Source organism: Medicago sativa, chromosome 6 (assembly GCF_051527215.1).
Source record: "Medicago sativa cultivar Bolivia chromosome 6, Bolivia_mono, whole genome shotgun sequence".
Classification (NCBI taxonomy): domain Eukaryota; kingdom Viridiplantae; phylum Streptophyta; class Magnoliopsida; order Fabales; family Fabaceae; genus Medicago; species Medicago sativa.
This window is the reverse complement of record NC_140754.1, coordinates 6793858-6865946: the sequence shown is the minus strand read 5'-3', so window position 1 is coordinate 6865946 and position 72089 is coordinate 6793858. Positions and strand designations below refer to the sequence as shown.

The 72089-nt window shown below is 33.1% G+C and overlaps 5 protein-coding genes and 1 pseudogene across 8 annotated transcripts; 2 read left to right on the top strand and 4 right to left on the bottom strand.

The window, feature by feature from the left end:
* Nucleotides 1-14597: 14597 nt before the first annotated feature.
* Nucleotides 14598-21583, top strand: LOC146912422 (kinesin-like protein KIN-14K). Its single transcript, XM_085720510.1, has 11 exons — nt 14598-15061; nt 16491-16627; nt 16713-16867; nt 17052-17150; nt 17560-17759; nt 18226-18367; nt 18448-18503; nt 18594-18687; nt 19879-20063; nt 20206-20934; nt 21037-21583. The coding sequence occupies exons 2-5, from the start codon at nt 16609-16611 to the stop codon at nt 17593-17595; spliced, it is 309 nt and encodes a 102-aa protein (XP_085576636.1). The 5' UTR covers nt 14598-15061; nt 16491-16608; the 3' UTR covers nt 17596-17759; nt 18226-18367; nt 18448-18503; nt 18594-18687; nt 19879-20063; nt 20206-20934; nt 21037-21583.
* A 6539-nt stretch (nt 21584-28122) lies between these two features.
* On the bottom strand, nt 28123-40234 carry DEG8 (Trypsin family protein with PDZ domain-containing protein). 2 transcript variants are annotated; one of them, XM_085720509.1, is made up of 13 exons: nt 40023-40234; nt 38495-38622; nt 37613-37695; nt 37092-37190; nt 36891-36957; nt 36633-36708; nt 36488-36558; nt 35859-36072; nt 35362-35429; nt 35175-35254; nt 34913-34999; nt 34706-34813; nt 28123-28369 (listed from the first exon to the last, which is right to left on the bottom strand). In XM_085720509.1, exons 1-13 carry the CDS (start codon nt 40187-40189, stop codon nt 28241-28243), a joined length of 1377 nt encoding a protein of 458 aa, XP_085576635.1. In that variant the 5' UTR covers nt 40190-40234; the 3' UTR covers nt 28123-28240. The 2 variants fall into 2 exon arrangements, with proteins under 2 accessions (XP_085576635.1, XP_085576634.1); XM_085720508.1 differs by lacking the exon at nt 28123-28369 and adding an exon at nt 33970-34225.
* Nucleotides 40235-42552: 2318 nt separating this feature from the next.
* On the top strand, nt 42553-47794 carry LOC146912420 (ATP-dependent RNA helicase). Of its 2 annotated transcripts, none has more exons than XM_085720507.1 (3): nt 42553-45187; nt 46514-46585; nt 47340-47794. In XM_085720507.1, exons 1-2 carry the CDS (start codon nt 42729-42731, stop codon nt 46542-46544), a joined length of 2490 nt encoding a protein of 829 aa, XP_085576633.1. In that variant the 5' UTR covers nt 42553-42728; the 3' UTR covers nt 46545-46585; nt 47340-47794. The 2 variants fall into 2 exon arrangements, with proteins under 2 accessions (XP_085576633.1, XP_085576631.1); XM_085720505.1 differs by having other exon boundaries at nt 47268-47794.
* Nucleotides 47795-54478: 6684 nt separating this feature from the next.
* LOC146912419 (uncharacterized) lies at nt 54479-54856 on the bottom strand. The gene has a single exon (XM_085720728.1). The coding sequence runs from the start codon at nt 54854-54856 to the stop codon at nt 54479-54481; it is 378 nt and encodes a 125-aa protein (XP_085576854.1).
* Nucleotides 54857-59968: 5112 nt separating this feature from the next.
* On the bottom strand, nt 59969-62118 carry LOC146912418 (cullin-3A pseudogene; annotated as a pseudogene). The gene is made up of 3 exons (XR_015016535.1): nt 61890-62118; nt 60916-61467; nt 59969-60874 (listed from the first exon to the last, which is right to left on the bottom strand). The product of XR_015016535.1 is annotated as a cullin-3A pseudogene (transcript).
* An 831-nt stretch (nt 62119-62949) lies between these two features.
* LOC146912417 (thyroid adenoma-associated-like protein) lies at nt 62950-71629 on the bottom strand. Its single transcript, XM_085720504.1, has 4 exons — nt 67964-71629; nt 67409-67665; nt 66276-66866; nt 62950-65456 (listed from the first exon to the last, which is right to left on the bottom strand). The coding sequence occupies exons 1-4, from the start codon at nt 71312-71314 to the stop codon at nt 63059-63061; spliced, it is 6597 nt and encodes a 2198-aa protein (XP_085576630.1). The 5' UTR covers nt 71315-71629; the 3' UTR covers nt 62950-63058.
* Between the last annotated feature and the right edge of the window lie 460 nt (nt 71630-72089).

Genomic DNA, 72089 nt, shown 5'->3' with positions numbered 1-72089 from the left:
ACCATACAAAAAAACTCAAAATCTCATCTTGATTACTTCTTGCTACTATCTTCAACATTGTCTCTACAATCCCCTTCATCAACCCAACCGTAGACACAAGTAAGAATTGATTGAGCAGCCTTTTTGAGTTTTGCGGTTGATATATTCAAACTCATCTTCCATTTACTAACTTTTTTTAAGAATTGATACAATAAAATAAATTATAATTATAGTTAACACTGATCGATTAAAACACAATATCAAATAATTAATTGATGATAATTATTTTTTCTTTTACATTGTAGCAATTAACCACAGATTTTCTGCTCAGTTCCAATAGTACTATTCTGTTTTGGCTTTTTCTTGTTTCGCTCATAATCACTATCCTTATACACCGTTTTTTATCGTCATCCACCTTTTTCTTTAATCCCTTTTGTTACATTTTACCTTGTTGGTTTCTATTTATAGACGTTAGTTCTTGTTTGCCTTTTACGTTGATTTTGGCTCTCTTTGCCCATAATCAATTACCAAACATTAAAAGGAATTAATCATCATGGTAAAAATCAATAAAATGCTTCGTTTAATCAAATTATTAAACAAACAAGAAAACACTAATCGTTTACTATAATCAATTACTAAACATTAAAACAAATTAATCATTATGATAAAAATCAATAAAATGCTTCGTTTAATCAAATTATTAAACAAACAGGAAATAAACACTAATCGTTTACCAAACGCTAAAATGAATAGAATGACTCACACAATGGGACCATCACGCGTGTCAGTTACATTTTATTTCTATTCATATAAAGTATAAACTATAATTCTTGTTTGCCATTTACGTTGCTTTCTTTGTCCATGTTGTTGTTTGAGGATAAAGCAATTGCCATTGTTTGTTTTTTCTTTCTCTAGCTTCTACTTCTGCCTCTCTTTGTCTTTGTTGTTTGTAAATGATTATGCCATTGTTGTTTGTTCCTTTGTTTCAAAAGACTTATGAAACGACAAAACAGAGACAGATCTCTATTTATTTCTCTTCCTCTATTGTTGATTTCTCTACCTTGCTTCTGGCCCTACATGTCCATGTTGTTCCCCTTGCCCTTGTTGCTCTCTTTTTCGTTGTTGTTGTTGTTGTTTGAAGATTTTGTAGCCATTGTTGTTTCTTCTTTTTCTTCAACAAAATATATGAGAGAGTGAGATAGTTTGATTCAATTTAAAATAATTCAGTTACATAAAAAACAAACTCAATTTGAGTCAATACTCATTATTCTAAACGAATTCCTCGTCATGAGATATAGTCATAATCGATCTCACGCGAGTCAATGTCTACATCATCATCGTCAAGAACAGGGCAACTGAAAGTTTCTGGTTGGTAAACAAACTCGTCGTCGGAACTGAAGAAAATGTCGTTGTCGTTTCCATCGTAGTAGGATTCCATGATGTAGTGCGAAGAAAATCGACATTCTTTCTCATCTTTCTTTTTCAATTTCCGCATTTTCTTGTTAAACTTCCTCAATTCGTCATGGCAGTTTTCTTCTGGATCTTCTTTATCGGTGCTCAGTGCCAACTCCAACTCTGCGACGAAGTCTTCGTCGTCCTTAAGATTCTCGTCCAAAACCTTCTGGTTCTTTGAATTTTCCACGTGAGCAGACACATTCTCGAGCTTCACATTCTTCTCCACGTCACCAGACACAGTGTCGAGCTTCACGTAGTCTTCCACGTCATTCACGTTCGTCTTGTTCTTCGGATCTTCCTCATCAACCGTCATAATCTCGAGTTGAGAATTATCGACGGTGTGAGTGAGAGTGAGGATGCGTTAGCTGATGAGGGGCCCATTGATTTTTTGACTTGAGTTTTGAGTTAATACGAGAGAGTGAGATAATGATAAATCAAAAACTGGTTTTTTTTTTCTTTTTCAAAACAGAATATAGAGTCTTTACAATATATATATATATATATATATAAATGAGGATGTTTATTTGTGTTTGTTGATGATGTTGAATGAGAGAGGGAAAACAAACGATGATTATGCTAAATTTGTTTTTTTTTAATTAAAATATAATGACATCGTTCTTTTTTTTTTTGACAAAATAATGACATCGTTCTTCTTCATCCAAGTGGATAAAAAAAAATGAAAAACAATATTTTTTTTGAACGAGCAGGAAAACAAAATTAATTATAGAGTCAGCGAGTCGCATAACACAGTCAAATAAGTTTAGGGTTGATCAAATGGGTGACAAAATTTAATGTTTATGCTTATACCGATTAATTACTAGTTACTACTCACTTCGTGTTTTTTATTTTTTGGTACAAACACTTCGTGCTTTATTACATGTTACTTTGGAAAACTGATGTGTTTTATTATATGTCAATTTAGAATATCAATGCATATTAATATTTTTTTATATCATATCCTTTACTATTTATTACTTTTTGATCTTTCAATTTTTTTAGTCTCTCTTTCTCATATCATTAATGAGGGATAATTTTGTGATGTTTCATCATTTTATAATAGAATACGTAATTATTTATAATAAAAAATCAATTAGTTAATAAATAATAGATACATAGTATACACAAATCTAAGAGAGATTAAAATTTATAATCACTTTGTATAACTGGCATATATAATATTATTTTTTTTGACAAGATATAATATGGTGTATATCTAATAAATATAATATGTATTCTCACATGATATGCATGACTCATAAAGTTATATTTAAATACATGAAGAAAGAGCGAGATATATAATATTTACAAGATATACTAGTGGTTTATGCATGTAATTCGTGATGTTGTTTGTAATTGAAATAGATGAAGGGCAAGAGCCATATTTGATACATGAAGAATGATTCAAGAGATATATGTGTGGTTCATGCATGCAGTGAGTGTTGTTGTTTGCGATTGAAAAGCTTGACTTCAAGAGAAAAATGGGTGATTTATCTAAAATTCACAATTTTTTAATTCAAAATTAATGATATATTGTTTGTATTTTTATTTTTTAATTAATTAATAAAACATGTCACCAAGGTTTGATATGGTGAATGAGGATTCTGATTGCGAATGAGGTAGTTGATGAGGCTCGTAAATCCAAGAAAGAGTTGATGTTGTTTAAGGTGGATTTTAAGAAAGCTTATGATTCAGTGGATTGGGGGTATTTGGATGCGGTAATGGGAAAAATGTGTTTTCCGATTTTATGGAGAAAATGGATTAAAGAATGTGTAACGACGGCTACAACATCCGTTCTTGTTAATGGTAGCCCTACAGATGAATTTCCTTTAGGTAGAGGACTGTGTCAAGGTGATCCGCTTTCTCCCTTTTTATTTTTACTGGCAACAGAAGGGTTGAATGTTATGATGAAGGCCATGGTTGATGCAAACTTGTTTCGTGGTTATAGTGTTGGGGCCGAAAATTTGGTGGTTTTATCTCACCTTCAGTTTGCAGATGACACATTACTCTTAGGTAAAAAGAGTTGGGCGAACGTTCGTGCATTGCGGGCAGTTCTAGTCCTTTTTGAGGCGGTGTCTAGTTTAAAAGTTAATTTTCATAAAATTATGTTGGTTTGAGTAAATATTTATGACTATTGGTTGACTGAAGCAGCGTCATTGTTGAATCCCGCGTCGGTCGTCTTTTTGGAAACTTGTGGTTAGCCGTATAAAATCTAGACTGTCTGGTTAGCAAAGTCGGTTTCTTTCCTTTGGAGGTCGCTTGGTTCTTCTAAAGTATGTCTTGACCGCTCTGCTTGTCTATGCTCTTTCCTTCTTCATGGCTCCAGCAGGTACAATCTCTTCCATAGAATCTCTTTTGTCTAATTTTTTTTTTTTTGGTAGGATGGAGGTCTTTTTGTATGAGAAAGGAGAACGGTGGTTTGGGAGTTAGGCAGCTGAGAGAGTTCAATGAGGCATTGTTGGGGAAGTGGTGTTGGAGATTACTAGTTGATCGAGGGGGGTTGTGGTATCGTGTGTTGGTTGCTAGGTATGGTGTGCTTGATGGAAGGTTGGAGGATGGGGGCCGGAGTGGTTCTATTTGGTGGAAGGAGGTTGTTAGGACTAAGGACGGGATTGGTGGGTGCGGTGATGGTTGGTTTGAGGGATGTGTGGTGAGGCGTGTGGGTGATGGGGAGGATACTTTGTTTTGGCATGATCGGTGGTGTGCTGATGTCCCCTTCCGAATTTGCTTTAGCGGGTTATTTGATTTAGTGTTGAATAAATCAATAATTGTTAAAGATATGTTTTCTCTTGGATAGGGGGCGAGGGGCGAAGGTTGGTAGTGGCGTAGGGGTTTGTGGGTGTAGGGGGAGGAGCTCTTAGAGGAGTGTATGTTATTACTTGCTAACGTTTCTTTGCAGCCTCTTTCTTATGACGTGTGGTAGTGGCAACCAGATCCTTCCGAAGGGTACTCGGTTCGTGGTGTGTATGCTATGCTCACTAATCAGGAGATGTCGCAAGATAGCCAATATGTTAACTTGGTTTGGCACAAGCAGGTTCCGCTTAAGGTGTCTATTTTTGCTTGGCAGTTGCTTCGCGATCGACTTCCTACTAAGTCTAATTTAGCGAACCGCGGTATCCTGGATACAGAGGCATCCTTATGTGTGTCAGGATGTGGTCTTGTGGAAGATGCCAGCCATTTGTTTTTGTCGTGCAACTGCTTTGGTTCTTTATGGCCTTTATTGCGGTCTTGGATTGGTTTTGATGGTGTCGATCATTGTGATATTTCAAATCATTTTGCTCAATTTACACATTATACAGGTGGTTTGAAATCGATGAGGTCCTTTATCCGGCTTATTTGGTTACTTACGGTGTGGGTTCTATGGAATGAAATAAATAATAGGCCTTTTAAGCATAAAGAAAATTCCATAGCTCAGTTACTAGATAAAGTAAAATATCATTCATTGTGGTGGATGAAAGCTAAAAAGGTTGTTTTTATGTTTGGTGATCATTTGTGGTGGTCGAGCCCAATGTCGTCTTTAGGCATTGGTTAACCACTTGTTGTGTCTTCTGAACTGCTTGTATCTTTTTAGTAGTCTTTCGGTACACCTTGTGCTTAGAGGACTGCTTTAGCAGTGTTAATATAATCCATTTTAAAAAAACCAAGGTTTGATATGTTTATAAAATGATTTTCTTTGTAGGTTTTGATCAGTTCATAACAACATCAACTATTGCAATGACTAGTTTATTAGAAGGATTTAAGGTTCTTACTTTTTAGGTCAGTCTCCATTACCAAACAAAAAAATTAGTTGTTTACTCAGACTAGAACTTGGTCAGTTTTTGGAAGAAAAAAATCATTAGTGTTGTTGTTTGTTGTTATTATTCTTACACAATGAAGTGTTTTTCTTTATTTTGTCATACTTTACATATATAATTGTACCAATGTTTTTTTTTTTGAAGGGATATAATTGTTCCAATGTTGTTATACATTAATGAATTTTTTATTATAAATGTTCATTTTAAATATTTTAACTTCACCTTGGTACGTATCCTAAGGTGTTTGTTCAAGCTCCACTGTGCACAAATAGAAAGAAAAAAAAAATCTAAAAAACATGATTAAGAGGAGGCAACATTATTTTTGTTGGTTCAAAACACCAAAAATCTCAACACCGACCCTAAGTGTATCTTGAAGATCTCTCTCATCACTTTATCCAACAAGGATTGCTTCTGATAGAAAAATGTTTTAAGCGTTTACAAGGGTCTTGTGCATACTGCTATACAATTATGACCCAAATGAAGGCACTCTTAAGGGTTGGTTTATAAGTAATGAAGGTAAAAATTTGAACTATCATTTTTCTTGTTGTCACTTACATCTTAGGATATTTGAAAGATTTGTAACACTTTTTTTAATGGTCTGTAGCATCCCTTGTACTCTTTTTCAATAATATATTTTGCATAAAAAAAAAAGATATTTAATTAATAGATTTTGGTATGATATGATGAATGTCAAAATAATCCATTTTATCGGACATGTTGCATGTTCTCCCCATCACAAAAGTGTCTAAGATATAAATATTCAGTTGAAAGAAGAAGGAAAAACAACAAACGAGTGGTCATCACTTTTTGTGTTTTAGGAATACTTTCTAGAGACTACAATCAAAGGTTTATCTATCCAGATATTCTTAATATTTTTATAAATCAAAATGTCGTATACCCTAAAACTATTAAAATTGTATATTTGTTCTTGATGTTTATAGCATGCTTAATTGACTATTATGTTTTTGCAATATAGTATATAGAAAACATGTCTTATATTGATTAATGTTTAAATTAATTCTAAACAATCCATTTTTTAAAAAGAAAATATTTAAAAAAAATCAATTTTGCGTTCATCCAAGTGCAACTAGATGCAAATTTCTTACCAAAAACAAAAATTCAAACTCAAACCATGTGGATTAAAAGAAAGAAAAAAAGGGTAGAAATGTGAGATCCCAACAAAGTTGGGTTAGTGAGCCCGTGAATACTTCACAAATTATTAACCAAAAAAAAAAAACTAAATACTATTTTTGAAGGAAAATAAACTAGATACTTATTTTTGAAAGAAAAATAAACTAAATGCTTGTAACGTGAAAATGTAAATTTTACGAGTGATACGATTATTAAAAAATTAAGACCAGGAAAGACATTCCTCTTAATAACTTCAAGACTATGTACACAATTTACTATCTTTGTCCATCAAATTAAGCAAAGTTACATTCATATGTTCTCTACCTATCTTATGGGTATAACCTTCGACCCTCTCATCCCATGATTCTTCACAAATTGCACTAACAATGAAAAAAAAAATTAATTAAACATAATGTAATCATATTGACACCATATTTCACCTTAGTAGGTGTTTCTACAAGTGTGGTTAGATACAAAAATATGATTGCATGCATGTATAAAATATGTTCAATGTCATTGATTGTTATTTGTTCCTCAAGTACTACAACCAGCTCCAACTTTTCATCACCCATCTTAATCAACAGCATTACTTTATCTCCTACATCATAGTCATCCAATACTTTCAACAACTCTCCTTTGCTCTTGACCTACAAAGGATGCACCAAAGTTTTCAAATTTAATGAAAATCTCGTCTACATATAAAGGTAGTGTAGTGTGTTACATAGAACACTGGATTAAGAAGCATAGGAAAGTTCAAATAAAAGTTAGTAATATGAAATTAATATGTTTTGGCTTCTTGGTGATATTTTTTCACGTGTACACATTACTCATTTATAATTTTTTTAATAGTATTACCTAACAAGCACTTAATCCATTCAATTCAGCATCTCACACAAATTTCTTAAACGAGACTCATTAATTTCATCTTTTTTTGGTGGTGGCCGGGATTTGAACATCGGACCTTGCATATATTATGCATTGTCCATATCAATACATTATAATATTCTAATATTAAAAAACTAGAGGTAGACCCGCACGTTGCGCAGTGGAATTTCATATAACAATACTATGGAGCGAGATATAAGGTGGTTTGGTTGTACTGGGTGAGGGACTTAGGGTTAGTGGTATAGCTCCGTTCAATCCCCACCCACTAACATTGTAACAAATAATTACAACTAAACATTAACCATGTTAAAAAACATCAAAGTAGGGAGAAAATATCATATATATATTCCTTCTTAAGCATCGAAATAAAAACCAAAATTTGAAGTACTAATGTCACTGCAAAAGCATCACAACACCACATTTTATAGAAAAATCTACTAAGAATATACCTTTTCTTTTGTAAAAAAAATATACCTATTCTTTTTGGTAAAAATAAGGGGTTGAATTCAGCAAAACAATACAAACATATGTGTGACCAACATGAATTAGTTTTATTTTTGTTACAACAATACATGATAATTTTTAAGAATATATTACTCAACAATCCAATTAATCAATTGCCTCTTGCTATGTCTAGTTTGTCAAAATAGAGCTGGTTTTTGAATTTAATATTGTTGAGGTTCTACAAGTATGATGAATGTGAAAGTAAATAAGGCTTAACAAAATGTGAATAAGTCGTAAGAATATCACAAGGATAGAAAACATGTCTTGCGACTATTTTCAACAACCATAACATCGATGTTGCTTGTCAGATTATTGTGGTCATAAATTAAAATGCAAGGAACAATGATAACACAAATTGAATATCGATTTTAAGTACATTTTTCTATGGGAATATATTTAAATTTTTTACCTTAATTATTTCAAAACACCGACTCAAATGTTCCAATACAATTTTGCTAGGTTTGAATCCTTTTACATTGGTTCTTAATGTTATAATGAATAATGATGGATGAGTTGAATTGGGGTAATAATGAGATTGTCGATTTAACACTTCATCCAACAAAACAAGCTAACTACTAACATTTTCTATCAATAAAAAGTGCAGAGCGAAGGCAGATAATTGTGATCGAGTAAGACACGAACGATGTCATTGTCAAGTTTGGAAAAATATCATTCATCATAATTGTTAAGATGTATTCGTATTAGTACATATAATCCAATTGGGTCATTCATTTTAGATTAATTTTTTGATAATTGCTCTTCTACCCTTGAATATTGCTCACTCCCATTTGAAAAGACCAAAGTACCCATGCGTGACTTAAGTCACCCTCGGTACTTACAACGTGAATTAAGTCACGCTGAGGTACAACATGCGCGAGTTAACTCACGTTGCGTTATGTTATAGAAACATAACAGATAGAAACACAAACTATTGTGTTTCAAAACATCCAAATACGATTTTGCTCCCAATTTTTGCGAATTTCACCAACATCAACTAAATCAACATCAAATTTTACTTCCATCACAAGAAATAATTAGTTTACCATTCTCATAGAAAAAAATTAAGGTAATTATTTCTTGTGTTATCATTGTAAACTAATTATTTTACTTCCATCACAAGAAATAATTAGTTTACAAATTGAATAATTATTTTACTTCCATCACAAGAAATAATTAGTTTACAAATAATTACTTCCATCAAATTTTGAAAACATGTTCTCTAACCTTTTGCATTGGTTTTTTTTGTTTAAGTGTCTGAAGTCTAACGAGCTTTAATTAGTTTACCATTCTCTAAGTGCCAAAGTGTAAACTATATTAAATTAAATTTATTTGTAAACTCTGATTGTAGAAGTCCTCAAGGTGAGGCAAGAAAATCTTAGATTCTTGTGTCTAAGTAATTGCAATCTTGTGTGAGTATAGTAGAAAATCTCTTGAAAGTGCAAGGGATTGGACTAACCTCAAATTGTGGGGTAAACCAGGATTATTGTACGTGTTGCTGTCTTCTCTATTTATCTTTGCTTACTCTTTTTGTTTAACAACTTGGAAAAGATTTTCAAAAAAAAAAAAAACAGCGAAATTCAATTCAATGTGTATTTCTCACCTTTAGACTCAAATTGATACCAATGAGATACACATAATAGAAATTGAGCTTTAGAATTAATATCAAGACTTTGTGAATCATGGTTAGAAAATGTTTCCGCACGTAAGCTATAGACATTGTAAAGAACATCAAACACCACCCAAATCAAAATATAAAAACTTCATAATGAAACCAAATAAATCAAAACATAAACACTTCATATAACCAAACTAATTAAAATATACACTTTTCTTAAAACCGCAATTATTCATGATTCAATTTTCAACATCTATTCATGATTGAGTAAAACAATTCGATACCTTTTAAAAAAATTACAATACTAAGATGCATTCCAATATAAAGAAGTTATGATATGTCTTCTTTCTTGTCATCTTGGTTTTGTTCATCAGCACCCTCCTCAGATCTTCTTTACTCCCATTTTGTTACATTCTTTCATGTTAATTTCTCTTTGTTCCCTTGGATCAAAAGAATTGACGATAAAGTGAGAGTTGTTCTAATGCATTTTTAATGTTTTTTTTATGATATTATTTACTATCAATTACTCTCTTTTTTTTATTATTATTTTGATCCCTCTTTCTCAATCGTTAATGAGAAATAATTTTATAAAATCAACCTTATTGGTAAATACCTCCACACCAAGATTGAATAAAGTTTTAATTTTTGAAGAGATAAAATTATATATTCCATTTTTACGAAAATAGGTTCACACTAATATTTAATGATAATATTTTTTTTATAGAAATATAAAAAGAAATCACTATTTGACAAAAAAACATTACTATTAATACATACAAATAACTAAAATTAGTTGTTTAATGATTAATTAGTTTGGAATAAGGAATGAGTGAATTACACCCCCCTCCCCTCTCCTACGAGAATCTTGAAATACATTCCTCTCCTTACTTATACTCCCCTCAAAAATAAATTATAATGTCCTCCCTTTAGACATGCTTAAATTAAACCCGTCCTATTTGAATTACCTATGTACTACGTTTTAATCCATTTTTACGTAAAATAATATATTTTTTTTTATGATATTTACAAATTTTGTTCCACCATTCATGATAAATTAGTTCATTTCTTTTTACTTTCAATGCCAATGATAAAAAAATATCATTTTATTATTAACTTAATGATATAGAATATAAAATACTTTTTTTTAATACTCATATTTTATTGGTTTTCATACCTTTTTAAAATTAGTTTATTTTGCGTTGTTTCATATTTTATAATAATGTTTAAGATTGGTGAACTTTTTCTCTCTCTAAAACAACTTTTTCTCTGCCTTCTCTCTAAAGCCTTCCACTGTCGTGTACCTCCTCCCTTATTCCAAATCTGATTGCTAAGATGTAGACATGGTGGGTGGTGGTGTGATGAGGCTTCCCCTCCCTCCGCACCATCACTGGTTCTCCGTCGGGCTGTTCTCCTTTTTCCCACCGGTGACCATTTTTCCGGCGTCGCTCTCCGCGGATTCTTGGTCGTGGTTCGTCGGATCTGTTCCCGGCCCTGCTTTAGTTACCTTTTCCGCGATGGTGGTGTTTGTAGGTTGGCGCGGCTTTGACAGAGGCGCTGTTTCCTCCGGCTGCTTGAGTTGCTCGGATTCATGTTGTTGGTGTTGGTTGGTGGATTGTGGGTGGTGAGTAGGTGGGTGGTTCTTTGTTGGGTCGGTGGTGGTTCTCGCCGTGCCTCCCTTCTTAGTTCCAGTCATCCACTCCGTTCAAAGCCTTTGATCTCTGGTTCCTCTCAGATCTGTTGAGATCTGCAAATATCTTGGCTTCCGATTTGCCGCCTTCACGCCAGTGGTCTTGGGGTTGTTTTGGTATTTCTGTTTGTTTGTTTTGTTTTTGTATTATGCGTTGTTTTTTGTTGTATGTTTTGTTTTGTGTTCTTGTTCGATCAGAGATTGGGTGATAGGTGACGTGGCCTTGTTTTGCAGTGGTTCAGTTGCGTAAACCCGAAAGGGTCTGTTACAAAAACCCGAGAGGGTCTGGTTCGTTCAACCCGTAAGGGTCTGGTTTCTGACGTATTGGACTCATCCCATGATCTGAGTTCTTAGGCGTTGTGTGCTCGAAAGAGCTTTCTATGCTTGCTGTTATTTAGGGAGCGGTTGGCACTTGGATTTTGCTACCGTGTTGGCGGTCAATCCATTCACCGTATTTGCACTCTAGCTATCCTCTGCATAAGTTCACTTTTCACTCTTTTTTTATAACCTGGTTTTGCCCGTACGCGGGTTCGCTGGGTTGCGCCTGTGATTATTGAATATTTGTTAGGATAGATTAGAGTAGATCCACTTAGGCTATTTTATCACGATGTACTCCTGTTTGGGTTTTCCTGGGTCAGGTCCTATGTCCCCCCAATCTTTGTATCTTTTTCCTTTTATTTATTATGTTTTCTTTTGCTTAAAAAAATAATAATAAAAAATATAATGTTTAAAACTACCTGTTAATGATATTGAATATAAAAAAAATGATTTTTTATTATAATAAAATCGATGAGCATAAGTTTTCACTTTCTTGTGTGCATTAGATTTCTGTTGCTGAACTATTAAAATTTAAAATAAAAAAAAATATTAAGTGAGGGAAAGTGTAGACTTTAACATTACAACGAAGGGGTGTAATTCAAGTTTTTCTCAAAGAAAAGGAGTATAATATTTTTCTAATATGTTTTGCATAAAAGTATAGGAAATTGTACATTTTAATATAAAAGGGGATGGTAGTCTAATTTAAACATCTCTCAAAGAATGAGAGTGTAATTTACTCAAAAGAAATGGCTATTAATAACAACAATTTTACAATTATAACGGTTTCTTTCATGTGCCATTTTAATGCATGCAAAATTCATAAAATATTTATTCTCACATTACATGGTATGAACACAAATGAAAGAGACAGTATAAATAATTAACATTGATGATGTTTCTCATATAATTTCAAATTGGTAAATAATGTAGCTCATAATTTATTTGTTTATAAAGTAATATAACGTTACAAAATTTTATGCAATTATTTATAAAAAAAAAAAAAAAAAAAATCAGTTATAGTACATGAGTGTAATAGTGGTTAAAATTTACAATCACGTTGTACATCTAACATAAATAATATTTATTCTCACATGACATGCATGATTTATAGAGTTATATTTAATACATAAAGAATGAGATAGATATATGATATTTTGCAAGATATAGTGATGGTTTGTGCATGTAATTCGTGATGTTGTTTGATTGAAATAGATGAGCGCAGTTCATGATTAATATTTGTAAGACATATTGATGGTTTGTGCATGTTGTTGTTGTTGTTGGAGTAAGCCCTAATAGCCAATCTCTATTGATTGAGTTTGGATTTGTATCATGATATTTATATAAATATATATTGTGAATATATATATATATATATATATATATATAATAATAAGACATTTCTTTGTTGTTTTGTTTTAAAATAATAAAGTCACTTGAATAGTTAGTCTGTTTAATGGAAGATTAAGTATAACTTAATTGTGAGACCTTATTAAACATAAGTGCACTATTCTTAAAGTTTATGTAGTCAAGCTTTATTGTGATATGAGATATCATTAAAGCATGGAGACTATTATGTGGATAGACTGATGATCACATCTCTCGCAGATCATGGATGAAGAGTTATCAAGTCTTCAAATAGATATAAATATTAGGAGTAATATTTATATTGGATTGACCCACCACGAGAATACTACATAGTAAAAGTTATGAAAAGTGTCATAAGATATTCTCATAGTGATAGCGGTGTATTCCACCCTTTGACCTGAAAGCACTATGTACCCTTGATGTTGGACTCAAGTGCTTTATCACCATTCAAACGTTGTCTGTAGTAAGATGACTATAAAGTTGGTTGATGGGTACTCCACGAATCATGTTGAGGGACATGAGTGGCCTAGATGGAATTTGCCCCTCCTACATAACAGGAGAAATGTCTACGGACTCAATATTGAACTGGACAAGGATGACATGCTATGTCTTGTGTTCAATATAGACATGAGGGCAAAAAGGTAATTATATACATGATCATTATCACAGAGAGGTTTCGTCAGATCACATGATATTCTTGTCACTTGGGTAGCAGTGATGTGTTGCTAGACACCGCTCATTGTTTATAATATTAAATATGTCGTTACGAGAACTTATAGGGTCACACACAAATGACAGATAGATGAGAGAAATAAATAAGACAGACTTATTTAAAAAATAATAACTAGTAGGACTTATTAGTAATTAAAATAATTGAGTATAACTTATTATTTAATTTATGAAAATAGAGAACGTGGTCCACCGTAAGGTACGATGTGTTTATATGAAATATAGTGCACCGTAAGCTACAGTGTACTCAAGTGTTTGACTTTATGAGTACACAAGTGGTTCTATAAATAGAACCCTTGTGTTGAAACTTTTAGTGGTTGAAACGCTTAACCTAATTCTAAAAATTAGAAACCTAGTCGTCTCTCTCTAAACCTCATTCTATCTGAATCTCCGTCGGAATTAGCTAGAACTGGTCATCGGAGAAGTTCTGTTTGTGTGGACTGAGTAGAGACATTGCTATGTTACTTTGCTCGTGATCAGAAACAATTCTGCTACAAAGGTTTTGTGTTCAAGAGGTAAACACATGAATTTTAAAGTGTTTAAATTTGTGTTTGATTTGTGATTAATGATTTAATCAAGATCCGTTTCGTTTTAATAGGATTTGTTCCGCTAAGAGGATTAAAATTTTGAAAAACTCCTCTTAAAATTCCTTCAGTTATTTGCGATTGAAATGCATGACTTCAAGAGAAAATGAATTGTAGGTGATTGATCTAATATTTATAATTTTCTAAAATGATTTTTTTGTTAATTGATTAAAGAAGATTTTGAATCAATTCAGAACAACATCAAATGTTGCAATGAATAGTTTATTAGAAGGATCTAAGGTTTTTAATTTTTAGGTCATTTTATATTAACAAAAAAATAAATTTAGTAGTTTGTTGAGACTGAAACTTGTAAGGTTTTTTTGAGACAATATTTTTTGTAAATGGCTCACTTGTTATAGAACGGAGGGAGTATTAATTTTCACAAATTCTCCATTTAATATTTTGAAATCTATGTAAAATATAATCCATGACAAATTTGATTTCTTGTTGAAGAAAATAAACCGCTTAAGAAAGAAACAGTGAGGATAACTTTTACAAATTAGACATGAGTTTATAAGTGAATGAAAGACCATGGTCACACCATATATTCGTGGTCTACTAACCTAGATAGGAAAATGAATGTCTGTACTTTTTACAATTTTGCCCTTGGAGGGGTATTTTCGTAAATTGGTAATTGATGGGTGTTATGTTATATATACAGAAATTTTTTCCCTTCTCTCTCTAAACTTCAGAATTTTTTTCCCCTTCTCTTTCTAAAAACCCATCGTCCCCCTCACTATTCACCATCTTCTCCAAATTTTTCTCCCTTTTCACTCAAAATTACCAACATGCAAGGCTACAGTCATGACTTAATTGTTATCTCATACTTCCAGCAAGCTCCATTTTCCTCATTTCTTCCCTCTAGGGCGCAGCTTTTCTCTATTCTGCTCTTGGGGTTTATTTCAGAAATTGGATCTAGAATCTCATGCATGTTGGTTTCTGGTGTTGATTTTGGTTCAATATGGTAATGAGGAACAAGGGTTAAGAGCTGTTTGCAATCTAAAGTCATGCTTTTCAGGTTAGTTTTTTTTTTAATTTATTGAATTTATGTTCTTGATGTTTTAATTGTTGATTATTGCATGATTAGTGAAGAATGTTTTATTGTTAAATTGAATTTAGATGGTTTTTTAGGTAGTTTTAAGGTTGTGTGCTTATATGTCAAGTTTGTTATGTGCCTTTTAATTTATTTGTTGCATGTTTGTAACATTGAAGTTTCTGGTTTTTAATTTATCTTATTTTTGTTGTATTTATGTTTTATTCAATTTGTTTTATTTTGACATGATTTTGTATATGATTTTTCTATGTGAAATTGAGCACTCACAAAAAAAGTGTTTGAGAAAATGTCTCAATAAGAAAATGGATGATTTTGTTAGTTTTGATCTCAAGTTTTATCCTAAAAATTTGAGAGAGAATAAATAATGGGTTTGGTGTGAGAGAGAAAAAAATTATGATAGGGAAAAAAATTTCTTAGGGAAAAAATATCTTTGTGGGTTGAACAGATGATAAATCTTATGTGTTTGTTGGTGAGATTTTAGTGTTTTTCATGATATAGAAGCTTTTTGGATCATAGCAATGTTCCATAATAGAAATTTTCACCTTAGAACCATATTTCCTCAATCAAACAGTTCCATTTCCTTCACTGTCTGTCCTGTTTTGAAATATACATTTCCACTATGGTTGCAGTGACTCAAATGAAAGACTACTAAAACAAATATTGAAAGATGAGAATGAATTTGGGATTCTTTATCAGAGAAGTGAATCAGAAAAATTATTTCAAAGAATCCAATGTGATGAATTTGAAAACAATACATTGTTTCACTTGATTCATATAATACGGTGAGTTGCATAATTGTGACTGAGGTTTTAGTATTCCATGAGGTTTGTTCGTTTGCTCATTCAAAGTTGTGCATTCAACCTAAAATATTATAGGAATATTTTGTTCTGGCTTGGCTTATTGTGATAGAGAACTTGGGTGTCTTATTATCAGGAAAACTAATTGCAAATTGAGGCTTATATATTGGTTATTTCTGATATGTGCATGAGTTTTATATGATGTGGTGTGTTGATGAAAAAAATATATAAACAATGTATTGTGACAATTGGATTTTGGTTTTGGGTTTTTCATGTTTCCCTTAATGTGCCATATTCATTTGCAATTGTAATTATGGTTGCGATTTATGGTGTCAAGGTTTTTGATGTCTCTTTGAGACCACAACTTCAATTATAGGCGAATTATTATGCATTTGACTGCAGCTTTGTGAGCAGTATGGTGAGTTTTGTTTGACTGGGTTTTTGTGATAGCGTGTGAAATTTAGAATTTGGGTTGATGCAAACTTATTTTTTGATTAAGGTTATATCACATCTAGCTAACATGGAATATGTGATTTTTTTTTAAGGTTATATCACATCTACATAATTTCTGAATATATATTTTTTCGATTTGATAGGAAAGGAGCTTGAAGAAGCTGGAGTTCTCAGTGAATCAGATTTTTGGGGAAAGGATTTTTGGGGATTGCATATGCCGTTGGTTTGTCCAGATAGTGCCGTTGTTGCCTATGCTTGGAAATGACAACTCGCCGGTCAAGTTGGAGCTTCTGTCCTGAGGATAGTTTATTCGCAATTTTGCATTCCGTATCTACGACACTGACTGGATTTTTATATGGTTTTAGGTATCCCGCTTGCACCTCTGATAACATGGATAAATGTTGTGCTTCCTAACTTTAATCTGCCCTTAGAAATTTCTGAGGAAGAATTAAGGGCATGCTTGAGGGATGGATCCGTATTATGTACCATTTTGGACAAACTGGTTCCTGGTTCGCTGGAGGTAGTAGGAATATCTTTTATTGTGTTATATGCTCAAGCTCACATACTATGCTTTTTCTTTTCCCCTAGCAATTATGTATACATTAACATCCATTGTTTATTAATTGAGTTGAAATCAAGTTAGAGTTGTTTTCATTATATTGTTTATGTCCTCTTTCTTCTAAAGAATGCATTTTTTACTTCAGGGAAGTGGTTCTTCGAATGAGCTGATGAGTGTCGAAAGGTTTCTGGTGGCCTTGGATGAACTGGGATTATCGGGATTTGAATTGTCAGACCTGGAGCAGGTATAAGAAGTTCCTTATGCACGATGCAATTTGAAAAAAAAAATGCTGAGTTATGACGTTTGCTATATTTGGCAATTGGATGTCCTTGATTCAAGGGCTGGCTTGATAAATACCCCATTTGTCTGTACATTGGCAATGGATGCTTAGTTTCACCCTTTGTCATACAATGAAGGAGAACCAATGTATAATTTGATTAAGATGTTTAGTATTTTATTATTGTGAGCTTAATATTTGCTTCAGTTGGATTTCTTTTGTGGATTGTGAAAATAGTACCCAGCTTTATACGAGCATAGGCCGTGCATAATGTTGAATAATAAAATAAATTGAATGGCTCTGTTCAAACATGACACTGTAATTTCCTTTTTTCTACTGCACTATGTTAATCTGTACTAATTATAAAATTTTGCAGGGATCCATCCATGGTGCCTGTGTTGCAGTGCCTTGAGAATCTGAAAGGTCACTTTGTATAGAATGCTGCAAGAGAAAATATCCGAGGTTGTTCCAGGAAGAGGTGGGACCAGCCCGTCCTAACATCCCTTGAAGAAACTGATAGTCGCCTCAAGGATGCTTCAAATTTCCAATCCTCTGTTGATGGTTATGTTGAATCAGGTATTAAGAATTTACTTCCTACGCACTTAAATTTAAGTAAAAAAAAATAGTGATGTTTGGTGGTCCATAATATATAAGCAAATTCTAATTAATTTTACTGGATTACTGTTATATTTCAATTAGTGTTCTCATGAAACAAACACCACTCATCAATGTTCTCATGAAACAAGTTTCAAAGGATATTTAGTGAAGAGAATGATAGTTCGGAGAATGCAATTTTCTTATTGCACCAAGAAAAATAAGCAAGGTTAACTAATATTCTTAATTAGTATGTATTTAGTTAATTTTACTTATATTTGAGTCCGAATGGTGTTTTACACAGAATTTCTTTCTTTTTTCCCCACTTTTTCTTCATTAATCCCTGAATTTGCAGGTCTGAACTATAAAATTTTCATGATAGAGCGATGTGCATAACTAAGTGATTGGTTGATGGTGCCTGATATCTCTATGTTTTCAATCTTGGCAGGGATTGAGTAGCTCTGGCTATGTCTTCTCTGCTTCTTTGTCTCCATATCTTGCGAGTGCTGCCATTACAACTATTGATGTCCTTGAGGAAATTCCCAATCTATTAACAATGTTGAAGAACAACATTGATATGTTATGGAAAGGTAGGGTTTGATCTCACTGCTACTGTCATGAATGGAACTGTATTGCATGTGCTAATTGTTAGCTGAAATATTTTGTACAGACTTACTCTTTGCCATTTTGAGTTGATGGGCCACAAGACCAAATTCCTGCCAGGAGGTATATTCTCATGCAAAGTCCCTAACTTTAGGTTTGTTTGATTCATTCTATTTATATGATAGGTGGTTTGTTTGATTCATTGAGCTGTAGCGAGAATATTTCCAAGCTGTTCCGAGAACTTGTGTACTGCATTGATATCTTACAAACCTCAGTCTACCAACATATGCTGAAAGAAGAAGAGCAGGTAAATATTTCCTATTATTACGTTCATGAAAGGTAGATGTGGTTATTTTGTCTTTGTGACTATGCTTTTGTTGGATTAGTTCCCATTTATTTGAACCTGTAGAGATAAATACAGTACATGTTTCACTAAACGCAACTTAAACTCATTAATCTATATGTTCACTTGAACATTGCAGATGAGAATTTTGTGTTGTGTTTCATATAATTTGGTTTATTCGATTTTGATGGCTACTTTTTCTTAAAGGATATAGATCGTGGTACTGAATGCAGTTGTAATAGGAAGTTAGGCACTGATTTTCCTGTACGGAATGTGCGTGTCAAGCTCTTTTACATCGTTCAAAAATAAATTCCCAACTCAACACTTAGCTGCATTAATGCAAAGGCTTGAAATTTAATAATGTTGATGTCCTGTTAGTTTAGCATGTATCGTGCATACACAATCCAATTAATTTACTCTATGAGCACTTGAAGCCAATAAGGGATTAACTAATTAACAGATAATAACTACCTTTATAACTGTAGCTTAAATAAAACAACCTAGAAGTATAGGGTAAAATGTAAACCCATCCCCCCTTTCCCCTTTTCAACTTTGTTTCATTTACTATATGCCCTGAGGAGGTCAAACCCCTCAATCTTTTCCTAGGTGTACAAAAAAAAAGAAACCCTTCTCTCAGGGCACACTCATTGGGCATTTTGACTAATGGATAAAATGCAATATACCTCTTAAACTTAGAGTGATTGAATTATATAAGATGTACCTCAATTTTTGAAAGGGACAAAAAAAAAATCCATTCTTTGTTCTCTGAATGCAAGTAAAAACCATGTCCAACAGACATTAATTTGACTTGTGAGAATGACCATGCCGGTGTCAATTATGAGTCATGGCTAACGGTCAGGCTTGGCATACCTTTCTCTTACGTGTGGGCTTAAAGTACAGTTTTCATGCAATTAATTGCTCTGGCATCCACGTTGCTAAGGCCAGCTATATACGTCAAAGTGGTCTGAACCATGAAGTTGATTCCGCGACAATGAAATGTATGAAGGGGGTAAAACAAGAAATATTTAGAAATGACTTGACCTGCATCTTTAATTTTGAAACTCTTCAATAATGTAAATTTTTGCATGAGCATGTATTTGTAGATACTTGAGTTTTGATTATCATACTTACTATCAAATTTATCCACTGCCGCAGGTTTTTCCTCTTCTGATCCAAAAATTGTCTACTAAAGAGCAAGCCTCACTTGTGTGGCAATTCATATGTAGTGTTCCTATAATGTTGCTGGAGGAAGTTTTGTGTCCTTCCTGTCAGCAGATAAACAAGCAGAAGCTACTTAGTGTTTTAATGAAATTGCACCAATGGAAACAGCACTGCAAGAGGTTAGCTAAAGTTTATTACTGAATATTGAATAAAATTTATCTACCCCCCCCCCCCCCCCCCCCCCCCCCCCACACACACACACACCCACCTTTTTAATAATTCAAATCTAATTGCGAAGATTTTGGTTTCTTGGCTTGGAAGCAACAAACAAACCTTCACTGGGACATATTTTCAGAGTGAGGAAATTCAAGGTTGCCATGGATTCTTGCATATAGAAAAATCATTTGGTCCGAGTTCATTCAATAGGAACTCCAAAGAAATTTCAGGTCAGACAAAAGTGAATAACAAAGAAACAGAAGATTGGGTCAACCAGGTTAAGGTTTTCCATCTTTGGCATAACGCTATCAAGAAAGATTTGAAAGAAATTCTGCAAGAGCTTTATCTAATAAGAAATTCCGGTTCCGGCTGTTCTCAAAATTTAGACTCAATACTAATCCAACTAAAATTCTTGGTTGATGTCCTCATCTTCTACAGGTAATATTTCTTACACGTCTTACCTTTTTGGTGTGTAGAATCTGACTAAATTGTTGTATTTTAATTTTGCTAAATTTTTTAAAGCTAACCCTCTTCTACAGCTAAAATGCTCAATGTTTTTGTTCTCAATTGTCCAAATTTCTGATTATAACTTTCTGATCACAACAATGCTCTTAAGAAATTCTTTATCCTGTACTGAACAAACATGCACATGACCGATTTTCCAAGTCTACTGAACATTTCCTTGGTGAAAGTCACATTGAAGATTTACAACAGTTGTTATTATATAACTCAGAAAGGGAAATGCCTTTGACCAAATTTGTAGAGAACCTTTGCGGAAAACTTGAATTATTTGTATCAGCGGTCAACAAACATTTTTCTTTTCAAGAAATTGAGGTATTCAATCTAAATCACAATTTTTTTCAAGAAATTTTTGCTGACCATCAAAGTATGAAGAAATCTGGCCACCTGAGGTCAATGACTTTGTTTGCCTCTCAGATAGAGCTTACACTCATGAGCAGATTACTCATCATGGAGAAAACCATCCTAGGGAAGCTTGAATGGACTTTGACCGTGTGACACCTTTTGATGGAATGTGCTAGGCTGTTGGTGAGTTTTCACTCTGGTGCTGAGAATGGAAAGCTGAAGGTTGTGTATAAGAAGTACTTTGATCCTCAGAAAGGTGTTGTTGCCACGCTTCCACCGGCAAAGAATCTTCTGCTACCTGGTGCTGTAGGTTCTCTCTAGATTTAAGTTTGCTTTGAAAAAAATAAGCAAAGGAAGTTGCATGAATTGTAGGTTTTATGTGGGGCTCTCAGCTAACCATTTGTTATTGTATTCTTTACATATGATTGGTTAGATATTTTTTCCTAGCAATTGTTGTAGTGAAATCAAAAATTCATGTATAAGCTTCCTCATTTTTATAGTTGTCACATCATTATATAGACTAGACAGTAAAACCATAAGTGTAATGGTTGAAGCTGCCAATATCAACAAAGCTTGAAACAATATTCTGGAAATGAAATGATGTGTTATAGCAACATAATTGCTTCTTTTTTTTCAATTATCTTTCTTCTAATATTTATATGATATGAATGAATAATGGCTATTGGAATTGAATGATATGAATGGTAATGAGATTCAGCTGTGTACTTGTGCTATTTTAGATTGGTAAACTAAGTTTTGCCTATGGCTTGCAATTGTTGGTATGGCTTTACTATGATAAACCTTTAAAAAAACAAAGATATGTTTTGAACCATTGAAGGGTTGGTCTTTGTCACTGTTTCGTTCCAAACTTTTTTTTTTGTAAATTTATTCACTGTTTTAATGGATATGTATTGACCGTGTAAAAAAGTACATATTCACAAAACTCTTATTTGTTTTGTATTGTGGAAGAAAATTTAGAAGGAAAAATTTGACCTTGTAAAAATTCACGTATAAGCTTCCTCATTTATTCACTTAGTAGTAGAGACTCTTGATGACAACTTCAATGAAACGAATTCTCAAAAGTCAAGAGGCTCTCTTCTTATAAGGTTCTTGACTTTATCCGAGGAAAGAAGATACTGATAAGTTTTAGCAATAAACAATTTTTTTTTAAATATAACTCATTCAAACATACAACAAAGAATTTAAAAAACGCGATATTCAATCATCCGTGTGCAATACTTCTATTATGCTCTTTCCTTTAATTTGCTAAAATGTAAAAAGGGCAGCTATTTCTTTAAAAAATGCGTTATTTCCCTTAATTTGCTCAATTTTCGTGTATAACAAAATCTTTCAAAAACGCGATATTTAACCCGTATGAAGCACAAGTTTTTAACTATTTCATGATTCAAGACTTGATGAGGCTTTGATAAATATTTCTAATGTTTGTGCAATATTCCTTAAGTTGCTCATTTTTCCTTTGGAACAATTTTTTTACAAGATACGTTATTCAACCCATGCTACTTTTCCAATGCACGTTTAGCCTTCTCAATTGTTGTCTCCGCTGCAACTTGCTTTGTATCTCTCTCTACAAAAAAAGTCCTTGACGTTTTCATTTGTTACTCGTAATAAGCCGTTTTGAACATTTCATTTTCTAACCCGTGATGCAGGAGTACTCTAAATATTGTGTTATGGTTTATAATTATCTGTCATTTCGCAATCTATCCGTCCGATATAATATTTTGTCAAAAAAGTAGCTAACCCCCGTGCGAAGCACGGGTTTGTAACTAGTTATAGAGAAAAAAAAATTCTTAAGTCATCACAATTTTATTTAAACTACATACCTAGATAGAGCTAGTACAAACAACTTTGTTGTTGAGATGCTTTGTGAGTTCTAATGTGAATGGACTCCTACAACAATTAATGACAAACCCTCGTTGGCAATTCACCTCCATCGATCGATTCCTTTGTGTTCTTGTCGTTGCATGTGTTGGTTACTATGGCAAACCCTAATCGGAAGTCTAACATATTAGTGGTTCATAATTTATGAGAAATTAAAAATACCATAGGAACTAAATTTCATGAGAATCTATGTCTACATTATTTTAATTGGTTAATTGAAGAGTATCCTAAGTTTGATTTGCGCAGACTCAAACATGCATCAATCTAACACATAGTACATTGATACAAAAAAAAAAAATCAAATTTTATTGAACTAAATTACCCAAAAACCTTACCACAAACAACAGTAAATCTGAGAAAGTGATCAACAACAAAACTTAAAAGATAAATAAATGGCAAAGAAAGAAGGAAACCGAAAAACCACAACCAAAAAATCTAAAAATAAAAATCAAAGAGATTCTATGCATAGGAGTATTAAACATAAATTACAAGAGGAATGAAATTCGAACAAAGGGAGTATGGATGTCTGAACAAAGATAGTGAAAGTTAGAGTACCAAGATTATTAAAGAAAATTAAGACAAGGAAATACATTCCTCTCAATAACTTCAGGAATTGTGTTAAAATTACTCAATTCTGTTAGTATAAGTAGATTAGTTAGTAGTAATTAGTTAAAATTTAATTATAAACAACTATTATGCACGCAATTTACTTTGTCCTAAATCCAACTTCCAAAATCCTATTTCCGGTATATGTTGAGATTAATTGACCTTCAACTTTGAAATGAAGAAGAAAAGAATCAAATAGTATACCTTTTTTTTTAATGCTTATCATTTATATATATAATCTTAAATGATAATTTGTCGCTTGTGTGGCTGCCAATTTACCAGGACTCACCTACATAATTGTCAAGCAACGGGGTAAGAAGTCTATATATTAATTTTTCAATTTCATAGCATCATTATTTATTCAGTTTTGCATCTACTTTCAAAAGTTTATGAGCTTGTATCTATTGCAGAAGTAAAGGCTGAAAAAAACTCAATTTCAAGATATTCATAAATTTGGAGGTAATATAAATTTCACTTGTGATTAGACTACTTTCTCTTTTCATGATTTTTATCTTTATAACTACAACATTCTTCCATGTAATGGGAAAGGACCTCATTTTGAATGGTACTTTTAAATCGATGATGGCATAGAATGGAAGCACTCCATAGAAGTCATGGCGCAGATAATTGAAATATTACTGCAATAGAAGTATATAAATGGAGTTGAAGAATTTTTTGGAAGGAACATATGAAACTCAATAAATTGTAACAGTTTCAATTGATGAAAAGACCAATTTTGCTTGTTAATTATTTTTTCCATTAGTTTTTCTTATTTATTACTTAAAACAAGACTTATATTTCTTATTGAGAAACATAGGGAATGTTGATTCACGATGTCCAAATTGTTTGAATTGCCATGACATTGTATCTTTTAAATGGTTGTTATTGTTCTCATTATTATTAGCACATCATGTGCTATGATTATTGAGATTTATTTTAAGTATTCATGAAGTTTACAAACCCTTTTTTTTTCACGTGTTCTTAATAGTATACTCACATAACAATAAATTATATTTAAATATAAAGTATACAATATTTCATTTTTAAATTAATTCTAAAAATAATTTTTTCTGTGTGAGCATGTGGATACACACTAGTTCAACTAATCATCGGTCTATCTAAAAAAATCCAACTTTCTCAATTGGGAAGTTTTTCTTTTACTAATTCATTGATAAGTTATCTCATTGTGAAAGCGTTATGAGTTGGGGTTTTTCTTGAGTTCGCTTCTTAAAAAAATAACAAACTTTATTTCTCTTGGCCCTTACTACGACTTAATTAATCATGGGTCCACCCCTAAATGTAGCCATAAAGATATGGATTACCAATCATTTGGAAAAAAGTTCATTACTCCAATTCTCAGTAGAAATATGTTATAATAATCGAAAGTTCAATCGAAGGTAAGAAAAACATATCAAGTACTATTTAAATTAGAGATCAAATTTAGATACTAGTAATGATAATTTAATATTGAACTTAATCTAAAATAAAAATATATATATTATTAATTTAGAAATTTAAGTGTTACTAATATTATTTAAATAAAAAATTATAATAAATATATCATTAAATTTAAAATAAAAACTCAATTTGGAATATTATATAAATCACACAATTTGTTTTTCATTCAATCTCTTGAATTAAATATGACTCTTGGTGTCATTCATTTCAATCATAGAGAATCATCAACTCCATGCATGAAACCATCAATGCATCTTGCAAAGAAATGTGTATCTTTCTAATTATTCATGTATGAAATATGACTCATCTAGTCATGCATGTTATGTGAAAATAAATATTATATATGTTATAACTACAAAGTTATTGTGAATTTTAACTCATATTATATTTATGTATTATATATCTATTATATATCAAATAACTTTTTTTTTTTGAGAGGATCAAATAACTTTTTTTTCTTTCAAAAGAAAATCAAATAACTGTTTTTTTAATAATCTCATAAAATTTGTAACGTTCTATCATTTGATTGACAATTATTTTACCAAAATAAATTTTATGAACAAATTACAAATTACTACATTAGATACCACTTTAAACTTAGATGAGAAACATTATCAATATTGATTATTTGTATGGTCTTTCATTTGTCTTATTTATTCTTTTGTATTTTATTCTTTTTCTTTATTCTTTGTACACTTGTGTAAAAATAAAAGACATTTTTTAGAATACACGAGTATAAAGAAAATACTCCTCTAATTATTAACATTTATGAATAATTTCTATGCACCAACGGTGCAAATCTTTTTTACACATGCATTCACTCAAACAACAACAACAACAACAACAACAACAACAACCAAGCCTTATCCCACTAAGTGGGGTCGGCTACATGGATCAAATGACGTCATAGTATTCTATTAAAAACCATATTTGGATCCAACAAATGCATTCAATCAAAGTACATATATAATGTCGCTTTTATATATTAGTTTCTAAAATATTTCCACAAGTATCTACTTGACGTGATTTGATTGGATGCATGTGTAAATTAACTCTATACCGTCAAAGCTTACAAATTAAATAATTGACATACTATTTTAAAAAATTTAGTATTGTGCTCATAACTTGCAGAAGCTCATGAAATATGATGAGGGGAGGATTGTGTTGATACTAGAAGGGGGCGACAATCCTAATGCAAATGCAGCTTCAATTGAAGCTTGTATAGAAATGCTCTTTGCTGAGAAGCCTATTGATGAGACTTTGTATATGTCACCGTCTGATCAGGCTATTGATGTGACCTGACTGGTTTGTAGAAAATTAAAACAATATTGGCCTTGTCCTTGTTCCTGAAGAGGAACATGGATGAGGATTACACCCTGAAGATAAAGGATTAGTTTTATAGAAGAGAGTAATTAGGTCATTCTGTATATTTACGTGATTATGTCAATATCATTTTTTTTCCTTGTAGTTTTTTGCTACTGGATATTCAGAGTAACTTGTTGCTTTTTTTCCCTTATAGTTTTTTGCACTGGATGTTCATGTGATCATGTTAATAGCATTTTTTATCCAAAAAATAATATTAAAAAAAATTTGAGCAAGGTTTGTGTGTGAGCTTGTGAGGTTAACCATGTTTTTCTTCAAATGGAGGCAAAAAGAACTTATAACGAAAAGAATAATGAGCACCGAAACTATCGCATTCAAAGACGAGAGACAACCACCAGGAAATGGAAATTACAGATGCAGTTTTTTAAAAGAGTGATGCTATATAGTACGGGTCTATCGCCTACGAAAATTCACGGACACCACCTACCTCCCATGCGTGCTATGTAAAAGAAACGGGAGATTTCATATTAAATAATAAACAAATAAAATATTAAACCGACTCTGTTTTTTTACATACTAAGTCATAAAAAGAATAAAAATACAATCAAATGATGTGTTTCTTTTCTCGTCACTGTCTCTGTTTGGAACTCTAGATCTCATTCATGTACAAAAATGGTGATTTATTAAGGGACCATTCCAAAACTACATAAAACTTCTGACCTTGTTTGATATGATTTCACCTAGCTTTATCATTTAATGGGGTGATTTTATACATGGTAATGGAATGAGATGAGAATCAATAAGATGTTAATTAATCATAAAATCAAAAGGAATATGTGATGGAATTTATCAGGACAAACATTAATCTGTGATGCAGGAGAGATGAATTTACTTTTCTAAATATGGAGTTTGAGAAGTTTAATATGTGGGCTACTGTTCTGATTTTATTGAAATTAATCATCCGTGAAATTTCGTGGAAACATTACCTGTACCATTTAGCATTTTACTTTTTAAAAAATTTAAATTTTAAATTAATTTTAGAAAAGTATAATCTGATGTATGAAATTGATGTGTTGTAATTGGATGTTTCATGTTTGTTTAAATAATTCCCTAAAAAAAATTGTTTGTTTAAATAATGTTTTACACTCTCGATACACTACCTTTAAACTCATTCGAGAAACAGTTGATTTGAGAAAATAAAAATAGACACCCTTTTTCATACCACTTTTGTACACATCCTATGTGGGAGGGTATTTTGGTAATGTGTAACAAAGGATATGTAGTTATTTTGGACCAACATTGCCACATGTTGCATTTATGTGTGGAGGTTTAAGGGGTGTATGCCACATATGTGTGTCTATGTATAAGCACTCGTTAATTTAGTGTATTTTGTTTTGGAGCCTAATTGATTATATTCTATCTTGTAGATATAATTTAGGTTTAAGGGGTGTATACCACCTATGTGTGTCTATGTATAAGCACTCGTTAATTTATGTATAAACCATTCGTTGGAGAATGAGTTTTCAAATCCAAACCACTTGTTGGAGAATTAGTTTTCAAATCTAAACTCTCCAAATCATTTGTTGTAGAATGAGTTTTCAAATATAAACTCTACGTCTCTTTCTTCCAAAAACTATTGGTTTTCGTTGCTTTAATTTTTACGTCATATCCAGAAGTTTTTACCTCATATCAGTGTTGTTGAACCAAATGGAACTAGATTAAAGTTCCTTAAGCATATATGGCTAGATACAAGAATGATGATTGCATGAATAAAACACGCTTACATTATCATTGCATGGCTATCAAACTATAGATTAAAACTTCTTTCCCTTCTTTTATCTCAAAAATAAAACTGAATATATCGTTAAAAAATGAAAAATAAAACCACATTAACTCTTAGTTCCCATATAAAAAAATAAATAATAATAATAATCGCAATTAACTCACTAACACATTACAATTACAATATATCTTAATGCATATACATTTCTCAAGAACTCTGTTCTTCAAGTACAACAGGCAGCTCCAACTTCTCATCACCCCTTTGAATCAACAACATTACTTTATCTCCTACATTATACTCATCCAATACCTTCAACAACTCTCCTCCGCTCTTGACCTACCAAGAATGTACCAAAGTTTTCAAATTAATTAAAATCACTTTAGAGTTTAACATAAAATAAAACAATGGCATAAGTTATTCCATAGGAAAGGTGAAATAAAAATTAGTAATATGAAGTGAATATTTTGGCTTGTTAACGAGCATCACTCGTTTGTTACAAAATAAAATAAAAAACGATTTTAATATTCAATAATTTAGAGCTTAATTTTTAGAGATTTGTAAAAGAAAAAATAAACAGAAACTATTTTGTGTTTGTTTACCCTAATGATAATCACATTTTTTCCAAAAGCATATCTATCAAAAATGATTTTCAAGATAAGCTACTCAAAACAACTCGTCACTAAAGCAGTTTTTATATTTTTCCTTTTTTTTCAATTTTTTGAAAGAATTTATAACAAACAGATGAGAACTCCTAAAAGTGGTTTTCTCCACACAAAATAAAACGATAACAAAAAGGTCTTGAAACAATTAATAAAGAGCTTATGTAAAAGAAGGCTCACAGGTTTATTTTCAACTACAATGATGATATCTCCAAGGACTATATTGCCAGCAAATCCTCTTGTAGTGGGATTTAGTCCTAGTTTGGCAATTGATTTTCACTCACTTTCATGGATTAAATATGATAGGTGAAGTCGTTCATTTCAATCACAAAGAATACCATACCATCAACTACATGTATGAAACCATCAATATTTCTTGCAAAGAATGTATGTCTTTCTAATTATTCATGTATGAAATACGACTCATGAAGTCATGCATGTCATGTGAAATGAATATTATATATGTAATAAATACAAAGTTATTGTGAATGTTAACTCATATTCCATTTATGTATTATCATATATTATGTATCCATTATTATATATAAATAACTGATTTTTTTTTAAATCAGCTCATAAAATTTATACCGTTCTATCATTTTTTTAGAAGTTATTCTACCAAAATAAATTTTATGGACAATTTATAAATGACATTAGATACCGCTTTGAACTTAGATGAGGAACATTATTCATTATTTGTTTGGTCTTTCATAACTCTTTTCAATTCTTTTGTATTTCTACTCTTTTTCTTTCTTCTATTTGTGCATATGCGTAAATATAAAAGACATTTTTGTGAACATACTCGCATCCAAAAAAAATTACTCATCTAACCATAGTTTTAAAAATTGACTCGATGATCAACTCGGTATAGGTACTGGATCACTGAGTCAATGGTCAAACTTAAATCATTGATCGGACTGCGTGACTGAATCGAATCAAATCGAATGACTCGTTCGTATAACTCGGTCTCTATAAAAAAATAACATTATTGAATTATAGTAATCATGATGATGCAGTGTTTAAAAAAGTTAACACTTATAAAATGACACAAATGATTTAATCTAAAATAAAAAAAAGTTAACACTTATAAAATAACATTATTTAATCTACTTATAAAATAATATCATATGTACAGTATTTTTTTAAGGATCATGTCTATAGTACTATTATGTTAATATTGTCTATACTAAATATAAAGAAAATTGCCCCCTTTTGGGAGGATTTTAGGCTGGCTTTTTTGTTATTACAATTATACCCTTAAACAAATTTTCTTATAATAATGGTATATTGTTGGTGTTTTAAAAAAAATATTATTAAATTTGTTATATTATTGTTGTCATTGAAAAAGATAAATATGGTTTGCTGAGTTTGTTACATTTGAAAGTCATAAATATCTATATTTATAATTATAATTTTAATATATATAATATCGTTTGTAATTGTCACGCAAATTTCTATAAAATATTGTTGATAATCTATACGCGTTAACGAAATAAAAAGAGCAGAGAAACAGGCACGTGAGTGCCCGTCTTTTCGCTGGTATTTAATAATGATGTTTTGTCGGAAGAAAAAATTAAGATATAACGTACTTACATATATAATATATTTTAGTTTTTTTTGATAAAATAACAAAATATATTTCAGTAGTCGACATAAAACAAATAGAATGATGCGGTGGTTAAACTTCACAACCACCATGTAAATGGTTCGAGTCAAAGTTTGCAGTGTGTTGAAGAGTTTGGAGACGAGATGGTCGACACCAACGACAAGCTTAGTAGTCTAAGGATGATATCATTTTCTGTAATATATTAGAAATGATAAGAAAATAGAGTATTTAGTCACCCAAAAATATTTTTGGAACACTCGTCACCCACTTTAGAATCGGTGTACAAATTGGGGTTTTAAAGATCTGGGATTGATTAAAAAGAAAAGCTAAAGATTTGAGAAAAATCATATGAGACCTAGAAATCAAGCATAAATCAAGGTGGTTTACCTTCTCTCGTAGCTCATAGCCAATCCATGTAATTCATGTAAATGGTGTTATGTATGTTAATGAATATGTTAATTGTTTGTGATCTATTTTATGATTGTACAAGACCCCAAATTGTAGAAAGTTCATGTAGGAATTAGTGAGAGAAGAGAGTAAAATTCAATAACCTGCAATTGATATGTTCTGTTAGTGAAATACGCATATCTTTTACAAATCGGGTAAAGATCATCTCCATTTAGAAAATAAATGGAAGTATGCAATTTGGAGAGAGATAGACACATAAAATAGGTAGTGGGTCCTACCATAAAGTGGGTCCCACCATGATTAATTACTTTTGACTTTTTTATGTGTCTTTATCTCTCCAAATGGTAGAAATGGAGAGGATAATAAATGGAGAGGATCTTCACCCTTAGAAATCGTGGTCGGTCCTAATACAACCCCACAAAACCAGCTTGTGAGGTGAGTATTGCCCACACTTATAAACACATGTTCAGGCCATATTTTGTCCGATGTGCGACTCTTTAACACACCCCCTCACGACCAGCACTATTGGGCTTGGTTCGTGGACATAAATAGTGGGTGGCCCGATAACTGAAACTTGATAGCAGGTGGCCCAATAGATCTTGGAGAGGCTCTGATACCATCTTAGAAATCGTGGTCGGGTTTAATACAACCCCACAAATGAGTGAAACTTAGACCATTAGAAAGAAGACAAAAATGTCTACAAGATAGACACAAGAAATGTTGATTTCCATTGAGTAGAGTAGAAAAAATCATGTATGCAAGTTAGGTAAAAGTTTCACTCTTGCTTTTGGACATGTATGTATTCTCTAGCTAAACTAAAATAAATGGATAACTATAACCCAAAATAAAAATCATATTTATATTCTACACGTTCTAAGCTTTCTAGGGAATGTCTGTTTACTCAATTCGAACATTGTTTGACAATTTAAATGAATATATAGTTGAACTCTAACTACTAATAAAACTGAATTTGGGGACTGATTTGGTAGAATTGTAAGCACACAAGGTATTTGATTAATTCATATCTGAACTTGTTATTAGTTTAGAATTATTGATTGTGATTATGAAACTTAATCTAGAAGAGAATTGCAAATGAGATAAGTAAACACGATGTCTTTTTTTTTTTTAAACTAGGTAGAAGCAAGGTGCCTCTACCCCAAATATATACCTCCAAAAAAGATTGTTACAAAAAAGAGAAAGGGGACCAAACCAAAACCTTCTCAGGGGTGATTAAACCTAAAACTAGGCCAACCTAGCCTATTTTTAACATAATCACTCCTTACTTGTGAGGGCAAAGAGTAATAATATACAAAAGTGCTTAAATTTAAACCTATATTAACAAGAGCATCTGCACAGGCGTTGCCCTCTCTGAATATATGAGAAACAAGAAAATTCATCCTAGTTGTTATATTCACACAGTTAGTCCATCTGTTCCTTGGTTGCCAAGGAACAATGTCATGATTTCTGAAAGCTTGAACCACTAGCATGGAGTCTGTCTCTAGCCAGATTCTCCAGTTCTTAGAACTAGCAAATTCGATAGATCTCATTGCACCAATTAGCTCAGCAAAGAGAGAGTTACCAGAGTTTAACCCTTCAGCAAAACAACCCAAAAAATGACCAAAACAGTTCCTAAAAATTGCACCGCAAGAGGCCTTACCAGCAGCAAAGGCGCCATCACAGTTTCCTTTGATCCAACCAACAATAGGAGGGCACCAAAACACTTCTTTCACAAACAGCAACTTTGGAGGATTAATTGAAACATTAAAAGCTTTTAAAATTGTGAATTCTTTCATAGCAGAACTAGCAGGCAGATTAGAGTTGCTAGCAGACAAGGAAACATTTACAATGATTTGAGACATTGCACTTTTCCAATGAATCTTTCTATTTTGGAACCTGCGGTTGTTTCGAGCATGCCAAATTGCAGACATAATGTTTATAATTGCAGCAGTGATAGCTAATTTGCATTGTGGGGACCAACCTTTCTCACTGAGATGCCAAATTTCTTCCAAAGCTGAGAAGTGAAGAGGCTGATTGAGCACGATGTCTTGTATTGTGTAGAAAAAGTAATATATGCAAATAAACTTGTAGTATTTACTAGTTGTGTGATGCACAACCAAGTATGTCAATGTATTTAAGCCAAATACATTTTTTCATCTTTTAAGTTTCACAAAAATATCATATTAGTCCTTGAATGTTTATAAGTTTTAAATAGGTCCTTTCAGTTTTTTTAAGTTTCAAACATGTCTTTTAAGTTGTCAATTTAATGTACTTATCTAAAGTTTTTTAAGTTTTTAAGTTTTAAATAGGTCCTTAAAAGGTAACAATGCATTAAATTAACAACTTAAAAGAAGCTATTTGAAACTTAAAAAACTCAAATGACTAATATGATATTTTTGTCAAACTTAAAGGATCAAAAGAGGTGTTTGGCCATGTATTTATATTACTAGTAGTTGTGATATATGCAACTAAGTTTATATACGAGTTGTGTGGTCAGAGTCAAGCTAAGGATCTTTCCTTCGAGCACAAAGGGAATCCCTAGGTGTAAGTTTCAATGTATGTAGGTAAGTGGGACGCCACTTGCAAAGACTAGTTTATTGCAAACTACATTGAAAGAACCGGTCACTTTAGATTGCCTATGTTTAAGAGATTGGTTAGACGCAGTTGTCTCAATATAGTCTAGTTGTATTAAAGTATATGAGATAAGACATGTGATGTTAGAATACATTAGTTGTTGCTAACCGATAATGTACACTATATTATTATTAAAGTAAAATATTGTACTCATTGAATTTTATCTAGCAATTGATTTCGATTTGACATTCTATGTTATCCCATCCCACTCTATTGAATATTTTTCAGGTATAAGCTCCCATCCCACTCTATTGAATATTTTTCAGGTATAAGCTGATTTAGAGTCAACACTCCCAATTTTGTTATTATTTATTCTTTTTTTTTTCCAAATCATTTGTGCCTCTCCATGTACCTATCTATCTTCCAACACTATTAGGTTCGTTGCTTCAAATTTTTTGTCATATCCTAAACTTTTTTAGTGTTGGTCTTAATGGAACTAGATTCAATTTCCTTAAGCATGTGTGGCTAGATACAATATGAATGCATTCATGTATAAAACACGTTTACAGTATATTGCATTGCCAACTTAAAATTTCTTATTTTTGTTAGCCTAGTTGCTAAAAATTCACATTTTAAAATGAATAAGTGGGTGTTCAGGGTTCGAACCCCAACCTTACGTACATTATTCAATATTCATACCACAAATAAAACTGAATTTATCATTAAAATGAAACATTAGCTCTTAATTTACCAAAAATGCATTGTAATTAACTCACTAACACATTACAATTACAATACATCTTAATGCATATACACTTCTCAAGAACTCTGTTCCTCAAGTACCACAGACAGCTCCAACTTTTCATCACCCCTCTGAATCAACAACATTACTTTTTCTCCTACATTATACTCATCCAATACCTTCAACAACTCTCCTCTGCTCTTGACCTACCAAGAATGTACCAAAGTTTTCAAATTAATTAAAATCACTTTAGAGTTTAACATAAAATAAAACAATGGCATAAGTTATTCCATAGGAAAGGTGAAATAAAAATTAGTAATTTGGAGTGAATATTTTGACTTGTTAACGAGCATCACCCGTTTGTTACAAAATAAAATAAAAAACTATTTTAATATTCAATAATTTAGAGCTTAATTTTTAGAGATGTGAAAAAGAAGAAGAAGAAAAAAAACAGAAACTATTTTGTGTTTGCTTACCCTAATGACAATCACATTTTTCGCAAAAAAAGAAAAAAGATTTTCACGATAAGCTACTCAAAACAACTTTTCATTAAAGCGGTTTTTATATGCAAAAATCACTTTTTCCAATTCTCAATTTTTGTAAAGAATTTGTAACAAACGGGTGAGAACTCCTAAAAGTGATTTTTTTTCCACCCAAAAGAAAAAACTGTAACAAAGAAGGCTCACCGGTTTATTGTCGACTGCAATGATGATATCTCCAAGGACTATATTACCAGCAAAGCCTCTTGCAGTGGGATTTAGTCCTATTTTTGCAGCAAGACTATTTTTTGGAACCTAAGGAAACATAAGTTGTAAAGAGTTAAAGAATGATTTAGAAAGAGCTATAAATACAAAGTTTGATTGCGGTACAAGAAACAAATTTCATGGATTTACCGTAAGAATAAGAGCTCCATTTCGAACGTTAAGTTGATTTGCAATCAAGTCTGGAGCAATATCCACATTCAATCCAGCTCTAACAACCTTAAATTGACGAATCAATGGTTCAAATATATGTGTATATATATGGTGAAAAGCTATAAAATATGTTGTTAATCACCTAGCACACAATAGGTGTGTGGGAGTTCGACACTAACACATGTAGTCACATTCAATTTCTTAGATTGTTTGTATATGTGTATCCCAGTTAACTACTTACTTTTCCAAACTGAATCAACTGAGGAACGATTCGACGTACGGTTGAAGATGGAATGGCAAATCCTACACCAGCTGAAGTTCCTGCAATACCAAGAAAAACAACAATAAAAGTAAGGCATACAAAACTGAAAAAAGAAAAAACTATAACTTTTGGCTTATGTAATCACTTCCACATGAAAGAAACTTGCCTGTCTGAGTAAATATTGCGGCATTGATCCCAATTAAGCTTCCTTTCGAATTCAGAAGTGGACCTCCGCTATTAGAGTCACACTAAAAGTAATAAATGAAGTGTGATATATGAAAGCAATAGTTAACACCAATCATGAAAAAGCACTAGTTCAAATCTTGTTTGGATTAGCTTATTTGAGCTTATCTACTAACATAAGCAGCTTTCAAACTGTTTACGAGAGCTTATGAAATCGAAAAACAACTAATGACATGTCCATAAGTTATTTTCGTCTTATTTTCATACGCTCTCCAAGATAATTCATGAAAACGGTCTATAGTTTATATGAAAAAAGTTTGACTTCATTTCATCTTTTGTAATAGAAGTTACACATAAGCACTTATTTTATAAGTGTTTATGCATAAGCGCTTAATTAAGATGTTTATCCAAACAAGACTCAAGTAAGTAGCACAAAACTCGAGCAATAAAGTTCAGATATCGAACGGATCCTAGTGTAACCTGTTTCCGGGATTTATGGCTGCATCAGTTTGAATACCACCACCAATTGTTACACCAGTTTTACTAAAGATATCTCGGTTAAGTCCACTAATAACGCCAACTGTGAGGGTGTGATCAAAGCCAAATGGATTTCCAATGGCCAAACATTGCTGCCCAACTTTTAGAGACGATGACTCTCCCACATTGATAGGCTTTAAAATTTCTTTAGGGGCGTCTACCTGTAACAGCAGCAACAAGAAATCAAATTTGGAAGCAAAATATCCTCCCAGGATGTTATTTGTCAATTTATGATGTAAAGTTAAATAGATATTTTGTTAAGTAGATTGCTTGTGAATAACGAGCGATTTCTAGAGAAAAAAATAGTTCACAAGTTTATGAATGCAGATTTTTTCATACGCATGTCATATATTTGCCTATGGGAATGTGTACGGAAGGATCTACATTCCATTATCCGTACGAGTCTCAACGCAAGAATATAAACATGTGTAAGGTCTTTACATGTGAATAAAGAGCTCGGCATATTATACCACGTTCATAATTTTGCACAAGATACATCATGAATCAAACCCGTAATTTCACTAGCAACCTTTCATGGTGGCGAACAAATCGAAAAAAGTAGAAAAGAAAACATGCCTTCAAGACAGCTAGATCCTTTAAACGATCAGCTCCAATGAGTACACCTTCAAAATTCTTGATTACCCTTTATAAAGTAGCGTGTCAGAGAAACATATCACAGAAGGAAATGCAAAGAAATAAAGTCTCCTTGAGCCTCACCCTTCCGAGGCTAGAATATTAATTCGCGCAACGACCTGACCGGAGCTTGGATTTCTCGAAAGCGCATTGCCAATTACTGAGTAATACAAGAATGTAACAATCATAAATCCTCACTTGATCTTAAAATTTTCACATAGTTCACTAAAATCTTGGTGAAGAGAATCGATGCTAAAAGCATATAAATGTCTATGGTTTTCGATATGTGAGAAAATAAGTTCAGACTTAGCATAGAACTGTAATTTCTCGACTGATTCTCACCATGATAATTTGTCACAATGTGGCCCTCTTCATCCCAAACTACTCCTGAGCCATTTCCTTCAGGAATCTGCCAGTATGAAAAAAGAATGTGACTACATTGTTTGATTCCTACCATATACCGTTCTTGTACACTATAGACAATATAATGATGACCAATAATATAGATAATCACGTATTGCAATTTTTTGAATTCCATGTTACCTCAACCACACCAGTCACATTAAGTTGAGGACGCAACGTCACATCAAAGATGTTAACAACAGAGTATGTGTTACTTTCAAACAGTTGGACAATTCGGTCCTGCAAATTAAAAGTATACAAATCAAGGTTATCAAATTGACATTCAGATCATGAATCCAAAGATCTAATTTCTGAATCTAATCATGAATAATTTCTGAATCTAATCATGAATTCGTAAGATACATTACCAAAGCTATTTGTAAGTAAAAACAAGTGACATTTTAAAATCAGGATTCAAGATGATAGCCATATTCAAAATCAGGATTCAAGATGAGAGTCTTATTCAAAATCGATACACACTAGGCTTTCGTATCGATTGGATTTAGTTTTGTATTGTATCTGAGATACGACGTGCATATATCGTAACTCATAAGATATTGATAACCATGATAGGAATAACCTAGAAATATTGCTACTGAAGGATTCAAAATTGTTATACAAACCACAATGAACAAAAGAGGAGGCTAGAGTTGAAAGCTTACCTCTGCAGGAAAGAGTGGCTCGGAAGAAAACACAGGAGGGGTCACTTCTTCAATTGTCACTGATGTATCTCCCAATGCTAGTGCTGTACATTTACAATTTATCTCATAATGAGAAACTTTGCGAGTAAATAATAGGAGACTTCTACTATAGAATCGAACAATATGTCTATCAGGAAAGAGCATAGAAAATTAGAAAACAAAGAAACCAGAACTCTTATCGCTCTACCAATTTCATATTTACTATTTTTGTCGTCATAACGTCTGTGTTGTCAACCACGGATTGCAGAAAATAACAGTTAATTCAAATTCTGCTATGCTGCAGTGTTATATCAGCTATAGCCGCTATTCGGCTACACTTTGAAGTTGAACCAAATAGCGTATCAAGGAACAATAGTGGTCTGTTCAAACTCTGCTATGTTATAGCTTCACTCCACTACATCAGCTATTTGACAACACTGCATAATAGGAGTGAGAAGGTGATCAATGCCATCAACGTTTACAGAAATATATGACATTGACCCTTCAAATTCCAGTTCAAAATGAACTTTCCAATATACTTGGTGAGTGCTATGGGGTTAACAAATCGCTTGGTGCGTGCTATGGGGTTAACAAATCGAGTAAGCACTAATTCAATAAGCTTCAGGTTCATCCATTATCTATTATAGTATACCAATAAGCTATTATAGGATCAACTTGGGGAAAAAAGATAAAGGATGAACCTGAAGCTTTAAATTAAGGACCTCTTATACTAAAACTATTCCAAACAATTACACTGGCGCTTATTTCATAATAAAAGTTCAAATATACACTATAAATTAGCTCTTTTGAAAGCTGTTTATATAGAATCAAACAATTGAAACATGAAAACAGAACTGTGCGGACCTGACAAGTACCTTGAAGAACAGAAAGAGGAATACAAAGTCAAACTCGCCATTAACACGCGTCTTGTTGGGGACACAATAACCTTCCTTATCATGTTACCAGAATCCTGAGTTTCATCTTGAACAGTCCTATAAGCACACATCAACAACAGTTACAATTAAAACCCTCCCAAACAGTAAACAAAAATAAAATGCACTCTTGTGATGAAAAAAGGTTCAAATTTTGGCCATTATATGTATAACAATCAAAAACACACTTGCATTTTGTTATTGAAATCTTAAGGGTTAAATATTTTGTACCGGTTTTTCAGTCCTACTCACTAAGGATTACTCTTTAAGGTCTTTTTGAACTTGGGCCCCTTTGAATTGGCTTATTTGAACTTATTTACTGGCATAAACACTTGTAAGACTATTTGAGAAAGAGCTTATGGAAACAGCTTATGACATGTTTATAAGCTCTTCTGGATAGCTTATGAAAATAGATTGACTTCAATTTATCTTATGCTGAAGAAATAACTCATCCATAATAAGCACTCATATGGTAAATGTATATGCTAATATGCGATAAGCGTTTTATTAAGTTGTTTATTCAAACAGAGCCCTAATCTACTGACATAAGCACTTTTGAGTTGAGATTGTTTAAGAGAGCTTAAAAAATAGCTTATACATATCAATAAGTTTCTCGCAACTTATTTCCATAAACTCTCTGGTATAACTCATGAAAGCTTATGTATAAGCTTAGTAGGAAAAGGCTTGGTTTTTGTATAAGCACTTACTACTCCAGACTCATTTATAAGCAAAATCATCTACTATTCTTGACTTTACTGGTACTGGAAATGCTAGTTTCGAACCAAAGACCACGAGATTGAGGGGTGATACGTCAACCAAGTGACGTCTCGAGAAACTAGCACTATTCTTGATTTTATGTAAAAAAGAAGTGCAGTTATTAACCTAATTATAATGGTCATCTACTCACAATAGCCATTTGGATTAGGCTTATTTTGAGCTTTTGCAAAACAGCTTATTCAAATAAATAAGCTTTTATGTTAATTTATAAGTTGTCACTAACAAAAATTGTATCTTTATAAACTTTTTTACATTAACTACATTTAAAACTTATGAATAATACATAAAAGCTTATTTATTTGCTTAAGCTGTTTTACATAAGCTCAAAATAAACCTAATCCAAACGGGCACTAATTTAAGTGTATGTTTGAAATAATAGCATCAAATGTAGACAACTTAGTTTACATTTGTTTTATATTTGAGTTCAACAAATGTAAACATCTTTTTGCTTATAATTGAGTTTGGAGGAAGTATATGATAAGTGTTTATGCTATAAGCACTTAACTAATTCAGTTATATATCCAAACAAAACCTAAAATTCTCATAAGGGACTACTCTTTAGCTACTAATCAAGAACTAAAAGCAAGCAACTATTACAAAAACTAAAAACAAAATTTGAGATAATTACTAACACTAAACATATACAACACAAGTATGAATTTGAAAGAAGAAGAAAAGAGTACCTTGTTGAAATGGAAATAGGAAGTTGAGGAGGAAGGGCATCATGGTTACAAAGAGAGGAAGATATGCAAATCTCACGGCGGCTAAGAACACTACTGATGCTTTTTTGAGGAGTTGTTGGCAGCATTGACATACACCACATGTTGTTGCATGCTGATACTACTTGCATCTTTTTTTTGTTCTCTCTTTCTCTAAAGAAAAGAGAGATAAGGGTAAGTGGCTATGATATGCTTATGATGTTTTAACTTTGTTTGAGTTTGAGTCAGTTATTAGATATTGTTTTGCTTGTGATTCTCACACTTTCCATGTACTATGTAGAATTACAACTACCACATGAAGTACTTTCCACATATACTAACTGTCATATTTACCAACATAAAATAACATATATGTCACATTTAATTTCCCATATAATTTTAACTGATTTTTTTATTTTTCAATTGTAAAATTTAAGTAATAGTATATGAATCATTCACTTGTTATTATTTCTAACTTTTTAGTTATGATAATAAAATAAAAAAAGGGGTTAAGAGCCTTTTACCCTCTATCATATTGACAGAGGATAAAAGCCTATTAACCCAAAAAAAAAAAAAACACTAATATTGTACCCAAATCCAAATATATGAATAAAAAATATACAACCGCTAAAAATTGTATACAGATAAACTAGTTTTTAAGTATCTTCCAAAAATAATTGAGAATGTGGTGGTTATTTTTTTTTATGAAGATGTGGTGGTTATTTTTATTTTTAAAAAGAGAAAATAAGATACGTAGAGAATGTGGTGGTTATCTTTAAAATTATTTTTTAAATCATTGTACACTTTTCATCAAATAACAACTATTTATGGGAGAATGGATAGCTCAATTATTTTGAACTAATAAGAAATTGTAGATCATGAGTTCAAACTCAGACAAAGGAGAAAAATTAATGAAAAATGATATTTGTAGAACTATTTTTAAATAACTTTTTAGATAATTTTCTCTCTACTGTTGTCATTGTGTTCTTACCCTCTCTCTCTATTGCTTTAATTTTTGGATCAATATCTGCATTTCTTTGTATACTTTAAATTATTCAAATAACCTATCTCAAAACTAATCTAATAACTAATTGCTAACATTAGTTATTAAAAAATATATAAAAATAGCAGTAACTTATTATATCAAATCACTTCATTACACCCCACTTCTTTTCCTTTTTAGAACAATTAATTCTTATTTTATTTTTTTTAAATATGGTTAGTTAATTTTTATTAGATGTCAGTGTAATATTGTCTCTCATAGCGGAGGAGATTATTTGTTTGGGAGGAGGAACTTCTCATTAGCCTAATGGAGAATTTAAATGAGCATAGCTGGGACAATGAAGAGGATGGTTGGTGTGGGATAGCGGAGGAACAGAGAGAGTTTTTGCTGAAGTCTTCGTATAAGAAGTTGGAAAGGTTGTTGATTTTGGAGGACAATTGAAGTAGTGTGATGGGAAGAGTGTTTGAGAATTTTTGAAAATGTCAGACACCGTCAAAAGTTGTGTCTCTCTTGAAAACTACTTCTTAATTGTATCTCATCTAGAAGAAACATTGTGAGGTGGAATATTTTATCCCTAGATGAGTCAACTTTTTTGTGTGTTATGTGAAAGGGTGGAAGAATCGCCAACCCATCTTTTTCTTCGGTGTGAGTGGGTGAATTCAATTTGAGATAAGGTAAATAAGGTGGGTGAATGTTTCCTTCATCACACCACCAAATTTGTTTGCACATTGAGAATGTTGGAGTATAGAAGAAAGGACTAAGAGTTTGCGGAAAGGTTTACGACTTATTTGACAACTACAATTTGGGCAATTTGACAAGTTAGGAACCAAATTATATTAAGAAAAATGTGGTGAAAGATGTTGAGACTATTATGAAGGATATTAAGGTTCTCTCGTGACGGTGGAGTTTGGATAGGTTAAAAATCTCAACTTGTTTGTACTATAATGGTTTTGAAATCCGCAAGATTGATCTTGTTGTTGTCTTCGGGGATGTCTTATTTGGTGGTTGAGTTTGGGTATTTTTTTGTGCTACATTTATTTTTATTTTTTTGAGGGATTGGTGCTACATTTATAAACGGCACCATTTATATTTCTTAATTTTTGTGCAACCTAATATGTCTTGTACGGGGTTGTCTTCAATAATATTTAATGATTAAAAAAAAATTAAGTGAAAAAACATATTCATTAAAAATTTTAAAAACGATTACAAAATTGGGCTATATTTTAATGGGTTTTTCATTAGATGTGAATGTAAAAATAATTTTGGATCAACAATAGACAAATAATTAGTTATTAAAAATATACAATTTCATGGGGACTAAAATATAATTATTCCTTTAAAAAAAATATTAATTTTTTTATTAATTTGATAAAATTACTATTCCTTCTTTTTCATATATTTTCTTAATTTTCTTCCTCTTTTTTTATTTTATTTTAATTTCTTCAATTTTTTTGACAAATTCTTAATTTTTAGTGTACTAATAATATTATTATGCACCAAATTTCATTCACAAAAATCTTGCAGCAGCCTTTGGCTTTGTTAAGGGTTTAACCTTCCTTCACTCTCCTTCTTCCATTTTCCATTCACAAAATTTCTCAATTCAACTCAACCATTTTTCAAACCCTAATTCTAATGTTTACTCCCTTTTGAATTCACACACCCCTTTTCAATTCGGTTTATCAATTTCAATGGCTAGAGGTTCAATTTCATCGATTTTCCTCTTATATACACGAAAAAAACGAACCTTTTCAACCCTCAAACCACTTCTCTTCAATCACACATTGAATTCATCTTCAAATTCTCAATTTCATGCCCCTTTTCGCCATTTTTCGACCCATTTGATAAAATCTCGTTTTTGTCCTAGTTTGTGTCAAAGATTGAATTTTTATGGTGGTAGAAGCCTGCCCATCAGACCCTTTTCGACAGACGGCGAGGAGGGTGGTAAAGAAGCTGATTTGGATACCGAAATCGAAAAGGGTGTCGGTGAAAATGACGAATTTGAGCTTGGAAATGAGGTTAGTGATGATGTTTGTGGTTTATCTGAAAATGGGGTTGATTTAGATTATGGTAATGATGATTGTGATTCAAAGATTATTGATTCTGTAGAATGTAGTAATAGCAGTAGTAGTAGCGGTAGTAGTACTAGTAGTAATAATAATGCTGATGAATTAGAGAATAAGAGTGAGGTTGTTGATTTTACGCACGTCGCGTCGCGTGATCCTATTGAATTGTATGGTGAGCTAAAGAATGTGAAAAAGGGTGCAAAGTTGACTAGAGATGAGGTGGAAGTGTTTCAAGATGTGTTTCATCATTTTGCTAAATCGGGTTGGGCTTCGAATCAAGCACTTGCTATGTACATTGGTTTGTCTTTTTATCCGACGGCTGCACACAAGTTTCGGAATTTTTTCATGAAGAGATGTCCTGAGGATGTTGCTAAGTACTTGATTTCGCTTGGACCGTGTGATGAGGCTGTGAAGTTTTTGTTTCCTATATTTGTTGAGTTTTGTTTGGAAAATTTTACTGATGAGATCACGAGGTTTAGGGAGATGGTTAAGTCGGCTGACCTCACGATGCCTCATACTTGGTTTCCTTTCGCAAGGGCGATGAAAAGGAAGATAATTTATCATTGTGGGCCTACTAATAGTGGTAAGACTTATAATGCTTTGCAGAGGTTTATGGAGGCCAAGAAGGGAATTTATTGTAGTCCGCTTAGATTGTTGGCTATGGAAGTTTTTGATAAAGTTAATGCGAAGGGTGTTTATTGTAGTCTGTTAACTGGTCAAGAGAAGAAGTATTTACCATTTTCAAATCATGTTGCGTGTACTGTTGAAATGGCATCGACGCAGGAATTGTATGATGTGGCTATTGTTGATGAAATTCAGATGATGGCAGATCCGTATAGAGGTTATGCATGGACTAGGGCGCTCCTTGGTTTGATGGCTGACGAGATACATTTATGCGGTGATCCTAGTGTTTTGGATATTGTTCGAAATATCTGTCAGGACACAGGAGATGATTTGTATGAGCAACATTATGAGAGGTTCAAACCGTTGGTAGTCGAAGCAAAGACCCTGCTTGGAAATCTTGAGAATATTAAGTCTGGGGACTGTGTTGTTGCCTTCTCAAGGAGAGAGATATTTGAGGTTAAATTAGCTATCGAGAAACTCACTAATCATAAATGTTGCGTGATATACGGAGCTTTGCCACCAGAGACTCGTAGGCAGCAAGCTAATTTGTTCAACGATCAAAGTAATGAATATGACGTTCTAGTAGCTAGTGATGCAGTGGGGATGGGCCTTAACCTTAACATTCGAAGGGTGATTTTTAATAACCTTTCAAAGTACAACGGTGACAAAATTCTTCCTGTTCCAGCGTCACAGGTTAAGCAAATTGCAGGAAGAGCTGGTCGAAGAGGATGTGTTTATCCCGATGGACTCGCCACTACTTTGCATTTAGAGGATTTGGATTACTTGATCGAGTGTTTGAAACAGCCCTTTGATCATGTGACGAAGGTTGGCCTTTTTCCTTATTATGAGCAGGTTGAATTGTTCGCCGGACAACTTCCTAACATGACATTCAGCCAGCTTTTAGAAAAATTCGGCGAAAATTGCCGTTTAGACGGATCGTACTTCTTGTGTCGACATGATCATATAAAGAAAATCTCTAATATGTTAGAGAGGATTCCAGGGTTATCTTTAGAAGAACGATTCAACTTCTGTTTTGCTCCTATTAATGTTAGGGACCCAAAAGCTATGTACCACTTACTCAGATTTGCTACAGCGTTTGGTCAGAAGGTTCCCGTCAACATAGCTATGGGCATGCCAAAAGGTTCGGCACGGAATGACTCAGAACTCCTAGACCTTGAGAGTAGGCATCAAGTGTTATCTTCGTATATGTGGTTATCAAACCACTTTGATAAGGAAAAATTTCCATATGCGGAGAAAGCCCAAGCAATGGCTGCGGATATTGCTATCTTACTTGCTCAATCTCTTAGAAAAGCTGATTGGAAACCTGAATCAAGGGGGAGAGGGAAACCAAAAGCTGCAGATAGTGAAGAGCCGCAAACAGAACCAAGAAGTGATACTTTAGAAACTGAGAAGAAGAATCACTATTCAAGACCACAGTCTCTTGTTAAAGTATATGAACAGTAAGTACCTTTCAATGTATAGCCTTTATTTTGGTATTTATCTAATTTCACTGTGTGGATTGAGAACACCTTCATTTTAATTAAACTTCTTTTGGTTTTACTATGTGTGTATACGCCTTTGTTATCTATATGAAATTTGAATGTCCTCTGGCTGGTTATGGTTTCATGTTCTTTCATAGAATCTATATTTCCATTGGCTCATCATTGCGGCTTATTAATTATGGTTTCCGAAAACAGTATATAGTTGAAATTCCAATATTATCATTATTATTATTAGTGTTTCTTTACTTATACCTTTTTTGTTGTGGGAGTGAGTGGTTATTGTGGAGGCATGGTAAATAGTGTTCACTTGCAGTGTAGTTATACAGGTGATAGAGATGAAGGGTGACCTTATCGTTCTAAAAGACTAAAACAGAAACTTAGGAAGTCCAATGGCTCATGGATAAACAAATAATTACTTTCAAAGTCTGAAGTTTCTGATAGTTAAGCACTGAAATCCTGCAATGGTTTAGAAACCTAGAAAAAAGTTAGATTGTTTGTTTTTGGTGCTTTTCTGTTCTGTGATACTGTGTATTCAAGACTTGAAAATTGAAATGTAATCATCATTCTGTATGTTCTTTTCATACAAAACTAAGAAATCTTCTTTCCTACATGATAGAGGTATATTATAATCACAATTTTTTAATACCAAATGGGCTTAAATTTCCCCTTTCATACAAAACTAACTTCTATCTGTAGTAAACACCCGTAGTGTTTCTTCATTTGATGCATCTTGTGTTTCTTTCTTATATGATGGTCCCAAGTTACTTATCATGATAGTTGACAGTTGTGGGATAATATGGTCTCAAATCTTCACCTCTAAGTTAGGATTTGTGTTTCTTTCTTTTATAATAATATAAAATAAAAACAGATGATGTATACTTTATATTTAATACATTTTTATACCTTCTGAAAAAGTGTCGTAAGCATCAATGCCCCAATTATGTCCCAGCAATTTTTTGGTGTTCCTTGTGTGTTCTGAGGTACTCAAACAATAGTTTCTTTGGCAAATTTGCTACAAGGCCAGGGATTCTATGTTTGATGCAACACAGGATTTTACTAGTGTTGGTTAGTTTGGCACTGATGATAAGATTTTTATAAATGGTTTGATACAAACGAAGTCCTAGACACCTTAAATTTTCATGAATTTTACTAGTGTCGGTGACCCTTTATGCTGGCATTCCTTCTTTTTCCTGTTCTTCAGTTTATCCCATGGTCTTAGTTGTTAACATGATGTCTGCTACATTTTTTTTTTGTTCCTGACTGTATTTTTTTTCTGTTATTCAGGAAACGGCAAAAAGTGTTCTTTACACTCTGATTGTTTAAAGAAGATAAATGCATAATATGATGACTTTGGAGGTAATTCTGCTGATATATTATTCTCTCTGTTGTTGGGGAGGAAGAGTTGGTTGTATTATTTTCTGCATGATAAGCTAATGAAACATGCAACAATTCAAAGCCAACACTCTGCCAAACCAATATATGCATAAGTTTGATCCATGATTATCATCTACGAAGAACTGGCATATGCACTGACGACTAACACTTAGACATTGGTAATAAATTAAAAAAATACAAATGATTGAATGTGTTGATGTCATTTCGCGTGTCAGACACCGGCAAGTGTCGGACACTAGACACACCCTTAACCTGAAACCTTGGGGCTACATAGGTTATCATTCACTTTTGTTTCATTATATGAAAAGTTGCTATTATTTTCTATGTGGATGGCACCTTCTACCCTTTCGTAAATAACTTAAGACTGAATATGATTAGGCCGAGGTTTTTGCTTCCTAGATTGCATAAGGAGTTGCCTAACAGAGAAGTTTCTGCTAACAACAATATTTTGTATTGTGTTTGTTTCAACAATTCAAAACATTACTGATTACACATTCAAAATATTTTTTATTTGAATCCAGACAAAAAATAAATACATGTAAAGTCTTAACTTTTTAATTCTCAAGTATGTGGTGTTTCAATTTATTATATGAATCTTCAATATTCTGGTCATGACTTTGCGTGATTCATCTTTGGTGTACAGGTCATAATCAACAACCACTGCAATTTAACAACTTATACCGTCTATTCACATAAATTCATTGTACTTTTTCAGCCAAAGCTGTGGATTAGACCATGTTGGGAATGCATGAAATAAGACGACTTTAGGATTGAAGGATATTGACATTCATAGAGGATAGAGAACAAGGAAAGAAACAAACAAGTAGGAACTATTCATTGTGCATCTTGTTTAGTTTTTCAGATAAACAAAATTGGTGCATTGTTATGGTGCCTGAAATAATATGCTCTGTTTCAAATGTAGACTAGAAATCTTGGTATAAGCTTCATCAAAAAGTTTATTATTTAATTATGCTTTAGTATGTAACATAGATTTGAAAAAGTTTATTTATTTATTTTTTGTTAAGAAGGGGAAGAGCCCCAAGATATGAACAACCTTTTGTTAAAGGTAGTCATCATACTCAATAAATGCATCTATCAAGTAGCAGGAGAAAAAAATATTATTTGGCTTAATTTGTTTTCATGTTTTAATAACAAAATTATTGTCTCCTAGTTTGTATTTGTTTCATGTTTTTAGAGATTTTGTACTTGAAACGAGATAGCAAAGGCTGCTTCTAGGGTGAAGTATTTTGTGTGCTTCATGGTGAATCATTTTTAGATCAAGTAGTTTCATTTGATATTATTTCTCAAAACTCCAACATCTGATCTCACCTTCCTCCTCTCTAATCAATTTGTCATGTATTTGTTTTGAGGAGATGTCATGTATTTGTTAGTCACCAGGAATTCATTTTCATGAATCAAATAGACACTAAATATATAATTTAAGGGATAACTTGATACTCAATATATAATTCCAATGATAACAACAAATTTTTGCAGATGGATGAATAGACTAAGTTGCTAACTTCTTACCAAGTGAAAAACTAAAGTGACATTCTATAAAAATGAGGGACCAAATCAAATACACCATATAGAAGTGGGAGCAGGTTTAGCCATCAACTGTTTCAACATATTCACAATTTGCTAGGCATATACACATAATATTAACCCCATTTTGCGTTATTTTTATTGGAATTTTTTTTAATTGCTTTCTCTAAATTGAAATCAATTTTAATTGCTTTATCAGGATTGCACCGTTGTGGCGGCTTGTGGGGAGGAATTGTGGTGGGCTTTGTATCGTTGCATCATATTATAGGATAACATTTTGAGTGTTACTTTTCCCACCCTATGGCCTTCTCGCGCGCCCTGCAAAAATTCCAAAAATACCCCTGGTCCGGATTATGTTTTCCGGACCAGATTGTTAGTAACTTCTGGAATATAAAATCCGGCCAAATATGATCTGTATAATTTGTGTCTTTCTTTGATGTCAAGGGTCTCTGTTGACCGTTATACGACCCCCGCATAAGCTGCAATGCAATTGCAGGGGTCGTATGAGCGGTCAACAATGACCATGACACCACAAACACTCCTAAAAGCTACCTAAAAATCTTAAAATTTTTGAAGAAAATGTAAGAAAGGAGGTGAAGAAGAATGAAGGAAAATGTTGAAGATCCAAGCCTTTTTATAGCCTTATATAAGTCATAGGTCTTAATTACAGTCAAATAAAATGTGTTCCACATTCAAAACCGTAAAAAAAATGCATTCAAACTCCACTAACCGGCCTAACCTTTGGTGAAACGTCACCGGCCTAAATGTTACTGAGTGCTTCCGGATAATACAATCTGGAACGTATGCAGTTTGTCCGGAGTGTAAAGTCCGAACAGTACCAGACCCTTTATTTGGATCGTTTTCGTTGCGAATGCTATGGAAAAAAATAGATCAAAGATACATAACATAAATAAAAGCAACATAAGACAAATAAACAGTTAAAAAAACCATAATAACATAAATGATGAATCTTTTGGGAAGGTGTTCGAAGAGGAGCTTTTGAACTCGATCTTGCCGACCTGCCAACTGACATGTTACGATCAGCAGGCCGACATTATCGAGTTCATAAGAACCTCTTCTTTGGAGTTAGATCTGCAACACAATGAAGAACGGCAAGGTGTTTTCAAGAGGATTTCTTTGAGTTAGGTCCTGCTGCCTTGCCAAATGACATATTATCTGGCAGGCAGCAAGATCTAACTCATAGAAACCTCTTGATATTTTTGAGTTATCTATCTATCAAAGACGCATCAAGGACTATCTATATATTTTTGACAGCATGCTGAGGATCTTCATAATGCAGTCAAATAGAGAGCTAACTCATCCATTCGCGACAGCATTAGAAAGATCCTCAGCTTGATGACAAAAATTTGCATGGTTTGGTTTGGTGTGTTTGTGTGTTTTGCTGGTATTGAAGATCAAAACCGAAGAGGGTGTATTTATAGAGGTCCTTAGATGTTTTGGACCACATAAAATCTTAGTGCAATGTGGTCCATACAAAAGAATCCTATGCTGAATCATTCCGGATTACGTTTTCCGGAATACACTTATGCCCTATGTTTTTCCGGATTATACAATCCGAGCCAAACCCTCACCATACACAACGTCCCAAGTTTCACTTTGGGACACCCCATTATCGTCTTTTTCCGGAATACGTAATCCGGATTGCATGTGAATTCCGGATTATATCTTCCGGACTGCACCAGAAGTTTAGGCCGGTGGTCTGCACCACAAAGAAAACGTTTGAAAAACGTTTTGGGCGGTGGTCAAGTGTAAAAACACGTTTTTTGACCGGCATTGATGGCCTCCCACACGTTTTTTAACCCCCTCCCCTATAAATATGGTTCATTTTCTCAAAAAATTTCACACCTCCATTCTTCTCTTCTCCTCTTCTACAACGATGTGTTTCCATCGTTGGCCTTTCATAGAAAGAGGCCTCTTTGGAAATCCATCAGGGGTCATATGATCGGTCAATAGGGTAGGGGTGAGTCTGAATCTGAGGTGGGTTTGTCTGGGTGTCATGTTGACCATCATGGTCTCTTGTTCCCTAGAGGCCCTTGTGCCCCCTCTGTCTCCCCACCAACATATTTTCTTCTTCCCCGCCATCTTCTTTCCTCCCACCCTCCTTCCTCTTCATCAGTGGCTGGAGTTAGAGCTGGAGCCACTGGTATAGCTTATGTAATAGGATAGGATTAGAAATAGATTTAGGATATTATGTAATAAGCTTAAAAAGCTTAAAAGCTTGAAAATTATTGTAATGTATTGTTCATATATTAATAAAATGAATTGTTTTTATGTTTGTGTCTTTTTATTTATGTTTTTTAGTTTATTTGCATTTTCTTTTACGAATTGTAGAGCTTAAAATTGCAAAAGTTCTGCTAAAATACTTATCCGGATCTTAAAATCCGGAGACATCTGAAAATTACTAACAATACGTTTCGGATTACGAAATCCGGATTAGGGGTAAAATTGGAAAAAAATAGGGCGCGCGAGGAAAGCCATAGGGTGAGAAAAGTAACTCCCTAACATTTTAGGTAATTCTAGATAACATTTAGTAGTTACTAGTTTTCAAATAATACTCCAATCTTACTATTTCTCTGTTATTATTCCTTTAGTTTCTCGAAATTAGTTAGATTAGATAAGGATGTTATAGTTTGTCAGACAGAGATAATTTTGTTATAGTTTATTTGTTATTTTGAACTTTTCCTAACCAATATAAAGCATATAGGTTTTTGAAAGATAAAACAGTTCTCTATTATATTTCATTAATGAAAATACAATGCTATATTTACGAATGCAAGAGTCTAAAGCAAAGTCACACTTTCTATTTTACTTAGATTCTTCTCGAAGCAAAGTCACACTTTCTATTTTACTTAGATTCTTCTCGAACACACGATAGTCGATAGTGTTTGGAGATGTGGATGAAACCAGATGGGGTTAGGGATGTCAATGGGGCGGATCGGGGGCGGGGGATACGCTCCCCGATCCCCGCCCCGCCGCTGTATTCGTTCCCCGTCCCCGTCCCCGATCCCCGCTACGGGGGAATATTATCACGTATCCCCGTCCCCACGGATCCCCCCGGATCCCCGCGGATCCCCATTAGACAAGTGGATCTGCAGAAACATAATCGGACCAGATGAAGAAACAAGGATCTGCAGAAACATAATCGGACCAGATGAAGAAACAAAGAAGAGGAGAAACATATGCTTCGAAACTTGCTCCTCTTATACGGTATGTATAGATCTGCTATGAGCATAGATCTCGTGAGAATTCGTGGTGTTGAAGGAGATCTCGTGAAGAGAGCATAGATCTGCTATGATGAATTTGCTTGTGAGAATTCGTGGTGTTGAAGGAGATCTCGTGAAGAGAGCGCTTGCGGCGTTGATTCATCCTTCATCGCATCAACATAAAAGAAGAAGAGATTTTCAATACTGTGGCAATGGAGAGTTGTTGAAAAGTGAAAGAAGGAAAATTGAAAGTGTGTGGGACAGTGGGAACGTGAGATTGTGATAACAACCAACCAAAGCCATTACTTTACATTTTTTTAATTTTTTTTTATTAAACCATATGTAAAATGTCCAAAAACCCACAAAAAAATATTCAAGCTTTTTAAAAACACAAGGACATTTCTGTATTTTCACGGGGGTCGGGGAATCAACGGGGCGGGGGATATTTCCCCGATCCCCGCCCCGAAGTGTCTACGGGGGAATATTTCTCCCCGTCCCCGATCCCCGAGGGGGAAAATTCCCCGAAAATGGGGCACCGAATGGGGAATCCCCGCGGGGATCCGCTCTAACAAATCCCCATTGACATCCCTAGATGGGGTTGTTCAATCGAATATGTATGTGACCTATAATGACATTTTTACACCTTAGCATTCTCTTGTAAAACCAACCGGAAGTCTTTTGTTCAAGAATCAATTCCCACGAACTTTACCACCGAAGCATGGTAAAACTGTGTTTAGTAATGGTATGTCAATCAGAAGCTTCAAACGTCAGAGAAATTCAAAGATCTGATACAAAAAGCAGACATGCTCATGCTCATGATTTGATTTTTTTTTTAGCATTTAAACATGCACTCAATGCCCGTTTATCCTCTTTTTTTTTTTTTTACTGCTTTAACGCGTGTATTCGTCTGTCTTTTGTTTTACTGCGCTAACAGGAATAATAAAAAATACAAAAAAAAAAATCATATACTCTCTTTATATATTGTTATAGATTTGGTAGTGAAAATATATTTTTTATATAGTCGGATATAAACAAGGAAAAAAATCACTTTTAAAAAAATTGATTTTATCATGTTAAACCAACACAAAATAATTTCTGCTTTTTATATAATCTCTAAAAAATAATATCTAAATTACTGAATGCAAAAAACTCTTATTTTTTAATTCATAATAAACGGAATCTAAAACAATTGAATTGTGACGCACAAGACTTACTGATTCGATGTTGGTTCTAGTTTTTAAAACATTAATTAATTTCTTTACATTTTTAGGATTTTTTATTTACTTTACATTTTATTTAATCTAAATTTTGCATTAATTCTTTAATACAACACTTAAATAAAAAATTTCCTTAAAAAACACTTAAATAAAAAGTTAATTCACATTTACTCCAATGTGACGCGCAAGAGTCATTGATTCGATGTTGGTTCTAGTTTTTAAAATATTTTTTAAGAAGTTAAATTAGACCACTCAAATTGGAGTTTTTAAATCATTAATTAATTTATTTACATTCTTTCAAAAAGAAAATTAATTTCTTTACATTTTTAGGAGTTTTCATTTACTTTACATTTTATTCTTTCAAAAAAAAAATTTTACTTTACATTTTATTTAATCTAAATTTTGTATTAATTCTTTAATACAACACTTAAATAAAACGTTAATTCACATTTACTCCAACTCCAATATTTGGTTTGTGATTCGATTTTTATTCTTGTGGTACTAGATTTTTTTTTTTTAAGAATTATGGGGGCACTAGTTTGGACATTAGAACCTGAAATGGGTTGTTCAATATTTGATTTCTAAAATATGAAATAGGATTAAGGTTGCATAATCTATAGGTCGGTTAAAAACATTTAATATTTCCTATTTAATGCATATATGTTGATAGGGTGACTTTAGTATACACATGCATCCTATCAAATCATGGAAAAAAAATGCAAAACTAGTAGATGGAAACAAATGAGGGACCGCATGTTTACCTAAAGTTGTTGATGTTTCTTAATAATTTTTTAAGTGATATGTGATTTATTTTATAATTTATCAATAAAATAATAGAACATTAAAAAAAATTATGCAATTTTTTATTTTAAAAAACAAAGATTTGATAGATAAATACATGAATGTTTCTCTCGAAAAAAAATTGCATGAATAAAATAGAAGTTAAAATTTACAAACATTTTGTATTTCTTACATATATAATATTTGTTTTTGTATGATATGCATGACTCAAAGAATCATATTTAATACATGAAAAAGATATAAATAGCCATATTTTACAATATATGTGTGCATATAGTTTGTAGCGTTGTTTGTGCATATTTAATACATGAAGAATGAAGAAAATGTTTATTAATTATGAGATATATTGATGGCTCATACATGTAGTTTGTGGTATTACATTTCATATTTGGAAATTGCTTTTCTCCCATTGAAAATTGCTCATTCCCATGTATTCTGACAATAATACCCCCCAACCTGACTTAAGTCACGCATGTTATACCCCAACGTGACTTAACTTACGTAGGTTATAGGTCAGTGTGACTTAAGTCACGCTCTGCCTGTGTCATTTGGCAGAACAACATAATTGGTTTTATTTTCTTATTTTTCTTCATTCATTCATACTTCCATACATCCATTCCTTCATACTTCCACACATTCATTCCTTCATTTTCATCCCTATATTCATCCATTCATGCAGAAATTCATTCATGCATACATTCATTCATTCAATCATTGAATTATTCATTCATTCAAAATTTACATACGCAAAATAAAACTGAAAACTAATGAAATTGTCATAAAAAAATGCAAAGACGCAAATGTAAATATATTAAATCAAAATCCACTAAAATGTCATAAAAACATCTAAACATATACGAATGTCATGAAAACATTAAAAAAAAAAACCTACTTCTATGGCTCCTATCCCTCCTCCGGGGAACCAGCTCCTCCTGCAAAATGCTATACTTGGATCGGATTCCCTGCAACTCACTGGTAAAAAGTGGAGATGAAAACACATTTGGATGCCCCATTGCACTATCCACTCTGCCTCTGATGTTCGCAATAATCTGGAGTGGGTCGAGAACCTATCTGGCCCACTGCTGCTCAACAATAACCTCCTCGTAAGGAGGGACAAAAGTTGTGTACTCAGCAACAGGCGCATGCTTGCTCATAATAGGATGAGATACACAGTAAAACCATATGATGTACACCTCCTCATACATCCACATCTTGATCGCCCTTGTCTGCCGACCCATATGCGCCTGGTCAAGGACATGGACCATGAAATTTTGAAAGGCCACAACCACATCCTCTGGTTCAAGAGCCCCAATTCTAGTATGAGATATGGGAATGGTTTGGATATAGTTGTAGTTCCTGAGAACCAGCTCCGACAAGTGAAGGCACATCATGTCTTTGTCGGCCATGATCCAACCAGAGTACCAGTAGATGTCGTGTAAAGGCATGATGTTTCGTTGATATATATATATATATATATATATATATATATATATATATATATGGTGCCCCATAATATGGACCCCAAAAAAAAGGTTCACCAATGAACCTCCTTGTATGACCTGCTACAACCGGTCATCATATTAAAAAAAAAGAATTAATCAATTTTAATTAAAAAAAAACCATACGGGACCCATACTTTTCATCTCTCTTCTCAAAAAATTCCTTTCTCTCTTCTGTAATTTCTTTTCCTCCATTCTTCTCCTCTATTTTTCATCAATTGTCAATTCTGAATCTTAAACTTCTCAAACAAAAATTCTAAATCTTCAAAACTTACACCCCAAATCCATAACTGTTATTCGATTGCAGTTTCCTTTCTCGCTTCATAACTGTTAATTGATTCCAATTTCTGTTGTGGATCACTAGTTATTTTATTATCAAACTATTCATTCTAATTCCTTGGATTCTTTCTTCTTTTTAGGTTAATTTCATGTTTACTGGTTGATGTCAGCATTTGGATTTGTTAGTATTCAAATACTTCAAATTAGTGTTAAGTGATGTGTTTATTTGTGTCAGAAGAATAGATGAACTAAACTAAATTGAATTGGGGAAATAGGGTTTAGGAGGGTGACGTGATGATACCATGTGGAGGAGGAAGAAGTTCAACATCATCATGGGAACTGACAACCTCAGTGTCTGCTTCTGGAAAGAGAAATGGTTGAATAAATTGGTTACTTGTATTTGTATAAAATGTTGCTTGTTTTTTCTCCTTCTGAGTAAATAGGTAAATCACTCTTACATTCCCATTATGTAATTCTTCAAGTAAGGTCCCATTATGCTTCTGGAAAGAAAACTGGAAAAGGTTCCCGTATTCTCTTAAAAAATAACAACACATTGATGGGCAAAACTGTAAATTACTTAATTAATAATATTGTTTTTATATTTTTTTTAAAAGAAATATTGTTTTTATATAAACTTAAGGAAATACAAGTGACCTTCAACAGTAGGTAATTTTAGAGGGTCCATGATTGGTCCATCAAAAAGGGGTCCATATTAGAGGCCACCAATATACATATATATATATAGGGGGCTGTTAACTTGCACCCACCTAAAAACACTAAGGTGCAAGTTAACAAGTTGCACCTACTTGTACTTTACTAAAACACCATTTTGTCTCTATTAAACTTTATTTTAATTAAAAGGACATTTTTGTAAATAGCATAAATAATATTTGTTTATAATAGAAAAACATGGGTGTTTTGATAAATAACTAGTAGGTGCAGCTTGTTAACTTGCACCTTAGTGTTTTTAGGTGGCTGCAAGTTAACAGCCCCCATATATATATATATATATATATATATATATATATATATATATATATATATATATATATATATATATATAGCTCTATTGCATAGAAGGAATAAGAGACATTTGTGTAGCCACTACTGCAGTCTACACATACTCTTTTTGAGTATAATGGTCTTTTATGTTCTTTTAATTATTTGTTCAAGTTAACATTTGTCCTTAGGTGCTTTAATCATGTTCTCTCTAGCTTTAAACAAAATTATAATGTGATTCATACAAAATTTTGATCCTTCCTCCGCTCATGTAAAATATGCTTTAGATGCTTACATATTTGACTATAGTACTTATATAATATTGTATTTGCAGTATTTAATGGAAAATTGTTCAAAATCCTTGTCATCGATATATAACAAGTTGTATATAATTAAAATATTTTTACTTTTAAATCACTTTGAAGGAGAGTATTGTCATCCATTACAGTCCTACCCAACTGGATGGATAAATCTCTGCAAATGCATGCAGAGATATTCAGTTCAAACAAACAAATATTACTTTCGAATATAATATGAAATTTCCTTTCACTTTGATCACATGATTCAAAACATTTGACATTTCTAAACATAAATTCAAAATTCAAAATTTTCAATGTTCGATCACAAGATTCGATGAAATATCAATTATATTTTTGAAGAGCATTCGTAATCCATACATTTTTTCAATATCACAAAAAAAAAAAATAGTCAAATGTGCCATACAATTAAAGTGATGAATAAATTCTCGGTATCTTTCCAATTAAAGATAAAATTCAAGACATCCGCGCTAATTTTAGTTATACATTGATGCTAAAATAATCAACAATGAAACTGAAAATTCCCGCGCAAACTGACATGGGGATACAAATGTAAGAGTTCTTCAAAATGGTTTTCAACCATCATTTCATTGAGGGTAAAATCTTTCAATCAATGAATCCATGAATCACAACTTTTGATCAATAATAACATGTAACAATATAAATAATCTACAAAACATAATCAATGGCCTGAAAGAAAAATAGATTATAAAAGTGAGTTATTTAAACTAAAATTTTATATATTGATTATTGAGCATATTTATTCATTGTGAAATGTTTCAAATTAGATTCCATCTTTTCTGCGTTAAATGTCATTTGTATTTCTTTTATCCAAGCATTTAATTTAATAGACTAGTTCCTTAGCCTCTAGGAACTTTGTAGCACTTGAAAATCATCATAAAAATCATATGATAAAACTACATAAATTGATAATACTCCTTTGAAGTTTAAGAAAACTCCATGGAGAAACTTCGGAAGCTCCAAGCTTCAAGCGGCAGAGGACTCCAAAGATCCGTCACAAAAAACACACAGCTCATAATTTTGTTTTTTCTTATGGAATAACTAGCGTTCAAACATGTACTCTGCCTGTCTATCCTCTTTTTTTATTGTGTTAACGCGTGCATTCATCTGTCTTTTCTTTTACTACGCTAACTAGAATAATAAATAATACAACAAAAAAACATGTTTTCTCTTTATATACTGTTATAGATTTTGTAATGAAAAATCATTTTTTATATAGTCGATCTAAACAAGAAAAAAAATCACTTAAAAAAAAGATTTTATCATGGTAAACAAACACAAAATAATATCTAAATTACTGAATGCAAAAATCCATTATTTTTTAATTCATAATAAACGGAATCTAAAACAATTGAATTGTGACGCTAGACTCACTGATTCAATGTTGGTTCTAGTTTTTTTTTTTTTTGACAAATGTTGGTTCTAGTTTTTAAAACATTAATTAGTTACTTTACATTTTTAGGATTTTTTTATTGTACTTTACATTTTATTTAATCTAAATTTTGTATTAATTCTTTAATACAACACTTAAATAAAAAGTTTCCTTAAAAAAACACTTAAATAAAAATTTAATTCGCATTTACTCCAATGTGACGCGCAAGACTCTTTGATTCGATGTTGGTTCTAGTTTTCAAAACTTTTTTTTAAAAAGCTAAAATATCTCACTCAAATTTAAGTTTTTAAAACATTAATTAATTTCTTTACATCTTTAGGAGATTTTATTTACTTTACATTTTATTTAATATAAATTTTGTATTAATTCTTTAATACAACACTTAAATAAAAAGTTAATTCGCATCCGATATTTGATTTCTAAAATATGAAATAAGATTAAGGTTGCCTAATCTATAGGTCGACTAAGAACATATTTAATATTTTCTATTTAATGCATATATGTTGAAAGTGTGAATTTAGTTTACACATGTATCCTATCAAATCATAAAGAAAAAAAAAAGAAAATGCAAAAATAATAGATGAAAACAAATGAGGGACCGCATATCTAACTAAAGTTGTTGGTCCTTAAAAAAAAAAAACTAAAATTGTTGGTGTTTCTTAATAATTTTTAAGTGGTAAGTGATTTAATTTATAATTTATCCATAAAATAATGGAACATTAAATTTTATTTTAAAAAAACAAAGATTTGATAGATTCCCTCAAAAAAAGATTTGATAGATAACAAATACATGAATATTTCTCTAAAAAAAATAATGCATGAATAAAATAGAAGTTAAAATTTACAAACACTTTGTGTTTCTTACTTATATAATATTTGTTCTTGTATGATATGTATGACTTAAAGAATCACATTTAATACATGAAAAAGATAGAAATATGCATATTTTACAATATATATATATATATATATATATATATATATATATATATATATATAAGTGTGTGCGCGCGCGCATGCATATAGTTTGTTGTGTTGTTTGTGCATATTTAATACATGAAAAATGAAGAAAATGTTTATTAATTACGAGATATATTGACGGCTGAAACATGTAGTTAGTGGTATTGCATTTCATATTTAATAGGGTCTTACAACACTAAGTCTAAAGGATAAACGAGCCCTTTTTATATAGTATAGACCCCCAAAGTGGAAACCCACCACCACAACCCCTTTTGATGTATAGCTATACTAATATTATTTATTAATTCAGCCCCTCAAATTATATTGACGACACATCATCTTACCATGCATCATCTAATGTAATTATCGCCACATCGTAAATATTTTGATGTGGCACATCTAAGAGGCTACTTTCTCATTCTATTATGTTGCTTATCAATTTCTGTGAACATATTTTTGAATCCAATATTAAAGGTGCTTTAATCATAGTAACCGCACCCGTCCTGTGAACATATATAAGGAAGTCTTATGCATGATAACCGCACCCGTCCTTAGGTGCTTTAATCATGTTCTCCATAGCTCTTTAAAAAAAATTAATGTGATTCATAAAAAATTTAGATCCTTCCTCCGGTCGTGTATAATATGCTTTAGTTGCTTGTATGTTAATTTTACAATAATACTTATACATTATTGTATTTGCGGTGTATAATGGAAGATCGTTCAAACTTTTTGTCATCGATATATAACAAGTTGTGCATAATTAAAATACTGTTACTTTTAAATCTCTTTGAATGAGAGTTTTGTCATCCATTACGGTCCTATTCAATTGGATAGATTAATCTCTGCAAATACGTGCAGATGATATTCAGTTCAAACAAACAAAAATTGTTGAAACTATCCCAAACATAATGATTTCCCATTTCAGGGAATAAGTTGTTGGCAACATGATCTGCCATTATTTTCTCAAGTGACTTTAGGTCTAGCTTATATAGATTGGAAACCAAAGGGTTTCTAAGCATTTAATTTCATAGACTAGTTCCTTAGCCTCTAGGAAATTTGTAGCACTTGAAAATCATTGTAAAAATTATATGATAAAACTACATAAATTGATAATACTCCTTTGAAGTTTGAGAAAACTCCATGGAGAAAATAAATTAACAAACATCGGATACCATAAAGGGTTCCATAATAAAATTGTTTCAACAGAGAGAGATAAAAACACATACTGTTTCAAGCAAGATAGCGGTACATTTTTCTGTCCACTTCATCCCTCTCTAAAAACTCGCGCTCAATGAGGGATTCAATTCGTTTTTTAATAACAACTGGATTAGGCAAAAATCGCGCCTGCAGCTGCTTTGTGACCTCGGCGATGACATTATTATGTTCTAAAACCCGCCTGGATTTCATTACCCTCACAATTGCTGCCTCAATTTGTGGCTTCCTATCTTCCTCCACTCTCTGCCGAGTTTCTATATTTTCTGGTTCAGTCTCCCTTTGTGCAACAACAGTCCCGATCCTTAACTTGAAGAGCTTGCTAGTGAATTTGCCGTTGAAAACAAATGCATCATCCTCAACTACGTCCTTACTCATTGGCTCTTTCCGAAGAACATTTTTCCCTTTGACTAAGGCCAACGACTGAAGGCACCTCTTCAAGTCTGACATGGGTATTGCTGTAGCCTGCTCTATCTCCTTACAAGTCATCCGATCAGCATTGTTGAAAAGCATTAGTACACACATCTGGTATGTCGAAACATTCAGCTCATGCTTCTGGCCCTTACCAAATGTAGCCTTTGAATCAGCATTCCCCATATTAGCTTGCCAGGACAATCTCCTACCACTGTGCGCGCTGAGATAATAACTACGAATAAGAGTGTGCCTATGATTTTCAATCATCTTTTTCTCCACCAGACTAGTTATCTTTGACCCACTGCTAGAATCCAAGTAGTGAGATCTCAATCGAAAATGGAAACAGTCAAGATTAGAGCGCACTGCGATTCTTATCGTTATCTATGTAATTTCAGTATTTTTTTCGTTACTCTCTCCCTTTCTTCATTTAAAAAACTCAACTTTTTTCAAATAATCCGCACAATCACAAGTTTCATTGAATTTCTCAGACTCACAACTATAAAAAAAATTCAGAAACCTCAAGAAAATGATCCTCAAAGTCCTTCTGGTAAACAGACGAACCCAAATCCATTAGCATCTTTAATAAGTTCCTCATTAGGCCTCTGTTAATTACTTCACCATTCCTTTCTCTAAGTACGAGGTCAAGAAGTGTATCTAGAAGCATAATCTTAGTTTTTTTGGAATGGATCACAGCATCTCTCCATAGATTCATACCAAGTTCATGAACGGGGGTTTTGTGGTTGCTTGGTATGAATGTTCGATCCATGTACATTAGTATGTCTCGGATTATTTCCAATGCTTTGTTATGGTCTACCCACTTCCTGTTAAGCTCCTCCGAGAAACTTTCTCCTTGAGCAGATTCAATTGATTGTGAGATTTGTTTCAGATGAGAAGTCATGGTCTTCTCAAGTCCAGTGTAAAGTTTCGCTCCAAATTTACGCAGCACCATATTATATGCATTCCTGAACGGACAAATGATGATCATAAACAAGATAAGAGCAAGTAATATAGACACTAAAAACAGCTTTCTTTTCACAAAATCAGAACACATTTTCCCAAATCAAACTAACTATAATAATCTAAAACAACTTAACAACCACAAGGAGTCCAATTTAACTGGCATATGTCAATATTCAAAGTTTATAAGTAACCATCCGAGTCCCAGGGGAAATGGGCTCTGATAATCTGAAGTTCGGCATGAAGGTAAGTAAAGTCTGACTAAAAACTACTCCAGCCATGGATCAAACTTGGGTACTCCCGAATGATTTGTTTAAAATTTAACAATTCTTGAATAAAAAAAAATCAAAAACTAAATTATCGTCATCCATATCATCTTGAGAATAAAATTGAAGGTGCTGTTTGTGAGTATGATGAACAAACAAACCTGTAAAGCTCTTCAAAGTTAGGGCCACTAGCATTATGATTGTATATATCGTGAATAGCATATTCAAGAATCTTCCACGTTTTTTCAGCATAGTTAGAATCCACCACTTCACGGTTCACAAACCATCCCTTCTTCATCGTTAAAGAAACTGGCAAATTGAAGGAATCGGTGAAGGTGAGTTGGTTCAAAGGAATAAGAATTGAGGAGAGGAGAGGAAAGGTGTGTGAATGAGAGAAAATGTGCTACCATTAAAGAAATACTAAATGTCTTAGCAAACTTGGTGGGCAAGTAACTCACTTCTTAGTCAGTTTCAAAGTGAGTGCTATATTAACATGAAGACTTTAAGATTTTTTAAGGTCAGTTTTATATAGTATTATAATGATCAGCAATATAAATTGTTTATCTAGACAAACTGTTTATGTTGACCAAAAAGTGATTTCTAATTAGACCTTAGTATATATTGATAATAGACGCCCTCTAAAGTGAATTGAACACTTTAAAAGACACTATGTTTACTTTTTACCTCAATCTATATCAACTAGAAGAATAAATTTAGTTTTTTGTTTGGAGATTGAGACTTTGTAAATATTGAGAAAAATAGCTGACGATATTATCTTTTGTTGTTTGTTGCGATGTTCCTTAACTTTACGCACTCAGATATCTTTATCTTGACTAGTTGCATGTGTAAACTATACTAATACTAATATACATTAATGCCGATATAATCGACAATGAAACTAAAAAACTCCATGCAAACCGACATGGGGATACAAATGTAACAATTCTTCAAAAAGGTTTTCAACCATAGTTTCATTGAAGGTAAAATCTTTCAATCAATGAATCCATGAATCACAACTTTTGATCAATACCATGTAACAATACAATAATCTACAAAACATAATCAATGGCCTGAAAAAATTAGATTATAATAATCTAATACAAAATTTCTTCTTAGATACCACTAGTCACTAGAGTATACACCCTCCGGTCACTATTATAAGCAAAATTTCATTTTTTAGGTTCATTCAATAAATGATGTATGTGGTCTATTTAATGGACCACATACATCATTTATTGAATGAACCTAAAAAGTAGATTTTTGCTTATAATAGTGACCGGAGGGTGTACAAAATTTCTTCTCATGTAAAATTACATGTAGTGTACAAATCCTAGCCAAGAAGAAAATAAGGATTGTAACTATCCCAAACAGAGTGATTTCCCATTTCAAGGAACAAGTTGTTAGCAATATCATCTGTCATTATTTTCTCATGTGACTTTAGGACTAGCTTATATAGATTAGAAACCAAGGGGTTTCTAAGAAATGGATTAATAGCTCTTCCAAGCATAACTAAATCAGATAGAAGTTCAGCATCGTTATTGTCAGAGACAATGAAAATGCAGTTTGAAAGAGCATAGAAACCAAGTAAATTTGCGTATACGGGTAAAAATGTATCTTTGTGGTTACCTACGCCTCCTATCCAATCAATCTTTTCCTGTTTCTCGGTAATGTTTTCGGCATATGACACCAATTGACAGGAAAATCTACTTCTCCATCCGTGTAAATAGCTCATTAGTTCGTCTTTGTCAGCCCATGACTTCAAAATAGGTAGCTTTTCCATATTTGAGCAACAAATTTGGCTGATCAACAGCTTCTCTTCATAATGGTTGTCGATTTCCTTGTCAAAAACTCTCCTCACAAGATCTCCTTCGAACGATACATTGGTTTCAGCTTGTAATACCCATTGACAAAGGTAGTTGAAGTAATCAATCCAGTGACCAAAAATAGAAGAGAGATGATCAAAACAGAATCTTATCACTCTATCTACTTGTATCGGAACCAATTCATGAGGAACGTTGCTCCCAGTTCTTTCTGAAGTAAAATACTTTTGAACATCTGAGGAAAGGCTCAATCTAACTGAGTCATCTTCGTCTTCCAAAAGCTTAATGCATGTGAACCATGCATTAAGCACATGATGAGCATACGAATTCACACTTCCATTTTTCACAAAACAAGAAGGTGATGATGTGGCAGAGGGAATATGATCATTGTAAACAATCGAGCCAAGGAGTGTGGCCTGTCCGAGTATACCAGACGCTATCAAGGATCCAGCTGCTGCATGGCGCATACTTGTCTGTTCAGACGGTGAACTGCATTGTTTAATCATGTCACAGAAATAAACAATGCAATCAAACAACCAACTTAACATATCCTGATTCATTTCTCGACAAACCACAAACTCCATTCCTTTATTGGATGGAAAAGAACTTGCAAATAACATTGTAATTCTCTTAGTACATACTCCGAGACAGTAAACAAGGGTTTCTCGGGTCTTTGCATGTCTTGTTTGATTGTACAAGGAAACTAAGTTGTTCCAGAATTGTGACACGGAATCAAAGTCCATTTCACCAACATAACTTGTGCCGGTGCACTTCTCATTGCTAGCTTTTTCAAATTGCAGCAAATTCCAAGCTACAAGGATCCTCAGAATGTAATACTTACATTTGTGGTTCTTCTCTGAAGCCAAAATCTTCACCAATGTTTCATGAAGATTAGTTTTGGCCCAGAGGTGAATAACACTAATGTGATCAATGGAAAGATCACAGAGTTTACCATCAGATTCTGCCGCTTTCAGGAACTTCAGAAGCCACTTCAGTGTTGCAAGGCGAACTTCATACAACGAGTCTGACAAGCAGCGAATCAACCTATGCAAAATACCAGAGGATGCATCCTCCATTTCATGTTTAGGCAAAGATTTTGTACTTGGAAGATAATGTCTCAGTAGTGAATGGGTCGATTCTTCCTCGTTTTTAGATGCTTGAAACAGACAACCGAAATAGGAAATGGCTGCTTGTTCACGGAGTTCAGCAATGGTTGCATCGTAATAAGGCTGTCCGTAAGATTCCAAATCTAAGCATTCTGTGGACAACTCCAAAAGCAGGTTGCGAATGGTGAAAAATTGTTGGGTTACCTGGCATGTCCTTGCAATATTGAGCATTTGATCAAGAACTTTTATGAATGTTTCATTGAGGATAGGGCACCGGCATTGAGTAGGTCTTCCAATCCATGACCGCTGTGTAAGAATTTGGATCAACTCACCAATGAGATCTTTCTTCGAGTTATCAGCAAGATTACTACAATTTACCTCCAGCAGAGAACTCAACTGCAAGAGAATTCCATGAATTAGGTTGTAGGAAATCCCATGGGAACCTGATTTGTCAGAGTTTTCAACACAGGGAAGCTCGGAGGCAATACTAAGAAGAACTGATGACAACTTCTCGTTTGATACAAGACTTGTTATAGCTCTAGATGCAAGAACACGAACTCGTAAATTACTTTGGGTTGAGCACCTCCTAATCCATGGCATTAAGAGAAAAGGGTCTAGTTCATCTCCTCTTTCCCCAGCAATTGATGAAGGCTTCAGCCTTGATAAAAGAATCAGAATCGGGTATAAACTCGGATGGAGATTATTTCCCCTAATAGATTCTAAATCTCCTGAGGATGTAGGACCCAGAAACTCGGTTGCAACTTCCAGTTCATTGAAAAGAAATGAATGCAGTGATGGATACCTTGGAACAACAAAAAAATTATCAAGTGTTAAGTTTACATAAGCTAATCACACTAACTAGAAGATACACACTATAAACAGACAGTGTTATCGGATGTACATATAAAGTTGAGACATAGTCCATAGGCTGCATATAACTTGCGATTTTATAAAAATAATACTAAGAGTGTATTACTAGCATTATTTATCATTGTAATTGTAACATACAATAAGAACAGAAAATGAAATAACTCGGTTATTATCACTATATGTATTAAAAAGTCTACAGACAGAGTTTACTCATTTAGTTGTATGTTCAGCAACTTTAATTGGAAAGTTCCTCAAAGCATATCTGATAACTGATAAGAGTGCCTAATTAACTAATAACAAAGTCTCCATTCACATATTAACACTGCCTAGTTGACCATAACAATTGATGGCATAATGAGGCCTCTTTAGAAAATAATAGTTTAATACCACTTATGCTTTCAACATTCATGCTTAATGGACAAATAGGTGGATAATCACAAGGCATCTACCTCCCGACATTCAGGGATCTAATTACATATTTAAGATAAATTCAGAGACTCAATTACAAAAAAGAATAGTTCAGGGACCTAGTTAAAAATCTCCAAATAGGTCAGGCACCTACAGAGTAATTAAACCTTTCATTAAAACAGTATAAGGCCCCAAAAGCTTGAGGAAAACTTATGTGATGCAAGCAATACACCGACATTTTTACCAGATAATTTCATGGAATAAGAATATGAACATGTTCTCACGTCAAATGCATCAAAACCACAAGATCTAGAGTGATCAAATCCAATAGTCAAAACCATACCTATGAAAAAACTCAAGCCCAGATATTGCTCGTCGTGCTGATTCTCGCTTGTGAACATTAAGAAATCCAATCATGCGACGAACCAAAGCAGTGTAAGCCAGACAAGCACTATTTCTGATTTCCCAGTATGGAGACGAGAAAGAGCGAATAGACAGAATCATAGCCTCAGCAGAAAAACCAGATGTATCAGTAGACAAGTTAGAATCATTGAATGCAGCTTTTAGAACATTAAATGCATGCACTGTAGGAATGACACCTTCATCTCTGATCTTTGATGACATCTCTCTCACATTTCTCTCAGCTTCCTGCGTTGAATTATTTTCTTTCATCGAACCATTTGACTTGCATAGGTTGTCTTTCGAGCTATCACTTTCGATCTGATTCAACATAGACCCATTTCCCACATCAATAAGCCACCTTAATGCCCTTGGGAGGAGCTTCTTTGGTGTGCCTTCTGGCTCTGATAGGAACAGAGCAGTAAATGCAGCAGGTATTCCAGCACTTCTTCTCAGTAAGTCATCTACTACTTGTCCTTTGGCCACAGTTCTTTGCATAAGCTGTTCCATCCATGACTCTGTCAATCTATGTAGCCTGAAGAAGAAGATACACAACTTAGGTGGCAGAAAAATGATTTCTGATATGACAATTTAGTCATACTAATATAACATTCATCTAGGTATACAATAATCTTCAAAACATGAACAAGGGCATTCGCTGTGACAAAATCATAATTACAAATGCCTTTAATTGTGGTTATTTCTTATTCTTAAATTTCTATATATGTGTAGTATAAACATAAATAATTTATCTTGCATGTATCTATAATCTATCCTATTGAAATCGTCCTGCTATTTCTATTCTTCTATAGCATTTTGGGGATTAACCGTTTCACGCCCTATCAGGGATTGAAAACCATCAATGAATGTTAAACTTAAGCTTTGTGTTTAGTAATTAATCATTTTATTACACATTAAATATAGATTATAGAAGCTTATATTGAGTATTCCTTTCCTCTATCTTCATCCTACTCTATGTAAAGTAAACTTTATGATTTCGACAATAAAAAACTTCCTTAATAAGCAAAGTTACAAAGCATTTCATATAAAAAAATAAACAAGTTACAAAATTCATACCTTGGGTCATTTGAGCAAAGTAACCGGTTGCAAAGAGCTGTGAACCCAGCACGTGTCTTATCAATAGCACCATTATGCTTCATCTTCAAGAGAACTTCTAAAAAATGATTTCCAATTGTTTCTAGTTGTTCCAAATCAAGCACAGAATCAGATGAAAAGTCCGCAGTGTCAATAGAAGCCCCCTCTAGCTCAGACGAATCCGAACATGCATTTGGCAATGGTACCTTTCTCACAATAGTCCCCAAAAGAAGGCTCACCTGAACAAGAAAATAGTGAAATTATAAATATTAATAATAAAAATATAAATTTTGGAAGAAAAAAAATTGACACGGCCTTTATAAAATCCAAACTTTTCAATGTCACTGAAGATTATATGCATAATTTTAAGTTTGATAAATAAAGGCTGACTAACAGCTAACACTGCTCTTATATGACACTATTGACAACTACCAGTGGAGGAGATAGAAACTCCATAATTTTGAAATTAAACATTCATCAAATACAATCATACCACAAATTTTAGAAGTATATGTAACCTCTTTCATAGTTAAGTACCTCTTTCATAGCCAGCCAACAACCAACCATGACAATCTGTTCTGATGCTCTGTTATCGTGGGAACGCTTTGAATTATTGTTCTCAGATTCAGATGAAGGTGTGTGCTCATTCTCATGATCTGGTACCTCCAACAAAAGATTATCGTCGTCAACCATCTCATCCATATCTTCGGGAAGATGCCAGGCATCTGCAGAAACCACCCATAGTGCCAACGAAGTTATCCGCACCACAAGGTCTAAAAGTCTTTCGAGCAAATATCTCATCTCTGATATACTCGATGATGTCACATCAGAATTCCAGTTCAGCTCCTCGAAAGCATAACGTAGAGCAAGTAATACACCATGGACAAAACTGTTCTTGCATGCTTTAGTAAGATCTTGCTCTCCACCTCTTACAACAACATCCAGCCAGTCAATCATGGATTTCAAATATAGTATCACAGGATTCTTTGATTTACTAGACTGATTAACCCCGTTTACCAATTCAGATTTTGAGCTTAAATGGGAAATATTGAATGGATCTTCAATCAACCAACCTAGATCTATCGCATACTTTCTAAATATAAGCCGCAAGGTTAGAGCACCGGCATCACTTTCCCTTACACGTGGACTGCAAACTAATTTCATAGCCCAAGCAATTACCTTCTTCAGCATCTCTTCGGTTGAAATTCCAGGTAGTGGGTTCGGATAATGAAGTAATATCTGAAATGCGCTCTCTCTCAACCTGTCCCAACTATCAACAATGGAAGCAACCAACAATAGGGTTGAATCAGAAGATGCCATTCCCTTGCTGTAAGGATATAGATGATTTTCCGACACAGAATTATCAAACTCCTCAACTATCGATGACTTAATCGACCAAGTGTTTATCATAATCAAGATGAGATCAGTTGCCATTATTTTTCTCTTGTAAGGAGCAGAAGGATAGCATGAGAAAAACAAGAAGCCACTCAACCACCTCATGAAGTGGAAAAGATCGTCTGCTCTTTTCATTGTCAACTCCTTGTTCCCATCCAAAGGACGTGCTTCTTCACTACATTTAATACGCTCGAGAGGGTTCCAACTTCCTTGCTTGAATTGTCTCTCTAAGGCTGTTCGAACCCTAGAGAAGAACTTACGGAACAAGCTGCCCCACTTCATCTGAAAAGATGTGGAACAACACCTCATATTCAAAGGAACAGCTTCCTTCAATAAAGTGAGCTCTAAATGAGAAGGAAGACTGGACGTTTTCGGGTTCAAGAAAAGAGACTCGGCAGCATCTACACGTAGTGACTCATCCACATGAGTCAATGCATTTACTAGCCACAGAACACGAATCTTAAAATCTATTCCCTTAATGCATACAAGAGCATGGCTTTGTGTTCCAATCTCGCGCTCTTCTTCATTTGTTGAAGGACTTTCACACCAATCAATGTCCCCTTCAACCAAAGCTAGAGATCGAGATACCTTAAGCAAGGAAACTAGAATTGCAATTTTCTGTTCAAGATTCAATTCCAAGCTTGAACAAACAATTCCTGGATATTGCAGTCCCTTTTCATCCCCGTCTGGCCCAACTGAGACAAAAGCAAGCATAGGAAATATACTATCCACATCAATTTCCAGTAAAATTGGCAGAGCATAAGTGTTTATATTGGTACGATGTTTTGAGAATCCAGAGGCCAACCCATACAGAACTGGGGGAAGACAAAACCCTCTATAGAGAGCATACCCACCTTCAATACCATCCGTCTCCCAGCACTCGTCACGCAAATATTCAAGAAAGCACTTCAGAAACGACGTTGCGGCACAGCACACGTCATCATCGACATAAGCATGTATTGCCTCGAACAAAAGATCTGGACACATGTCCAACATTTTCTTCGCTCCCAACCTCTTTGTTAGCAATGCTAAAGGAATGTATCTACCCTTACACCGCGACCCCAGCGAAAGAAGATCCGCTGCAATCTTCCCCAAAAACACTTTAATATGTTCCCCACCCACCGACCAACGCAAGGATGATTGAATATCCATAAAAAGATCAAAAATGAGATGAACCTGTTTCACAGTCTGACTCAAAGAATCCTCTAAGTTATTCCAAATAATCCTAAGTATCCGCATCCCCATTTCCTCGGGAATAGGATCATAGTCTCCCGACATATCAGTAAGATTCGACAACATCGACGTTTTAATCTGCTGCAAACAAATCTGCATCACAGTCAATGCATGAAAATTGAAATGACTATCAACAGGACTCTCACAATGTCTACACAGCTCAGGCAAAATTCCATCATACAATATAGTCTTCTTGTTACTCCCTACACCATTATCTCGAGCCTCACAACCATTCAGAACATCAAATTGAGTATTAAGCAAGTTTCTAGAAACCGCAGTAAGAATTCCTCTAATCAAACAAATCCTGCTAAGAACAGAAAGCTTACATATCCTGCAATAAATATCATCACCCTTACAAGGAATCTTTCTAACGGCATTCATAAATTCACTATCACTACTGGAATCTGAAATGTTCAAGTTAAAAACACCTTGAATCAAAACCAAACCAAGCTCTTCTGAATTAATACAAACTTGAAGAGCAGCACAAAGAGCAACACCGGCAGCAACAAAACAATCCCTAGAAAAAGCATCAGAACCCATCAAATTCAAAACAATACTCACAATCCCCTCCATCACACTCGAAAAACCATCAATTCCATCACCATTTTCGCCACCAGAACTAAATTTCAAAGGAAACTTCTGAAGCAAGTAATACAAACAAGACATACCCTCTTGACATTGTTCCATTACAATCGGCGAAGGACGAGCCGAATCAACATTCGACTCTGAAACAACACCATTCAAACTCCTAACAACATCACCAGCAACCAAAACAGCACAAATCTCAACGACATCATTCAAAAAACCCAATTTCGCCAGCCCCATAACCGAAAGCGCAACACGCGACACTGAAAATCGTTTCCCTTTCCCATTACTATACTCCTCCAAAACCTCCCTAAAACACCCAGATAACAAATCATGAAAAAATTTAACCTTTGGCAAAATCCCCAAAAGGGTTCTATGCAAAGGTGAAGAATTTTCCAAAAACAGAATCTCAAAGTAAACTTTCGACGCGAAAACAATTTCGGGTTTTTCAATTTTGGAGTCATTGATGAGATTGACGAATGATGAAGCAAGGTTTTTGGATTGGGGAAGTTGAGAGTAAGTTGAAGTGAGGGTAGTGAAATGAAGAAGGTTGAGATGAAAAGGGGAATTAGGGTTAGGGTTTTGGGAAAGGGAATTGAGGAATGAAGATGGGAAAACGACGGCGTTGTAGGTGTATTTGTGACGGTGTTGTAGTGCTCGCCATTTTGCAGACATGGTGTTTGATGAAATGTCTCAGTGAAAATGAAGATTTGATTTTTAGGGTTTTGGAGAGGGAAACGACGGCGTTTTGATTTAGGGTTTTAGGGTTGAAGAGAGAATGAGAAAAATGAAGTGTTGTTTGGAAGAAGGTAGTGAAGTATGAAGTGTGTTGCTATCTCTCTCTAGGTCTCAGTTAGAGAGAGAGAGAGAGGTGGTTGTTTTTTTTTCAAACTTTCAAAAATATGCAACCCTATAAGAATTTGGGTTTAATTCTTATTTTATTTCATTTCAAATAAATAGAAAATATAAACTCATAGAATAATTATATGGGATAGAAAACATAAACTCATAGTATAATTATATGGGTCTTGCTAAAAGCATTCATTTAAAATGAAGACCCTATTTTTTACACTTAAATGTATCGGATCTCACGTGTACACTTTATTCATTTATAATTTTTTTTAATAGTAGTACTTAATAAGCTCTTAATCTCTTCTCCTTAGCATCTTACACAAATTTCTTAACTGAAATATATTAGTCAACTATCAATAACTTTATGTCATTACATTTTAATTTTTTAATATTATAAAAGTGTGGGTCCCACTCAAGATTGGGGTCTTAAGTGAGACATTGGGTTTTATAAGACCCGGGCAAATTTTCTCTGAGGGTACCTAATTGGTATCAAGTCTTAAAAGATTAAGACTCTCTCATTGAAGATGGTCTAAGGACACAAGTTAATAAGGTAAAAAAAAGAATTATAATATAACTTTTATATTAAAAAGATAATATT

Coding starts and splice junctions, on each gene's coding strand:
- LOC146912417 (XM_085720504.1), bottom strand. CDS start 71,314: ATGTCTGCAAAATGGCGAGCACTACAACACCGTCACAAATACACCTAC. Junction 67,666..67,963: donor GTTGGCTGGCTATGAAAGAG/GTACTTAACTAT, acceptor TTTCTTGTTCAG/GTGAGCCTTCTTTTGGGGAC. Junction 66,867..67,408: donor CTTTGCTCAAATGACCCAAG/GTATGAATTTTG, acceptor CTTCTTCTTCAG/GCTACATAGATTGACAGAGT.
- LOC146912422 (XM_085720510.1), top strand. Junction 16,868..17,051: donor TGGTTCCTGGTTCGCTGGAG/GTAGTAGGAATA, acceptor TTTTTACTTCAG/GGAAGTGGTTCTTCGAATGA. Junction 17,151..17,559: donor AATTGTCAGACCTGGAGCAG/GTATAAGAAGTT, acceptor AAAATTTTGCAG/GGATCCATCCATGGTGCCTG.
- LOC146912419 (XM_085720728.1), bottom strand. CDS start 54,856: ATGCCTTTACACGACATCTACTGGTACTCTGGTTGGATCATGGCCGAC.
- LOC146912420 (XM_085720507.1), top strand. CDS start 42,729: ATGGCTAGAGGTTCAATTTCATCGATTTTCCTCTTATATACACGAAAA. Junction 45,188..46,513: donor CTTGTTAAAGTATATGAACA/GTAAGTACCTTT, acceptor TCTGTTATTCAG/GAAACGGCAAAAAGTGTTCT.
- DEG8 (XM_085720509.1), bottom strand. CDS start 40,189: ATGCAAGTAGTATCAGCATGCAACAACATGTGGTGTATGTCAATGCTG. Junction 36,709..36,890: donor CATTGTGACAAATTATCATG/GTGAGAATCAGT, acceptor TGTATTACTCAG/TAATTGGCAATGCGCTTTCG. Junction 36,559..36,632: donor AATATTCTAGCCTCGGAAGG/GTGAGGCTCAAG, acceptor TACTTTATAAAG/GGTAATCAAGAATTTTGAAG.